This window comes from Pholcus phalangioides, unplaced genomic scaffold, assembly GCF_987345545.1.
Source record: "Pholcus phalangioides strain wild (caught in Gottingen) unplaced genomic scaffold, Ppha-v1.0 ptg000032l_1, whole genome shotgun sequence".
Lineage (NCBI taxonomy): Eukaryota > Metazoa > Arthropoda > Arachnida > Araneae > Pholcidae > Pholcus > Pholcus phalangioides.
In genome coordinates, this window is record NW_028301622.1 from 5444620 (window position 1) to 5516708 (window position 72089).

The following is a 72089-nucleotide window of genomic DNA, read 5'->3' on the forward strand; positions in this document are numbered from 1 at the left end:
TGAGGTTCAACAAATGCAGTCGAATCCCGTTATAGCAAACTCAAAGAGACCGGAGAAATCACTTCGTTATAAAGGAATTTCAAGTTGTTTGCATTGTTCTTATGTGAACTTATTTGAGGGATTAGAAAACTGTTCGTTAAAACGAGATTTTCCTTATAACGGTATTCGTTAAAACGGGATTCGACTGTATGTTTTCTTTTACTTTCTTCCCACTCAATCTGGAAACACTTCTTTCAAATGATCCAAAGCCAGATCTTTCTCCTTTACGAAGAGCTTCTTAAGAAATTCTTCATTAGGCGCAATTAGATGTGAAATAAAAGAAATTTAACTCGGCTCAATCGGTAGAGTACTATAAACATTTTCTTTTCCAATGATATATGAGATACCAATGATATTTTCTCGTACCATACACATTGAATTTTGCATTTTAATATGTATAGGAAGATGGTTACTTCTTGATCTGAAACTTGAAATCATTGTCCCAGAAGGTTCCATTGCTTCAACCTGGAACAAAAAATTTCAGCTTGCTCTTTAGAAATGTAAAAAATCACGGACCATATCATTTAGTTCCTTCTGTTTTATGTGACGAGGTGAAGCATCATAATCAAGTATGTACTTTCCTGAACCTTCTTATGATTCACATTCCTGACATTTGCAATTCAGTATTATTAAATTACAGACTCGCCAGCGTTCGAAGTCTTGGTGGTCCTCTGATCCGACACCAGTGATTAAACGATCGGACCACCGAGAATAAAAATGTGGTGTGTGGTCCGCGGGACCAGTAGCAAAAAACGTCGCCCCTCCTCTCACCGCGGTGATACATCGATCGCGGAGAAGAATCTCTTATGGAAAAATCACCGACCAGTATTCGTGTTACATTGTCTCAACATTCTGTCATTCTGTTATCCTGTCTCATCGACATAAAAAAAATCGCCGGTAAATAATTTCCAACTAAAAAATTCCAAACTTTTTTTTATCGAGACGATTAGTAATTATGCATAACCACCGGTGTGTGTATCACTTTTACAGTAAAATACACATTTTAACAGGAACCAATTGTGACCAGAGACAAATGTCGCATGAATGTGACAGTCATGCACGACGTTGAACTGTATATCATATCTCCTCAATAGCGGGCACTCCCCGTTAGCGGACAAAATTTTTGGATCCATGGGTGTCCGTTATCCAGAGGGTTCTACTCTATTTCTTTCTGGAAGTTTGTACATGAGAATTCTCAGGATGCATAAATATTCCCAATTAATTCAAATGTACATGCTTTAGGTCACTCTTTTGCTCACTCACGTGCGTCCAAACTCTTTTGGTTATTCACATGCTTGCAAATTCCTTATGTCACTCAATGACCTAGTCCCTCGCTCTCTAAGCAGAGGCGGATTCGTGGTGGGGGCTCTAAAATTTTGCCGCGCTTCTCCCATTACGAACTAATTTTCATAGCCACTCATTTCTAAAATTTACCGTGCCTCCGAACTTGCTACCCTAGGCTATAGGCCGCCAAACCCACCCCCCGTAAGTACGCCACTGGTGATGGGCAAAGCATGAGAAGACTAATCTCACGTTGCAATGACACGAAAACAGATCGAATATGTCGATTTCATTTTGAATAATTTGCATTTATATGGTAATATGCATACCTTTTTACACACTGTGTCGATGTCAAGCCTCTTATTCCGTCATTAACACGATCTAATCTAAACTAACAATAAAATAACAACGTCTCACGACAAGGCTCCTCAACTTACATACTCTAGAAGAATGTGCAACATTTAACTCCAATTAATAAATATCGTTCATACACCAAAATATAATCCGTTCATGAATATTATTATCATTAATTACATTTACATTAACATGCAACGTTCGGGTATATTTCAGGGAAAATATCCATTTTATCTGGATGGAAATTCTTAATTAAGAGATCTGAGAGCTAATTCAATTTAGTTTCACATGAATAAATCATAGGGGAGAGCATTCCTTTAACATCATTTTTACTAATTTTTTTGCACTCGGATCGCATGAATTAAACTCTCAAAATAAAATAAAAAATACCTCTTTCAAAGCCGAATTGTTCGTGGTATTTTCCCTCTAATTACTGAGGAAGATCCCGGATGGACCTTTTTTATCCTTAAGTCCTAGGAAATCTCCGTCCCAATCAAAACGTACGCTTCCATTAATTATGATATATTTAGAATTTCACACAGAGACACACACACACACAAAAAAAAACTCATTCTTTAGATCGGCAGGGCTAACAGATTAAAAATTAATCCCTTCTGGGTTGGGGGAGGGATCTGTTTTATCGTGAGAATATCTCGTAAAGAGACGGAAATTCTCCAACAGGATCTCTAATGATGACGAATCGTTCCTGGAGGTATTTCTCTTTCCGAGATGAGGCAATTTGCTCTAATTTGTTTCAATATTTGTTAGATCGAGGTTCTCCGGGACAAAAAGGAAAGGGATTTTTATTCCTTTTTTTTACGGATTTCCGTTTTTAATTGGGAAATTTTCGGATGCGTGTTACGACATGGTTTCGATGATTGTGAATTGAAATATTTTTATTTTGCTGTGGTGTATAATGAATGGTATTTTTAAAGAAAAATATTTTTTGGTTTTTCACTGAGTATTTCGATGAATCGACTGATGTTGATGACAGCTGGGGTTCTCTAGCTTTTTCTTGAATTGATAAGGGATAATATAGATAATAGAAATTATAGGTCTTTGATTTTTTTTTAGCAGGGGTAGAATAAAAACTGATTTTGCCTAGTGATTGTTGTGTTTTATTGCGGATCTCGAAAGTTCACCGCTAATAAGTTGCTGAAAGGAAAATTGATTCATTGGCATAATTCATCCACGGAAAAATTCCCCTGCATCATTTTATCGACCGAAAAAATTTACCTACACACAATTCATTAACAGAAAACTTCGCCGACAAACTATTCGCAAATCGAAAAATTCACCGACAAACAGTTCACAACTGAAAAATTCACCGACAAAGAAATTCCCAACTGAGAAATTTTCCGACAAACGATTCGCCAATAGAAAAATTTTATCTATTCATCGACCGAAAAATTTACCGACAAACAAGAACGGAAGAGAATTCACTGGCAAACAATTCATTGCAGAAAACTTGACCGGCACAAAACCTCGCGACAAACAATTCAACGCCGAAAACCTGACGACAAACTATTCGCCGACAACCAATTCGTCAACTGAAAAATTCACAGACAAAGCATTTATTGACAGAAAATTCATCGGCATAGAAATTCACCAACAAACAATCCGCAACTAAGAAATTCACTGGCAAACAAATTCGCCAACTGAAAAATGTACCGACAAACGATATTCGTCGACATAAAAAAATTCGCTGATAAGTAATTCCCAACTGAAAAATTCCAAACAAACTTTTTTTTTATCGAGACGATTAGTGATTATGCATAACCACCGGTGTGTGTATCACTTTTACAGTAAAATACACATTTTAACAGGAACCAATGAATGTGAAAGTCATGTATGAGATGTATGTACGAGGTTGAACTGTATACCATATCTCCTCATTAGCGGGCAATCCCCGTTAGCGGACAAAATTTGTGGACCCATGGGTGTCCGTTATCCAGAGGGTTCTACTCTATTTCTTTCGGGAAGTTTGTACATGAGAATTCTCAGGACGCATAAATATTCACAATTAATACAAATTAAGCAAATAAAACAAACGTTTATTACAATTCATTATAATCTACGTATATATAATTTATTTGGTGCGTGCATCTGTGTACAATTTAAGATCGATCTTCTCAAAATTTTTCGTATATACCAAACAGGAGCCAGATTGAATGATAGGCGACTAAGTTTTCTCAGAGCAGGAGCAAATGCCCAAATTAAGCAAAAAACTGTCGGTCAACAATGGTTCCTGGGCCTCAACAATCACTTTCGGAATTCGGAATGTTTACTTTGGTTACCGCGGTTCCCTAGCAATCCGTTTCAGACATGCATTCCTTTACAATGGTTTGTCACTTCTTTAATGCTGCCAATATTATGTACAATCGAATCCCGTTTTAACGAATACCGTTATAGCGAAAATCTCGTTTTTTTTTCTCGTTTTGACGAACACTTTGCTAATCCCCAGATAATTTACGTAGGAATAATGCAAATACCTGGAATTCCCTCATAACAAAATTTCGCTATAACGATGAGATTTCTCGGGTTCGTTGTAACGGGATTTGACTGTATAATAATTCATTCCTTTATAATGGTTAATCACTTTTTCAATCCTCCCAGTAATTGAAGAAAACCCGGGCAGCGCTGGGTGCTATAGCTAGTCATAGATAAGGCTGACAGTGGAAATTTAGAGACAAATAATATCATTAAAAAATTGATTTCCCCATTCCCCCCCCCCCCCAATTTTGATGAGTTTCCCGTCTGGGAATGACATAAATGTTTTATGGCTGTTGAGACAATGAAAAAAAATAGCGGAAAGTTGACATTTAGTCTGTTTTTTTTGTCTTTATAAAAGAGAACATCGGGATCATTTTCAATGAAAATTTTTCCCGATATTTCCTTCCTGATTATGATTGCCTGTCATCTAACAAACTTAACGTCAAATAATGAAAATAAAAGTCTTTTTTATTTTTCGTTTCATTATTGTTCTTTGGTTCGAATGCCTTTCACGTACAACATTCGGACAATAACTCATTACTTAAGAAAAGAAAAATTCCACATAATGATACCCGGGACATGCCTTATTTGTCCATTTTTAATGAATTATCTCCACATCACATCATGAATTTCATCATTCAAACCAGTGTTTGTCAACCACGCCGATTCATTTGAGATTCACGGCACCAGTCCGTGAGAATTCCCCGCCAGTCCACGAAATATTTAGAACCAACTCACGCATACGCTACATAATTTTAGATATGTTTGAATATTATACGTTTATATTTAACACTGTCTAAGTCGTCAAAAAAATCTGTGAATTATTTCTCCCGTTTCATTCTTGTCAGCCGGTACATTGTTTCCTGAGATATTATTGTAGTTTACCTGATGACAGTTACAGATTAGCTGATGCCAGATTGAATATTTGCTGATGACAATCGCAGATTAGTCGGTGTCAAGTAAGGATTACATAATTGTTGATTGTAGATAAGTGAATGGCAGATGTGGATTAGCTGATGGCGAGTATAGATTACCCGTATAGATATCCTTGTATAGATTACCAGATGACAATTGCGGATTACGTGATGAAAGATGCAGATTAACTGATGTCAGATTGTAAATTTACTGATGACATGTGTAGATTAGTCGGTGCCAAGTGAAGATTAGCAAATGGTTGATGGTAGATAAATTGATTGTAGATGTAGATTATAGCTGATAGCAGATTGAAGATTAGCTGTTGACAAATTTTAAATTAACTTGTAACAGATTTCGAATTAGCACTTGACAGATTTTTAACTAGCTGGTGACAGAATGTAAATCAGCTCATAACGGATTGTAAATCAGCTCATAACAGATTGTAAGTCGGCTGATGAAATATTGTAAATTAGCTGATCCTGTTGACACACAGGATCGTAGGTAAATTGATGGATGATTTAGATCAGCAGATGACAGATGAGAGTTAGCTGATTACAGATTTTAAAGGATGTAGGCTAAAGTCAGAGTGTAGATTTGTTGTTGACTGCTGTAAATGTAAATTTAGCTGATGAAAGTTTGTAGAGTAGTTGAGTGCACTTGTTTACTACCTGATGGCAGATGTAGATTTTCTGATTGACCGTTGTAGATGTTTTCTATCTAATAGGCCAGTGTTCAAATTTAGCTCCTGGTTTATTTATTTAGTTGGCAATGTTTTTCGTAATTTCGCAAAACAATAATGATCAAAATTCGATAGCATTGGGAATGCATACGATGTAAAAAACGGACATCAGTTTATATCGCACATCAACAAACGTACACACGCTAGTAAAGTATTGTGAAGGAAACTGCACTATACCAGTATGTGAGAAAAATTCATCTTTGATATTAAATTCTAATAACATCAGAAAATACTATTTGAAAGAGGAAAGAAAAAGTCATTGGATGTTCCTACATCTTCCGTTCAAAATACTTCAATGAAACATACCATTGAAGAGTACGGTGAATTTATTTCCTTCATTAATCATCATTGCATTACGAGGAATACAAGTGTTAACACGAGAGATTTACAGAGAAATTCTTGAGAAGGGGGAGGGGGGGGGGTCTCCAACCTTTCTCGAGCAGCGAACATTGCCCATGCCCATCGTCAAACGAAGAGCGACCCCTACGGCAACTTCAACATCTGCATTCAATTATAATCCCTGAATGCAATTTTTACAGGGTGTTTAATTGAAGCGTTGAATCAAGTGCTCGCGAGCACGAAATCGAACACGAGCATTAAGCACTCTCGTTGCTGAAATAACTGAAATAAAAGAAATTTCACCAAATTCTCCGGAGAACGTGGTCTGAATTTGAATCCGAATGTCACGAGGCTGTTCACTGTACTTTTGCATATGTATTAAGCATACAAACAGAAGAAATCAGCTTTTAATCTATCCATGGGAAGAAAAGAGCCTTAAGGAAGAGTCTTTTGCTTTCATTCTGCGTTAATATCTTCATATGCACATTCAATTCAATCTTCAGAAATAATTTTTCCAGCAAAACGGTGAGAAGACAGCAACCAAGAGCCATCTTAATTGCTGTTTACAGAAATATCAGCTGGTGAATTTTACCTCTAGGAATTAAGAAACTGCTGAGGGAAAATGTTTGTGCAACCATTTTGATCGTTACGCGCGCACACTCACATTTTCCCATCATCTCCCATTAATCTACTCTTTTATTCTTAATTACTTTGCTGAGTTATTCAGCGAGATAATAATTTACTCTTTTTGAAGAGATAATGATGTTTATCATTCCCAGAATTTGGCGACAAGCTTTTCTTGAATCGATCGCAATCTCTTCATGTGCTGAAGTGGTTTCTCCCCACATTTTAATCTAGACGAACGTTTCTCAACTTATGGTGCGCGACGACGGGATAAGTACACATTTGTTTCAAAACATTACATCGTCGCAGAAATTTACGCGTGCAATTCATGGAATGGTCAAGTTAAATAGCCCAAATTTACAATATGACTGAACAACTTCTCAGAGGTTATTCCTGTACATATCGGTGGCAAAAAATTTGCATACCGTAGATTGAATCCGTCCTGAAATACCGAATTACTTACCGAAAAATTAGAACATTTGACTTTAAACAGGTTATTACATGAATATTTCATGCAAATTTACACCAACTTTAACAAATAAGTGATCTGTATCAACCCTGGTTATGCATGTAAATCTAGAATAGTTCAATCTTCATATTACCGGTAGAAAAACGAGACATTTCTGTAAACGCAAAATTACAGGTGCATTTGCTTGGACACTATGAGAAAACACGTGGTGATATCGTACGAGTATACCGCGGCCATTTTTGGCATTGATCATGAATGCTATGCATCAAAACATTGAATTGATAATCCTCCAGCACAGATACAGTCAACCATTAATCCCTTAGTCGCTATTGTAAAGTCGATAGCTAGTGGTTTGTGATTGATCAGTTTCTTGTTTTTCGTGATTTATTGGGGGATTATCAGATAATACGAAACCACCTAAGTATACATGATGTTTGATAGGGATTTGATAGGCGAATTGTTGATCTCTCGTGTAAACGTTTCAAGAGTTTACCATGTTGGATCCAATCGAATGCTTTATGGAAATCAAGGCATCTACACCATCTACATTTTCGCTCGGTGCGAAAAAAGTTGCTGTGACCCATTCACGGGAAATGGCTTCTTAACGTGTGAGACGAAGGGAGCCCTGGTGTGGGCTCTCAATAAGGTTCTTTCTCTCAGGGAGAACCCCAAAATATTGAAGACTTTCACTAATTCTGAAATTATAGTTTTCTTAAATCCTGAATTTTTATTAATATGAATTATTTCTTTCATTAATTATATGAATTATTCATTTCATCAATTCTGTAAATTATTCCTTATTTTCGAATTTCCATTAAATCTGGAACTATTTCTCTCATTAAGTCTACAATTGCTTCTCTCATTAATTCTGGAATTATTTCACTAATTTATTCTCAATTTATTTTTTTTTTATCACCTCTGTTATATCGGACCACTGGAAGAATTTATATATATATATATAATTTATCTAGAATTAACACAGGTTCCTAGTGGTTCAATGCACATTTGGAATAAGAAATGATGACTCACGAAAGAAAGAATCATGTTACTGTTAAATTGCAATAGCATTTAATATTTAATCAAATAATCATGAAAACAACGATTCATATTTCACAAACAAAAAAGTCAATTAAAAAACCAAAAAGTCAATTAAAAAACCAAACATCGCGATACCAAATCTACATATTATACAGACAGAATACTATATGTTCAATTATAATATTTTAACTTGATGTTGGAATAACTCGTTTCTTTTAAACACTCATTATATTTAATTTCGCCATCTCCCCCTGTTATTAATTTCGCATAGCTTTGGTGATTAATTAAACCTCCATAATTTGCTTAAAATGTGGTAATTTCTTTCCTCCATCCTCTTTCTCATGGACGATCCCAGCATCCGATGGAAAACTACCCTGTCTAAAAACAAATTCTAAGTGCTACATCTTTTTCTCAACTTGATTTCTAACTTGCACTTAATAAACACCAGACTAGACCAGATTAGAATTTGGAGCCGATTCCCATCCTTTTGGGGACGACTGTCGGCTTATGAACTGGCCAAGAAGGCCTATGAAGAGTGCAAAAGGAAGAGAATTCAGAAGAAAAAGAAGAAAGAATTGGAATTTTGTCAACAGACTAGTACAACTTTAAGTCAGGGTAAGCTGCCGCCACAACCGTACTTTTTCAGTCCGGAAGCAGGCACACTCTTACTACAGTTCAACAATCATCAGTCAACTTCTAATCTGCCTTCAATTTTGCAAAAATTCCAAAAAAGTAAAGTTTGAGGGGGCACCAACCCCCCTTTGGTAGTCCGGTTTCAAAGAAAGATTCTTCTATTGGGTGATGAGAATTACGTAGGTACAAAAATTTGTATTAAAATTAACATCATTGGTCAAGGTTATCATCACCCCCTACGATCTTTCGAAGCATTATTAAGGAGGGAGGAAGACATTTTTTTTGTCTGTGGGGGTTCGGACAAAAAACAAAGGACGAAAGGAAAATACAGGAAAGACACATATTCCCACGGAAGGGATGCGTAAATAGATGAAATAAAACCATAAAGTCAATTGCCTGCAGGTAGCAATACAATGGGTAAAGAGATAGGTTTCAGTATTATAGGGGGGAGACAGAGAGAAAAGAATACGGGGCGGCTATTACGCAATCTTTGAAGGGGCCCTTTAAGTAAGTGGCCATAAAATTAAGGAGTGTTGATGATTGAGGCAAAAGAGCATGTTTTGTACATTTAAATTGATAAAGGCTCATTTCCTTTTTTTCTTCTTATTATTATTATTTTGGACAGGAAATTGGAACTCTCCCGCTTCTTTAGCGATGGCTATCGACGACATAGCACCTCCGAATTTCCATTAATTCTGAATTTTTAGTAATGGAATTATTTCTTTTATAAAGAGTTCTAATTTTCCATCATTTCTCGAGAATAATTTCTTTCATTAAGTCCTAATATATTCCTTTCCCTCATTTATGTTGTCCTTTCCCAACTTTTCTCCGCGATTTTTGAATTCTAATATTTCTGCGAATATTGCAGTCAGCGGCGTCGGAGCCGGGGGTGCTGTGGGTGCTCCAGCACCCACGGTAATTTGTGACATGGATCCGAGCACCCCCCCCGAATTGATACAGAAATTAAAATTTTCCGATATAAAACTAAAGACGCGCACCCACAGTTTAAAAACACTTCCGACGCCCCTGATTGCAGTTAAAAACCTAGGATCTCTTTTGTTGGACTCGGAAAAGACAGGGTTACGACTTTCTAATTGCAAGTTAGAAGACGGGGGGGAACCGTATAAAAATGTCGACTTTTAATTTTGTCACACGCTGTATTTCCACTCTCAAAACTGATACAGGGCGATTTTTGAATACGTTTTGAGCATTTCTTAAATTGAAGCCATACCTCTACAACAAACGGTTGATGGCATAAAGGCCGCATTAGCACCTTCAGGACACCCTGTATAATACGGCATTTTTTTTTTTTTTTTTTTTTAATATTATCACAGAAAAGTAGCTCAAAGTAACCTTACCAGCCGAGAAACACTATAGCTCAAATGTAATTGATTCACGTTTTTCAGGCTTCCGGACATTATCCTTTGAAATAGTGATAGTGACTCGATATTTATGAACGATATCAACAGCATGTAAGGAAAGGAAGAATGGATGGTTATTAGCAATGTAGGGCATGAAATGGCTTTCTCTTTCGCTATAGCTTGTCGTCGCAATGGATGGTCCAAGAAATTTATTATGGAAAAATACAGCGTAAAAGAATATTCATATCAAGCTCAGGAACTTTTCACTATGTATTCGAGATCGTAATATTCTGGAACTTCACGATGATAGCTCTTAGCTTTTATTACGTATTGTATAAGCTGCGTTTTCTATGGTACATATATATGCATAGTACTGTGTTATAATTTCATTAATGTACATATTAGTATGTATTTCTCATTTTTTGAGCATTTTACTTCATTTTTCATTGATTTGTAACATTTTTGATTTTTGTTTATTTCAGAATGCGTTGTTTAATATTTTTTTCATATAATTTCTATGTATTTTAGCATTTTTAATTTTTCGATTTACATCATTTTGGCATTTTTTTACTTATTGTACATTTTTATTACTTTTTAGCGTATCGTTTTTAAATTTTTAGTCTATTTTTTATTTTATTTTTTCATTTTACAATTTTACTTATAACAATTTTTATTCGTTTTTTTTTTTTTTTTTGGTATTTTTATTTCTCAATTTTTATTCATTTCTTGCATTTTTACTTTCTGAATCTCATTAATTTTTTTTTTTACCTTTTTTCAATTTCTGTTCATTTTCTATATTTACTTTTTTTTCTGTATTTACTTATGTACTTTTATTCATTTCATCATTTTTCCTTTTTTCAGTTCTTATTGATTTTTTAGCATTTATTTTTTTCATTTTTATTATTTTTTTAAATTTTTGTTTTCCTTTTTGATTTCATTCATTTTATCATTTTTATTCTTTAATTTCCATTCGTTTTTGCATTTTGACAGATATTTTATTCATTTTTTAGCGTTTTAACTCATTTATTTTATTCGTTTTTAGCATTTTAACTTATTAATTTTTATCAAATTTTAAATTTTAACTTTTGTACTTTGCATTCTTTTTAGCATTTATTTCCCTCTTTTATTCCTTTTTTTTAAATTTATCTGTGTTTTAGCATTCCTTTCCCCCCCCCCTTTTTTAGCGTTTTGATATTTTCCATTTTTCATGTGTTCAGCATTTTTTACTCTTTTATATATATTAGTGCCTTCTAGGTTTGTATGTAAATGATAAAAAAAAATAATAAATTATTGTGTTTAAGGCTCAGCTAAAGAGCCTTATCACAGTGTATAATTATACTTTCAAAATTTTGCTTCAAACAGCTGTCGACAAGCGAGGAAATCTCATCGACAACACTATTAATTAACAACTTCTCATCAATTAAAAGAAAAAAGTTTAAAACTTCTCCATTCCCGTTTTTACTCTCAAAATCAATCAGTTCTTCAAATTGTACATTTTTTCAATCGAAACTCCATCGTATGTTTTCATCAATTCCGATTATATTCGGTATTTTTGACGGAAGTATAAGTCGTACATCCTCTCCTAAAACTAATTAACTCAGATAATTGAATTTTTATCATAATTTCATCCGCCTTCCGGCAAAAGGGACGAGGAAAAAAAAAACCGTTCCGTTCAGAAACAGAAACTAAACTATTAGGGAAATAAATTTTTGTTGGCTTTTTGATCCGGTTAATTATGGCTAATTAGATGGCATACCAACTTTACGGTTAGAAAGAGAGATGGGGCATAATTCCAACCGCTAACATCATCCGAAGGGGGGGGGGGGTTCGTGTGTTGTATCTACCTGCAACTTAGCTGGAAATATCCGTTTCCTACCTTAAATGATATCTGTTATCTCGTGGAACCCGTCATCCGTTACCCTGACTTGTTCCCAAACGTGGTGGTGGAGCCATCTGTTCCAGTCCAGATAAAACGTTTCGTACTCCCGTCAACTCCAGTGTGTGTGTGTGTGTATGCAGAGGCGGATTTATGGTTTTGGCTACACAAATTTTGCCGCCTTTCTCCTATTTTCTATTCTAATTTTTTTTTTCGCCGCCCATTTTTCAAATTTTCCGCCGTAGGCTATAGTCCGTGTAGCCCCCATCCCCTGTTAATACGCCTCTGTCTTCGAGTCACTGTTTTGGTCACGCCTCACGCACGTCCATGCTTGAACACTTTCTTGGTGTCATTTTTTCATCAATCGTTTGTCGCTCGTTGAATTCTTCATTCGCTCTGTAGGTCACTTCCATGCGTCCACACACTCTAGGTCACTCATTGATCTGGTCGTACTCCAAGTCCCTCTTTTGATTATTCACATACTTACACTCTGTTTTTTGTTGCTCACACGCTTGCACACGGTTATTTTTGTTGCTCCCGTGCTTGCACACTGTTTTTGTTGCTCCCATGCTTGCACACTGTTGTTTTTGTTGCTCGCGTGCTGGCACACTGTTGTTGTGGCTCACATGCTTGCACGCCGTTTTTGGTGCTCACATGCTTGCACAATGTTTTCGTTGCTCACATGCTTGCACACTGTTTTCGTTGCTCATGTGCTAGCACACTGTTTTTCTTGCTCACATGCTTGCACACTGTTTTTTGCTCACATGCTTGCACACTGTTTTTTGCTCACATGCTTGCGCACTGTTTTTTGCTCACATGCTTGCGCACTGTTTTTTGCTCACATGCTTGCGCACTGTTTTGCTTGCTCATGTGCTTGCACACTTTTTTTCTTGCTCATATGCTTGCACACTGTTGTTCTTGCTCACGCGCTTGCACACTGTTTTTCTCGCTCACGTGCTTGTAAACTGTTTTTCTCGCTCACGTGCTTGCACACTGTTGTTTTTGTTGCTCACGTGCTTGCACACTGGTTTTCTCGCTCACGTGCTTGCACACTGGTTTTCTCGCTCACGTGCTTGCACACTGGTTTTCTCGCTCACGTGCTTGCACACTGGTTTTCTCGCTCACATGCTTGCACACTGTTTCACATGCTTTAGGTCACTCACATGCTTACGCACTCTCTTGGTCACTCTTTTTGGTCTTTATTAACTTCACTAAGTCACTCTTCTGGTCACTCCTATGTTCACACAATTTTTCGGTCGCTCCTATGCTTACACATTGTACTTTTCGCCACTCCTATACTAGACGCACAAATCGCATGGGGGGGGGGAATGTCCGCACATAATCAGGAGGAGGGAAGATAGAGAAAATGACCAGAGGAATTCTGAAATGTAAGAGTATGATGGTGATAATGATTATTCCTTCGCAGAATATCTTCTTTTTTTTTAAATAGAGAAATAAAAAAAAGCGAGAAAATACGAACTAATCAGCAGATTGTGAAAATCAGCAGATCGAAGTGAAAACAAACTCGTTTGTTCAAGTCGTTCACCTCATTGAGTGGCCTCTTTCTCTTCTTTCTCTCGATCCTCCAGTATGTTGTGGTGTAGAACAAAGCAATACAACTGGTTTATTTTTCGCTAGTCTTCTATTCTTAAGTCACTCGCTGACATGTTCCCTCACTCTCAAGATCACTCTTTTGGTCACTCCCCGATCTGTTCCTTCCCTTTCTTATTAGCAGTCTTTTGGTCACTCACATGCTTGCATACTTTCTTGGTCACTCACTGATCCTGTCCCTCACTCCCAAGGCAGAGGCGGATTTATAGTTTTTGCCACCTGTAACATACAAAAATTTTGTTCCCATTCTACTAATTTTTTTATAGTAGCACCTCGTACACATTCCTTTATGGAATTTCTAATTAGTTGGTATATGTCGGAATGTGCGTGTACGTGTTGTGAACGTAACGTGCACTTTGTATCCGTGCAATACTTGTAGAGCTGCCATCTGTGCATCAATTTTTCGAACTATGAATGAAGTGTGATGATTGAGTAATCGTACCGTTGTAGGGCTGATGCTCTATGAGGCGAAACTGGGAACGTAGGCATAAAAAAATAAATTAATCAACTTTTTATACAGTCCTCATGTGCTAGAACTAGCAATTATTGCAATGTAGATCCTGGCTCCGAAAAGTCATTTGCAAAATATTTCATATTTTTAAAATCAATATTTATCGAAATAATAAATGTATAAAATCACTGTTTTTTTCCAACTTATCGCTGTGTCGGGAAGTTTTCATTGGATCAAAAGTTCCCATTTTTACGGACTGTACACAAATAGAATGAGCTCAACTCATACGGTCACTCACACAGTCAGTCACTCACACAGTCAGTCACTCACTGAAGTATTCCGGGCTTTTCTAACGATTTCAAAAAAAAACTTTATTCGAACTTAGAACATTAACATGCGTTGGCTAAATCAGCACCTCCTAGACATAGAAGGCCTCTGCACTGTTTGCCGTAAATGTCATTCAAACTACCTAGCAAGTTTGCCACATTTTGAAACACAACATCCTATTTCGTTTCTTCTTATTTTGGCGTAGAATCTTCCTGATTGGCTCACAAATACCGCATAGTGATTGGATGTGGTGCATAGAAATCTCCAATTCTGAGCCCGAGATCATTTCTTTTCCTCACAACGATGATACTGGCACGAGCAGGGAGTTTTTTCCCCCCTGAATATTCTGAGGGGAAAATGAACTACTTACTGACGTCACAAGTAGAGTGCGGAGGCCTTCTATCTCTAGGAGGTGCTGCCTAAATACGACTACTTTACTCGGCCATTTCTCAATCAGTCGCTCGTTACTCGAGCACAAAGTCCCGATACATCTTTTCCTTTTCAGCAGAGGCTCGATAGCCTCCTAACTAGTCAGTCACTCATCCTGATCAGGGCAGGCGAAATGTCAAGTGCGGTATGTCCGGTACGAAATGATCGGTAATAAAACGTACCGGGGCGAAATGTCGGGGGGCTCCAAACGTCGAGGACGAAATTTCCTGATCAAGCTGCCAACGGGGTTCGAACCGTGTTCCTCACAATGAGAGGCCATCACGATGCCCAAACGATCACACAGTAGCTAAATCACCAATTACTGCTAAAATTGCTGAACCAATCGCAAGTGAGTAGGAAATTAAAGGCCTGTCCTGCACATCCTGGAGCAGGACCCTCAGACGGACCCCCCAACCCAGACTTTCCATGGGCCCCCTTCTATAGTGAATTTATAGCATGAAAAAACAAAAATGATGGCAATTGTGTCCGGGACCCAATACCTTAGCCCTGTCAACCCCGTCCTGGTGGGGTCCATGAATAAAGACTGCCGGAAAGGGCTGAAAAGGACAAATTTTCAGTTTAAATCACTGTAACGTAAGACAACGTATTATTCCCATTAATTTATGACATTAGTAACGAACGCGATAGACTCATTTTGGTACGTGGAGCTGTTTTTATACGCTGGCCTCCCGCTAATAGACGTCGTTTGATTGATCAATTTTCACGCCATGGGTGGCCCGGAACGGACGTAATATACATAAATGTAGAAACGTGCGTGTCCTGTCCGACCAATTCAATTATCCCCAGCAACTTCGAGGCGTCTACCGGAAGTCTGTATTCACCATCTAGTAATTAATCATTGTCAAACACTCTCTCTCAAAACCGCTCTATCAATTATTCTCACAACATACGTAATTGTGAACTAGCATAGCGGAAATAAGCAAAGTTCTGGTTACATTCCCTCGCTCGTGAACTAGAATTATTCCCATTAACGAAACCGCGTATAATTCCCCCCACAATATTTCAAGAATCTGTCCATAAGGAGGGCGAAAACGAAAGAATACACCGAGTGGCCAAAAAATTAGGAGAATAGCCTGCTATTCACCACTAAAATCGTGTGGGACCTCCTCTGGCTTTGATGACAACTTGTATAACTGTTTTTCGTGGGGCCCCATTCGTGGCCTGCAGGCGATGTGCGTATGTGCACCTGCCCATGTTCCCTCCATATATTTGTATTTAATGTCATTTTTGTACAGTAAATGGGGGAATCGTGGGTGCGAAGGGGGGGCGGGGGGGGACTGTAGAAAGTGTCCTGCTGTTGGTTGGATTGGGGCTGTCCGGCCTGCTGCGGGTGGTTTGCCGGTCTTGCATGTCGGATTTCCCACCATGGCCCAGCTTATATCCCCCCAGGGGGACAGAGCGGGGCGATGGTTGGTCTGGAGGCTTTGATGACGGCAGATGTTCTTCTAGACGTGGACTCTACAAGTTGCTGAAACCGTTGAGGATGAATATTAGCCCCATGCTAACGAAATGGCAGCTCTTAATTCCCTCAGATTAGAAGGTGGTGTTTCGGAACTTTTAACAGGTCTTTCAGCCTCGTCCCACAAATGTTCAAGTGGGTTGAAATCGGGTGACTGACGGGGTAGGGCATTGGAGCAATTGAAACTCCGAATCCTGTTCCTCAAACCAATCTGAGATGATTCCAGCCCCGCGGGAGAGGGGGGCCCACTGAGCGTACGCCACCGTTCGGATATGAAGTAATGGCGCTATACCTCTATAAAAAGGAGTGGTACAAAAGCTTCAAAGATGGCTGAACATCAATGATGAGTAAAGCACTCTCTGGTAGGCCCTCAACATTCAGAAATGAGATCGTTATTGACCAGGTGAGAACCCTGGTGATGCAGGATTTTCAAATCACGATTGCCATTGGATCCGTTCATTATACATGTATTTTGACTGACGATTTGGTCTTTGGCAGATGCAATGTCGAAGTCGTGCTGATGTTTCTTTATGACTTTGGTGGTGTGGTCATCACGAGTACGTACCGCACGGCGTAACCTATCACCAAGGAGTATTATCAAGAGGTTATGAGTCGCTTTTGGCAGCTCCATCTTGTCAAAAACGAAAATGAGACAGTACTCACTTACACTTCCTCACTGATCGGGGGGGTCTGCCGGCGACTGACAGCTTCTGCAGACAGGAAAAGTGTCAAGCATGAGCACTAGGATTGCCTATATATTTGCACCAAACCACGCCTCTCTAGCTTCATTGGTTCACGCACAAAAAGTTATGGTTGAGCAAATACCTTTTGAGCAAAACTTGTAATTGACGCTGCCTATACGCATGCGTCCTCATTTCCAATATCGCTAATTCACCGAGTCTCCCCCCCCCCCACCTAGAAGCCGCGACGCATACTTTGTGAGAGCCATTTTCTTTCTTTCAAACCGAGCACAACTCCGATATTTCGACACTGGCAATTTACTACCGATTGAGTTGTGCTGGAAATGCGCGTGTGTACCTAACAGTGTGATTGCGTTTAAGTGTTGTGCGTGAATGTTTAGTGCTGGCATCTATTTTTCAAACCACGTGTGAAGTGTAATGCTGTTTTTTTAATCTGGTAAGCCTATAATAGATAATATTAACGCGATGAGTTTGAACTAACTTCGGGGGGGGGGGGGGGGGGTGCCCTGAGTTTCTGATGTTCGAACTATATCATGTTCTCAATACCAAAAATAATGTTGGAATTCTCCGACAAACTTAAAAACATGACTGGTAGTTTGGCGCACATAAATTGATATTAATATAAGGTCCAGATCAAAGCTGTAAAAAAATCTCGAGCCGCTTTGGTCCAGATACGAATCAGGCACCTGGGTAGTTTGCCGTGGTATCCATGGTTTCCAAAGTTATTTTTATCATAAAAGAAACCTCGAGAATATTTTCAATTTAATCGCTTCAAGGAAGACAAAAACTAACAACTGCTTCTAGATTCCTGGAATGTGTTTAGTATCGATATTTAGAATCTGCACTGCTGCTGCTACTTAAATCCATCCGCAGTTGCTCTTTGACGTGTATAAGAAATGGAAGGAAAAAAAATAGTAGGTGAAGTGTTTGCCGTGGAAAAGATATTGAGCAAACGCATCAACAAAGACGACCGGGTCGAGTACCTACTCAAGTGGAGAGGATATCCAGACGAGGACAACACCTGGGAACCGATCGATCACCTCGACTGCAAGGACCTCATCGAAGAATTCGAGATCACCCTCAAGGAACAAGCTGGTTCCACCAGCCCTGCCGATTGGAAAGACGGCAGGCCCGCAACCAGTCCTTTCGGCGTCAAGATCACGAAAAGTTCGGCGACGCACGAGCTCTTCAGTCGCGGTGTCCATCCACAGCGCATCATAGGAGCCACGCAGATAGGCGACGAGCTGAACTTCCTCGTCAAGTGGAAGGGTTGCGACACCTGCAAGATGGTCCCGGCGTCTTACGCAAACCGCCACTGGCCCCAGACCGTCATCGAGTTCTACGAGGAACGCATCCGGCTCGTGGATAAGCCGAAACCACCTCGTACGCCACGGAAATACCTCAGGTACTTTTTTTTCGATTAACTAGATGGTGGCGCCGTTGGAACATTGATTTGATCGAGACTTTAATCCTATTTGTTGAAACTACAACAAATCCTATTTGTTGTAACGTGTTCCAATCAAAAATAAATATCCGTTCCGCTCTGTGTGCATAGGTTTCCATTAAAATAAAAGCTAAAGTAATGTGTTCGAATTTTTACGATTATATATTCAAAATGTGTGTGTATTTTTTCTTTCTATTTATACTGATTTTATCGATTATCTACAGCAGTGGTTCTCAACCTGGGGCCATATGCCCCCCCCCCTCCTGCTGTCCTGGGATATTCTAGGGGGGCCACGGGAAAAATCAGAAGAAAGGTGATCCACGACAGTTGGAGAAGGGAGTCATAGAGAGCTGTGAAGAGAAACGCTTTAAAAATGAAACATGGTTGAAAAATATTATTACTTTAAGAGAATCCATCAGAGAGATCCGTGTCCATAGAACCAGGGGCATCTTAACCCTTGGGTCTATGTGGGCAGGGCCCGGGTCTTCATGTTTATAATGGAGGGAAGAGACTGCGTAATATGTGATTTGGTACTATGATTTTCATATGTAAGCTGTTATTTCCAGCTAAGTATGGAGGGCCGCCAGAGCAACAGTTGATGTGTTGGGAGGGTCGATTTATCGTGCAGGTTAGTTGGATCGTCCCGTACTTTACACAGACCGTTTTTTCCATATAATTTGACTCCTGAGAGGGATGATAATCCACCATTTGAATCCATGCCTAGCCAGGATTCCAGGAGCCAGAATTTATTTTAAAAAAAAATAGAAACTATCTCACTCTTGAATGAAGGCAGAGGGGGGCCATGAGCTGAAAAAAGTTAAGAAACACTGATCTAGACGCTATGCGGTCGTCACCGTGTAGGATAGCGAAAATCAAAGATGTGTATGCAGAATCATGAGTGAATCCTGGGACAGGGCCACTAGGCTTGGATCTTTGGTGGGCCTCCCAAAGCCAGACTTTTCACGGGCCCCCTTCTATAGTGAATTTATAGCATGAAAATACAAAAAATGATGGCATTTGTCCTGGTCCTCGGGGATACAGCCTTGTCTGCTCTACCCTCGTGGAGGGTCATGGGAGGGGCGCAAGAATTTCTTCCACAGAAATTTTTTGTCACCAATTCTGAAAAAAAATTTAAATTAACAGATTGCATAAGAATGTTTTTTTTTAATATTTTAATTTTCTGAAAATATATTTAAAAAATATTTGTAATTTTCGATCTCCTTGTGGGGGGGGGGGGCACGGCCCTCACGCCGGGCCAATTCACGATGGGGCCGGCCGCTTAGTAACTTGACCAAGAGTTTCGGCCAAAATCCGAATCCCTCGATCTTGCCTCCGAATTTAACCGGGCCTTCTCTTCTGTTTTTTCCTCTGATCCTTCACCCCCCCCCCCAATACGTCTTTTTCTCCTGTCCCATTTCCTTTTCTAAAGCCGGTCTCCTGAATCTCCTAAAAAAATTAAAACCCCACTCTACTGGCCCAGATGGGATCCCCAACCATATCCTAAAATTCAGTGCCAATGAAATTTGCAACTATCTCCTCATTATATTCAACGTCTCACTGAATACTTCTAACCTACCCAATGACTGGAAAATTAATAAGATAATTCCTACCCATAAATCTGGCTCGCTCTCCCACCCTCTCAACTTTAGACCTATTGCAATCACCTCCTCTTGCTGCAAGCTCTTTGAACACATAATTGCCAAGAATATCCGTACCCACCTCGATTCGATTAACTTTTTCTTCCTTAACCAACATGGTTTTCGATCATCGTTATCAGTATCTACCCAATTAACACTTTTCATACATGACTTAACAGACTCCATTGATAAAAACCTCCAATCCGACATAATTTTCCTAGATTTTTCCAAAGCATTTGACAGGGTGCCCCATAATAAACTTCTACTACAACTTTCATACCTTGGACTAAATGTTCAACTGCTGAAATGGTGGAGGCCTTCCTTATTAACCGTCGCCAGTTTGTCTCGTACAAGAGCCAGAACTCTCCTTTTCTTCATGTCAAATCTGGCACACCCCAGGACTCGGTCCTCTCGCCTTTATTATTTTTAATTTACATAAATGATCTACCCGACTCCATAAACTGCCGCATTAGACTCTTCGCTGATGACTGTGTTACCTATAAAACAGTGTCCAACCTTTCTGACCAAGAATCTATCCAACACAACCTTAATATTATTTCCAAATGGTGCTCAACCTGGGAATTACCCCTCAATTTCTCAAAAACTGTTTTTATGAAAGTGATCCGTAAAAGAATCCCTCATGAATTCCCCTATTCTATAAACGAATCTTTGATCTCTGAGGTCTCCCAATATAAATACCTAGGCATTATAATCTCTTCCGATCTCCGCTGGAACCTTCACGTTGATTATATCTTTAATAAATGTCTCCAAAAACTGTTTTTCTTTCGCCGTAACCTAAAATACTCCACTCGTCATGTTCGTCATTTGTGCTACCAAACATATATTCTCCCTGCCCTCTCCTATGCCTGTGAGGCCTGGGACCCCCACACCCAAACCAACATGGTCAAATTAGAATCTATCCAAAATAAGTCCACTCGTTTCATTTTCAACTGTTGGTCTTCACATGTCTCTATAACGGAACTCAAGCGACAACTCAATATCCAACCGCTTTCCACTCTTCGACTTATCTCTCGTTTAACTTTTCTTCACAAACTCCTCCATGGGGTTTTTAATATTGACACATCCAATATTCTAATCCAACCTTCACATTTCTCTGTTAGACTCAATCATTCCAAAAAATTACTGCCCATCTTTGCCTCTTCAGATTGTCACAAATTTAGCTTTTTCCCAAGAACTATTATCGACTGGAACAACCTACCATCAAATATTGTAGATTGCCCTACGATCTCTGAATTTTCTCGTACCATCAATCGACACTTTTGCCATATATAATTCCGCATCCTCTTGTGTAGGCCTCGGCCAAACAATATTGTATAAATAAATAAAATAGTTCTCTGCAATTCGAAGTGGTGCTTCATTTTCTTCGATTGGTGAATTTTATGTGATTTTAGCATGAGTTTGCGACTTTGCTTACTTTGGCATCATTTTTGGCGATTATCGGCAATGTCCCGTATTTCGAAGCCCAATTTCACGTATATTTCTCGATCAAATATGGTCAGCTTGATATCATTGGTAGTGAGAGCTGTAAGCTTAAAAAACCTCCCCCTTCCCACTTTGAGTAGGCGCTACCATTATCTAGGAGGTAATGGCTCAATGTTCATGCTGTAGTTGCGCTTAGCCTCCATAAAAATTATCCAATCAGCATCTGCTTAATCACTTATCGTGTGGACACTTTTCTGATCAATCGCTAATTTAAAATTTAGTTACCTACTCAATCACTTAATGTGTGTAAACAGGCCCCAAGCTGTCACTCTCCGCTGAAACAGTCACAATTTCCCGGAAACTTAAGCAACGACTTTTCGAGGTTTTACTGTATGTACTTTTTTTTCTATAAACCATGTAGGCAAGTTGAGAAGCTGTTATAAGTATAGAGTATTTTTGCATTTTTTTTATGACTCTTATTAAATAATTTATTAAAATATGTTTATGAATTTCAGTTTTGTGTGTTTTAAATATTCATTTGCAGTTTTGTTTTTCGTTATCAGTTTGAATAAGTATTTTTTTTTTGTAATTTCTTTTTATCTCGTTACATCAATTGTGTGTTTTTTCGTTCTTTTATTTTTCTCTTTCATGTATGCCAAGTTTTTTCAGAAGCTTTAGAACAGGGGATCTTCAACGTCTGGCCCGTGGGCCGTATGTGGCCCCTCGAAGCTTTTTTTTACGGTGGCGCGCGGGAAAATAAAAGCTTATAGTTACAGAACTTATAAAAAAATGATTTTAAAAAAAAAACCTCAATAAAAAGAGACGTATTGAGGTAAAACGTAAAATGATGAAAGAGGTACCGTTGTTTAAAAATTACAAAACATTTCAGAACTAATGAGAGAAATAACTTTAGAATTGATGCGAAATCGTTCCTCAGCTTTAATGGAAGTCATTTCAGAATTATTGAAATAAAAAACGTTAGAATTATTTATATTAACAATCTTAGAATTCAAGGAAACACATATTTTTTGGATATTATGCCGAGGTGAACTCGGAAAGAAAAGTCATCTTGTCTCCACCGGAACTCGAACCCAAGCCCACCTTGCAAACCGGGCAAGCATGCTACCATCTACACCACTGGAGACACGATCCTGCCTTCCATCATCCTTTCCGTGTCTCTTGAAGTAAATTAATTTTTGTTATTGAACTGTAAACATGCGGACAACACGATATCTTATGGCATTGATGTACACTGATTGGCCATTGAATCTTCCCGCGTACGTTCTGAAAGGCTTTATTGTGTCTTTTTATTGTTCCCCCCCCCCCCTTTGTGTTGATAATCCCTAAAGAAGGGCTGACCACATTTCCCAAAGTAAAATACAGAAATTGTGCTTCGGGATTAGCTCAATACGAGACATCGTCAATTTTTGCCAGAAATGATGCCAAAAGTAGGTGTAATGAGATTCGATTTGCATTATGTCTCATAGATAGCAGCACATGTAAAGCCGACGACTTCCTATTGTCGCGCGCAAAATCACGAGACTGGCGACTGGACCATCAAGCGTGCAACATGTCGCTCACGTAGATTTTTGTTTTGTCATGTTTCGTGTTGTAAATAAATTTAATTATTATTTTAAGAAACTAATTAATCATTCTCCATCCTTCATTTTCTACAAAATCACTCAACCTGCAAACCAAAGGATGGAGACCGCGGACTTCAAACAAGTTCCAGTTTCTTCATTGCGGCACGAGGCATGAGTAAACTTTCGGTTTCCGAGACTCGACTTTTCCTGGATTCTCAGCATGGCGGAAGTAATTGCAGTTGAGATATCGCTTTTCAATCACCATGATCCAGCACTGTGGTTCATAATGTGTGAAAGTACTTTGTAGACACGACCTTGCCTTCCGTCATCTTTTCCTTGTCGCCAGTGGTGTAGATGGTAGCATGCTTGCCCGGTTTGCAAGAGGGCATGGGATCGAGTCCCGGCGGAGCCAAGATGGCATTTCTTTCCAAATTCCCGAAAAGGATGAGGGGTCGATCGTTGGTGGTTTGCACTAAGGGAGTTCCTTTTCTGCGGTTCCCAACTTCGAGGAGCGAATTCGAGCCGATCATTACAAAGTCTCGCCACAGAGCAACAGGCTCGCAACAATACAAATATTTAAAACCTCACACTTCACTCAGAATTTGTAATATATTATGTCACTCCGAAAAATTCACGCACAACATTATATATACGCACTCAGACTGTTAGATACACATACAATTCCGGCATAATTCAATCAGTAGTAAATCGCGCATGGCGATTGACTGGAGTCTTGCACGGTTTGAGAGAAAGAAAGGGTCGTGTGTCTCCAGTCGGTAGATAGTAGCATGCTTGCCCAGTTTGCAAGAGGGCAAGATGCTTTGGTTCGAATCCCGAATCTCTTCCAGAGAAGAATATCTGAGTTACTGAACTTCAAAAAGTATTTTAAATTAATACAGGGATCTTCAATCTTTCTCGTGTCGCGAGCACCTTTTCTACTCAAGTTCAGAAGAGCACTATGGAGTTACAAGTACAACCAACCCAACCCCCCCCCCCCTCTCACTTCGAAAACCCATATTTCTTTCCAAAATTTTTAATTAAGAGTTATTAATTTTTGCAAAAAAAAATTTAACTTTCTCTAACAGTTAATTTTTTTTCAGACACTACTGTAACAAGTTCGATAGGCATAGCCCCCTACAAGGGTGGGGCTGACTAGGCCCCAGCACTGGGGATTGGAGCAATTACTATCATTTTTTGTTTTTTTACGCTATGAATTCATTATGAAAAGGCTCGAAAAAAGTCTGGCTTGGGAGTCCGCAAAGATACCAGAGTAGGAGCCGTGCTTCAGGATGTCAGGGGACATGTGGGTAGGCTCTCGAGTGGATTTAGTATGTTTGTGTATGTTTGTATACTTCGTTTTTTTTTTGTTTGTTTGTTTGTTTGTTTGTTTGTTTGTCTTTCGACTAATTTGTCAGTTTCAGACGAAAATATTTTGCTATCGTCATTCTAGAGCAGTGATTCCCAACGTGGGCATTAGCACTCCCTTGGGGGCGGTAGAAGCTACGGGTATAGCATGAGACCCTATAGGTTAGATTGCTTTGGGGGGGGCGATGGAAGAAAAGAAATTCTGAAGAAGGGGCGATGGGACAAAAAAGGTTGGGAAACTATGTTCTAGAGCAGCGGTTCTCAACCTTTTTTGACTCGGGTGCCCTATGGGGTCATTCCAGTATTACGTCAGCATCGCGAGGGCGGGGGGGTATTGGATTTGCTGACTTTTGATGACAAAGGGAGGGGTGGTTTGAAGGTTGCTTACGTCATCAACCACTCTTTTTGAAGATATGAAATATTCTAAGCCACTGACGAAATTTTGCTGACGGGGGGGGGGGGGGGTGTCAGTATTTTGCTGGCAACGGGGGGGTCAAAAATGGCTAAAAATCTGCTTACGTCATACTTGAATGGCCCTTATCCAGTACATAATTTCTATTGCGGAGCCCTGTTTGACTCGAGGAGACCTTTTTTGTACATAAGTTTTATGGCAGAACCTTCTAGGCCTTTTATTTATTTATCTATCAAATTTACTGATTTATATTATTTTTCTCGAGTAGCCGCGGAGCACCGGTTGAGAACCTCTGTTCTAGAGCATAGTTTCTAAAACTTTTCGTTCCATCGCCCCCCTTCTTCAAAAAAAATTTTCCCCATCGCCTCCAGCTCATGCAAACCCATAGGATCCCATACAAAACCCAAAGCTTCTACCGCAAACTTAGACACTTTCATCACCCCCAGAGGGCGATATTGCCCACTTTAGGAAACACTGTTCTAGAGCGTGCCATCGTCTTTAGATTATAAAACATCAATTGATCAATAAATATGGCCATCAAGTATGATAAAATATTAAGTAGACGACATTTCGTTGCTGAACCTTATGGGGCAGAACCACATTACACAAAGGGCCGCTGATCATAACCTTTCTTTCTGAAGCTTGCACAGTAGGTGCAGTAAAATGTGTTACTTTTTCTTCTAGGCACTGTATTATACGAAATTAATTCTTTACCAGAACAACACTCTACATGGAACAATACTGTACATACGAATTTCTTATTGGAGAAGTAGATTTTGAAACTTTTTATTTCTTTCGTTTTAAGCACCTATACAGGGAGATTCAGGAAAGATGAGAAAAAATTTAAGAGGTGGTAAGTACACACCAATACAAACAACTGCCATCATGGCCCCCACATCCTGTAGCGGGGCCCCTAGGCTGGCATCTTTTGTGGGCCCCTCGGTCAGACTTTTAACGGGCCCCTTCTGTAGTTAATTTATAGCATGAAAAAGTAAAAAAATGATGATAACCGTCCCGGGCCCCAGGGCTAGAGCCCTGTCAGCCCCACCCCCCTATGTGGGGGCCATGACTGCCATCAAAGAATGCATTGCCTAACATGAAACGCAAACGGCCGCTCCACAAACGTTAAAACGCCATTCCTGTTGAAATTTATCGAGAGAGCAGAACACTATGCATGCAAATGTAACCTGGGGAAATACGCTAAGTATTTTCATACTGAAATGCATGTCTGCTTTTTCAGTATTACTAAAGTGCGCCATTATCCAGCGCGTTACAACTGTTAGAACGGTTGCACGCTGGAATAACTTCATTAGACGGGCGTCTGCGCCATTTATTGACTATGACGCAGATTTGCATACTGTTTCTTCTTCTTCCCCAGGTTACATTTGCATGCATAGTGTTCTTCTTCTCCCGATAAATTTGAACAGGAACGCCGTTTTAACGTTTGCGGAACAACCGTTTCACGTTAGAGCATGCATTCTTTGATGACAATTGTTTGTATTTGGTGTGTACTATCACCTATTAAAGTTTTTCCCATCTTTTCCGAATCACCCTGTATAACTAATTTAAAAATCCAAACCTCCAAGATAAAACTTTTGCTGAACATCCACAGGTCTTAAACAACTTCCGAATCGGGCACAAGCATCGAGCACTCCTGATGCTTCAACAGGCACAACGGTGCTCGTGAGCAACAGGTTGAAGATCCCTGATTTAAAAGAGAGTGAAAAGTAAAGCATATAAAGATGTATATTATTTCAATTTTTCTTAATATAAAAATATTTAGTTCCAAATTTCTGTCTCCTTTGGTCACCAGAGACGCACAATTACTGAGAAGATCTATAGGCCGTCAATTAGACTTACGTCGGGACCAGTTGTGACAATTACTTTACTCTTTTTTCCGCCGGCATTTTGCCCTGAACGGCTCATCACTTACGCGAACCACAGGTTGGAAACTACCGATCTGTTATCTAAATATTCGTGATACATAAGAACAGAAAAACTCGCAAATAATTTCACATCAATCAAAAATTTTTATTTGAAAATATCCGTTGACATCGGAATTCGGTCTGAGCCGAAGCTTTAATTATGATGTCACGATTGTTCCACGCATCGCTGCTTCACTTAAAGTGCAGCCAACATAGCTGACCCAGCTGCACAGGCCACACCGATCTTAACGCAGGTGCCTGTTGCCAAACCTGCAGCCCCAACGCTCTGCATAGCGGCGAATGCGCTGCCAGAAGCTACTGCACCACCATAGACGACACTTTGTATCCAAGCCGCAATTGAACCAGCAACTACTCCAGCGGAACTGAATCCTAGCACTGCAGCAGCCAAGGAAATTCCTCCGAGGACCAGTGACGTGATTCCAGCTGCACCCGCCATCCATTTCAAAACTAAAACAAAAATTGTATAACAATCATAATAGGTCATTATACAGGGTGTGCTGTAAGTGCTAATACGGATTTCGTCTCATAACCTCCGTCGTAGAGGTATGATTGCAGTTTAAGAAATGCTCAAAAGGCGTTCAAAATTACCCTGTGCTAGTTTTGAGAGTAAAATACAGTGTGTCACGAAATAAGAAATCTCCTTAGGGCAACAGAAGAAATCCCAATGTTCCTAACAAGGAAAGTGTCCAAAGGTGTCATCGTCAAAAGTTTCGGAAAAATTACCACTAATTCTACTCGTTAGAATATGCACAGAAATATAAAACCATCTGGCGGAATTATTATGGGTCACTCAAAAAAAAATTGGTATTAATATTTGGAACGCCAACAGAGGCCAAGAATGACAAAAAAATCCCACAACCATAGAGTTTTAGTTACGTCATTGAAGAAAGTCGGTGAGAAGCTGGAAGAAAAGGAAACATGCGCACGAAAGCGCTAAACTTGAAAAAAGGTTTCTAAGCATTATGCCAGTGTTAATCAACCTTTCTGAACCCAAGGATTAGTAAAATATCTGAGACAATTCGACGGATCACTTGCGTCCCGTATTACGGAACATTTCTGTATTTTTAGTAAGTGGTTCTGAATTCCTTTTTATACGTTTGTCCCGAATGTTCTCAATTTATTTGAATTTATAATGTTCACTAAAATCATTAATAAACAGCATATTTATAACTAGAGCCCCGAATCATATGTGCATATGCCTTTGCATATTTTGGCCTTTTTTAGCATTAAAGCATATAAAGGCATAAAATCAAAGAATTTTCTGTATAAGTACATATTTTTCAAGGTTTATTTATAAGCTCACTCAAATTTTTTTTTATAATTTTTCAAATAAGTATTGTTCATAATATTTTCATAACATCGTTTTTTCCCCCCGCAGGTGAAATTCAGTGAATTAATACATATTTATAAAGTATTTTACGAATACTAACTGTTTTATTGTAAGAGTATTTATAGATGATGTGTCAAAGTGTTAAATTTTTTTTAGAAATTCTTTTCTTACTAGTATTTTCGTTATTGTGTGTGAGCAGCTAAAACAAACTAAAAATTGAAAAATGCCTGAATAAAAAATATGTAAAGTTATTTGCATGTGCGGTATATCTATATATATAAAATTGATTTTCTGTGTGTGTGTATGTTCTCTATACAAATCTACAATTTTAGATCGATCGTCACCAAATTTTGCATATATACCAAATGGGACCCGACTGGAACGATAGGCTACTTTAAAATTTCGTCAGACCAGGGCAAATGCCCCAAATGGGCAAAAACTGTCCGGCAACAATGGTTTTTGGGCCTCAACAATCACTTTCCGAACGTTTACTTTGGTTACCGTGTTTCCCTAGCAATGCGTTTCAGACGTGTGTATGCCTTTACAACGGTTTGTCACTTCTTTAATCCTGTTAGTATATGTATAATAGTTTATGCCTTTATAATGGTTTGCCACATTTTCAATATACTCTCAGTAATGAGGCTTTTTGAATAGACGTCATAATCATCATCAGCATCGCTTTGAGAGTCAGGAAAAGGGTGATCCTCATAGAAATCAGTGTAAAAATTGCCGATTTTACTATAGAAATGCGGAAATTTGGTGGGCTTTTCCGCCCCATCAATAATTTTAAAAATTGTATTTAATCCTCGATTTTTGAAATATTGAGTTCGCTTAGAGATAGATATACGAAGCCCAGGAGATTAAAAATGAAGTAATTAGCCGGGCCTACTTTTGAGTTAGACATTCATGCAATAACATTGATTTCAACTTTTTATTTATATCTTCTCAAGCATGAAAATTAATGTCTCCGTATTGTCTTTTGATATTCAACTGCATTAATTCATAGTTTAGGATGTTTTAAAATGAATTATGGGCCCGTAAAGTACATCGAAGAAATTCCACAGCTTCAATTAAGCATTTTTGAAAGCTGAAGCAGGCAGATGGATAAATTAAAGTTCAGGGGGGGGGGGGGGATCGAAATACCTAGCGCCCCTTAAAGAAAGGGAAAAAAATATATTCGTTTCTATGTTTCCTTAAATCTAGATTTGTTTATTTCATGAAGTCGCTCAGGAAGTCGTCATATTGGTTAACTTAGACACGGTTTGCATGTCCCTCAAAGAAAGAGGGAGATATCACGTGATCCAAACAGCCTCATGGAAGAAAACCCGGGCAGCGCCGGGTACAGGGGTGGGAAGTGACTAAGTCCATTTCGGAGCAGCTTTGGAGCAGCAAAATTCCGGATATGGAGCAGTTTTGGAGCAGCAAATTCTGGATTTGGAGCAGCAAAATATGAGATTCGGAGCAGATATTTATAAATTGGAACAGTGAAATTAACAAGAATATTTTCGTTAACCCTCAACCCTTTTCAAAATAAACTGCACTGTCTTTTGTTATCAAACATCTTTTCGTCAGCTTGATTTTTCTGTTTTAGGCTTTTGACACCTTGTTTGAAAGAGCGGCTATCATAAAATTTTTTGCACCGTCTATTTAAGATGATTTTTGCTTACTGTGGGCACTATTTGCTGCCTTGAACAGCAGCACTTCAAATGAGCTAAAAAAATTTTATAAGTTTCTAATTTTTTTATACTTGGAAAGAAGTTGTTGCAAAATGGGAGAGAATTTCGGAACAATCAACTCGAAGTTTGGCGATTCAGCACTCATTATCTGGCGAGATTGGCGATCTGACACTCGCTATTTGGCGAGATTGACGATTTAACGCTCGTTATTTGGCGATATTGACGATTTGACGCTCGTTATTCGGCAAAATTAGCGATTTAACGCTCGTTATTCGGCAAAATTAGCGATTTAACGCTCGTTATTCGGCAAAGTTTCTAAACTAACATCCGTAATTTGGCAGACATGCGCTTTTTACTCCCTGAATGAAAATTTTTTTCACGAAACATCGGGATTTAACACAATGACAATCGACTACAGTAATTTCTGCTGCTTCCAGTGACGACTTTTTTTTTTAAACGGAAACACTCGAATTTGCACTTTAAAGCTGAAAGGCATTGCAAGCCATCTTCAGTTCCACGATCACGGACAATATCGGGGTTTCGCGATGGAAAGCCCGATCAGGGGTCAATAGTTTAAGTATAGTGGAATAAAACACGCTCTTCTCTCTCGTAAAGAAACGTTTCGTGGCTAGCAGGAACAAAATTTTTTTGGCGTCCTTTCCGAAATTCCGGGCATACTGAAGCAAAATTCGCTATTTGGCGCAGAAAAATGCGAAAATACGCTATTGGAGCAGGATGGCGCAAGATATTAGTTTTGGCGCAGTGCGGCGCAATTGGCGCAGAGTTCCCACCCCTGCGGGTATTATAGCTAGTATATATATATATATATATATAAGGGGATATTTTTTTGTTAATGAATATATATGCACTAAGAAATAGAAAAGGCTTTTCAAAAACACATCTTTTTTTGTACGGTTATTTTTTTAATGCATATTTTCTCATTTTTTTGTACATATTTCAGAATTTTTGATCTTTCCAAGATTTCTAGTCCTATTCTGGTGTGTTTAATGAATATTTTGGGATTTTCAGTGCATATTTTGGCATTATAAACTCACATTTTGTATTTTTAAGTGCATATTTTTGCATTTTTAAGTGCATATTTTTGCATTTTTAAGTGCATATTTTTGCATTTTTAAGTGCATATTTTTGCATTTTTAAGTGCATATTTTTGCATTTTTAAGTGCATATTTTTGCATTTTTAAGTGCATATTTTTGCATTTTTAAGTGCATATTTTGCCACTTTTTTAGTGCATATAATCCGGGCTCTACTTATTATAATTTTGGGTATAAATACAAATTTTAATCTAACATTGTTAAGTTAAATTCCCTCAATTTGTCAGAAAGTTTAACTTCAGGGATTTTATAAATTTTAACTTTGGGGATTTTGCTGACTTATGGCAACGTTTTTAAAGACAACCGGTGACTTCCCGTATTTTGCAGTAATCGGGTCATATGAACGTTTTTTTCCGTCCAATTTTTGTTTACTTCTAATTTGTAGCTACCTTTTACCTTTTATTTCTCCAGCCTTCACATCCCCCCTTTTTGCAGTAATTAGCAAATATGTTGTAAATTGCATTTTTGGGCTGCAAATTAGAGATATCCCGTATTTAGGATCTCAATTTCCTTCATTTGCCTCGATGAGGTACAATTTTTATTTGCGAGTTTACATGGATATTCCTATAATGTCAATTACAACAATTCAACAATTTTCCATCTAGTTGAAATTGAATTATCAAGTCTGCCTGCGACCACCTACGCCATCGTCACGGAGTGGCCGGTGGACCATAGATTGAGAAACACTGCATTAGGCTATTTTGTGTTCCATCCCTTTCTCATTGTCATTTTCTCCCCTCTGTCACTTCGTTCTTTTTCTCCTCCTAGCTTAACATTGAACAGAAAACTAAAAAGGGAGCTAGAGAGTGAAAAAATAAAATTTTATAGATATCGCCAAGTAGTGCGAGAGGCGATGAGTAGCCAACTGTTGTAATTTTTAGTAATTTTTTGACACTTTAATAATTCATGGTTACAACTTTTTTTTTTAATGTATTTCTGGGTAAGATGAATGTACTTTAATTTTTTCATAACTTTTTGAGTATGACACTTTTGGACCCTCTCTTTGTAAGTGCAATATTAGCCAAGGAATTTGAATTCAAAAATTGAAGAAAAGTTTAGAAAGAACAGAAAAAACTAATGACGACGCTTCTTTTCCTCATTTATGCTGTCCTTTCGAAACTTTTCTCCCGTTTTTGAATCCAAGTTTCTCAGTCGCTCTTGTACTTGGAAACATGCAATTTTTGCTGTTGTTGGGCACAGAAAATATAGGGCAACAACTGTCTAATTAGAAGTTAGAGGACAGTTGGACTGTGTATAAAGATTTAGATTTCTTTTTTTTGCGATACACTGTTATCTTCACTCTCAAAACTAGCGCAGAGTAATTTTGGAAAGCCTTTTGGGCATTTTTCAAACTGGAATCACACAACGGACGGTTGATGAGAAAGGTTGCATTAGCACTTACTGGACACCATGTATGCATCGATAATTCGACTGATCATTGATGCGATCAGCAAAAAAGATTGGAAAAATGACTAATTACTGAATAATTACACAAACCTTAGAAATGCCTGATGGATAAGATGCTATTTCTATAAAATCTGCATTGCCGTTTGCAAAAATCGAATTCAGTGCAATAAACGCAATGTTATTAATCCCAGAAAACCAAATCAAATTTTAGTTATTCCAAAACCGAATAAAAAACATTTTATTTCAAAACTTCATTTATTTAGCCTAAATCAATACAATAGACTACCCATCGATATCCAAAATGAAAAAAAAAATGAATTCGTACTCTCCATTACTAGTATTGAACAATATTTTTAAAATATCATATCTGACATATTGGTACTTACTTGTCATGTATTTTCCACTGTAATTCTGAAATAACCCTATAATGACTGATATATTTTATTAAAACTGACACCCCTGTTTGCCACAAAATGATATCAATATTTTAAGCCAAATTTATTAATTTGTATGTTTCTTTTCAAAAAACTGTCAACTTCAATTTGTATATTCATTGTATCTACTAATAAATTATAACAGTATTAATGAAAACCGTTTCACTCAATATCATTCATACATAATGACTTGTATCATCGATGAATTGTTTTCATCTACGATCATTCCTTGCCCTTGGCGATTTTATTTGTTCTCCGAGTCATAAATAATAAATAAAATAATAATAGATACATAATTATTTTCCGCCGACCATTTCGACAAAATAACTATTATACAAAAATGATGAAAAACGATAAAAAAAAAGAAAGTTCGATAAAGCGCACGGGCCACTCGGACGACATTTTTGAAACTGTGTAATATATATAATTATGTAGAATTTAAAGACATGCTATAATTTCACGAATCAGAGAAAGAAGTAATTTGAGAATTTTTGAACAAAATATTCCATAAGCAGGTAAAAATGCATGGCTCTCTAATGAAAAAGTAGTTTCATAATTATTGAAAGTGGATTTAAAATCAATAGAAATAGTTACGCAACTTTTTTCGGAATCTATGAAAGAAACGATTTCATGCGATTCAGAAAATATTCGTATTTGATGAAAGAAATGATCCGGAATTACAGTAAAACTTCGATTAACCGTGACTCGCTTAACTGCCAGTTTCTATAATCCGTCAACGTCTAAAAAAAATATGGATAAAACAGCCCGGGGTTTTAAGGTCCAAAAAGATCGGATCACTGCTATAGTCTGTGCAAATACCACCGGCAATCATGATTATTTCTGCTTGTAATTGGTAAATTCAAAAAAAAAAAGATGTTTTTCAAAAATTTAAATGTGAACGCATTGCCTGTGAACTATTATGCCCCAAAAAAGTGCTTTGATGGACGAAACAATTTTTTTTCAGAATGGTTCCATACAGTGCCGTCTTAAGGCATGGGCCCACCCGGGCACGGCCCGGGACCCTCAAGCGAAGAAGGGTCTCATAAAAATGAGATCTGGTTGAAATTTTCGAGAATTTGTTTTGTAGGGCGTCAGAAAAATCAATTATCCCGGGGGCCCATGATACTCTTAAGACGGCCCTGGTTCCACAACGTTTTCGTGCCTCAAATTAGAGCTCATATGGCAGAAAAGCAGTTGCCACCGGAAACACTGCTGCTAATGGACAATGGCCCAACACACACTTCTTGTGAACTCGGAAGTGATGACGGCAAAATAACATGCCTCTTTCTCCCATCGAATACAACTCCACTTACACAGCCTATGGACCTGGGCATAATTGAAAATATGAACCGACGTTACAGAAAAGCTTTAATCGAAGGCTTGCTTTCATTTGATGATGCCATGACTGTCAATGAATTTTGGAAGAGATACAACATGTGTGAAGGACGCTATTTTCAATATCGCCACTGCCTGGGCTGTGTAACCCCTTATATTGAAGTTTATATGTATATATATATATGTATTGATAGTTTTGTAAAATTAAATACAATATGTATGCATTATTCACTTTCAGAGGATTTTATTTTCACTTTCCTCCCACGCCCGCAGTGAAATCATGTTACTGTACATATGTATTAAGAGATTTCTGTTATCCGTCACAGCCCTGGTCCGGACGGTGACGGTTAATCGAATTTTTATTGCATTGAAAATGCAATTAATGGGAATGATTCAGAATTAATGAAAATGCATATTTTAATGGGAATGATTCAGAATTAATGAAAATGCATATTTTAATGGGAATGATTCAGAATTAACGAAAATGCATATTTTAATGGGAACGATTCAGAATTAATTTAAAATGCATTTGTAATGGGGAGAAAAATTATTCAGAGTTAATGAATATGCATATGTAATGAATGAAATTATTCAGAATTAATGAAAATGCATACGTAATGAAAGAAAAGATCCTGAATCAATGAAATGCATTTTCAAAGGAAATTATTTGGAATTTAGGAAAATTCTTATTTTATGAAATAAATGATTCAGAATTAATGAAGATGCATACAGTAGAGCCTCTCAATAACGGACACATATGGGACCAAAAATTTTGATAACAAGGAGTGTCCGCTAGTGAGGAGGTATGATATACAGTGAACGCGACAGCGTATACGGCGCGACGTTTGGCTTCTGTCGAAATTGGGTTCCTAAAAGGTAAAAATATATGTTTTGCTCTACAGAAAATGATACACCGGTGGTTATACATAATCACTAATTGTCTCGATAAAAAAAAGTTTGATTAAATTACTGCATTTATTACTTTCACCGGCAATTATTCATAATTCCCAAATAAACTTGTAAAGTCTCATAAATATGGAAAAATTTATAACCTTTTTTTTTTAATTAAAACAATTAATTATTTTTCCCGTGCATGGCACTAACGTATTTTGGGATAAAAATTAAATTAAATTAGATAAAAACATTCATGAGAACATTATCAGTCTTGTAATGTTGGCTTTCTTCACTTGTATCAAGAAACAAAACCAACATTACCATCGGAATTCACCTTCCTGGACCGTGTTATGTTCACTTAATTAAGAAATTAATCGATGACTTATCATATTCACCAATACGAGCTTGAGATTAAACATAACCTTACTTGAATATGATAAATTCTCCATTTATGGCCAAAAATTAATAAATTAGAGTTCGGAAAAAAAATTTTGGTTTGCCAGATCTTACTGTCCGTTATCGAGAGTGTCCGCTAACGAGGATTGAAATATATTAAATGCCTATCCCACAGGACCGAGGGATCAGAAAAGTGTCCCCTAACAGGGAGGATCTATTGTATTCAACAGAATTAGATTTAGAATCAGTAAAATGCATATTTAATGAAAAAAACCGATTTGGAATGAATGAAAATGCAAGTTCAATGGAAGAAATGATTGAGAATGAATGAAAATGCACATTAAATGAAAGATATGATTCAGAAGCAATGATGAGATGCAAATACTTAGTTGATGAAAGAAATGATTCAGGAAAATGAAAATGCATATTGAAAGAAAAATGATTCCGTATTGATGAAAATGTGCGTATCCAATATAAATGATTCAAAATCAGTAAAAATCCATAGTCAATAAATGAAATCATTTAGGATCAATGAATAAGCACATTGAGTTAAAGCATATAAAAATTAATAAGAATATAAAAGTTTCAGAATGAATGAAAATTCATATTTAATGGAAATGATTCAGAATCAGTAAAAATTAATATTTAATGAAAACAAAGATTTAGATTTAATGATAACTGGATGAAAGAAATGAATCGGAATTAATGAGAATGATCATATTGAAATGATTCAGAATCAGTAAAAAAGCATATTTAATGAAAAAATGATTTAGAATTAATGAAAATGCTCATTTCATGAACGATGAATATTGAATGGAATAAACGATTTAAAATGTATGAAATCGTTTATTCCATTCAATATTCATCGTTCATGAAATGAGCATTTTCATTAATTCTAAATCATTTTTTACATTAAATATGCTTTTTTACTGATTCTGAAACATTTCCATTAAACATGCTTTTTCATTAATTCTAAACCATTTCTTTCGTTCAATATGCATTTTATTTCTTTTATTAAAATATGCATTTTTACTGATTCTGAATCATTTCATTTCAATATGATCATTCTCATTAATTCCGATTCATTTCTTTCATCCAGTTATCATTAAATCTAAATCTTTTTTTTCATTAAATATTAATTTTTACTCATGTATATTACTTTAAAAAATGTATGAAAATACATATTGAATGGAGGGATAGAAATTTATATATATTGAATGAAAGGAATGAATTCAGAATAAATGAAAACGCTTATTTAATGATAGAAAAGTTTCAGAATTAATGAAATGCAAACTTAATGAAAAAAAGTTTCAGAATAAATGAAATGCAAACTTAATGAAAGACTTAATGAAAGAAAAGTTTCGGAATGAATGAAATGCAAACTTAATGAAAGACTTAATGAAAGAAAAGTTTCGGAATGAATGAAATGCAAACTTAATGAAAGACTTAATGAGAGAAAAGTTTCGGAATGAATGAAATGCAAACTTAATGAAAGACTTAATGAAAGAAAAGTTTCGGAATGAATGAAATGCAAACTTAATGAAAGACTTAATGAGAGAAAAGTTTCTGAATGAATGAAATGCAAACTTAATAAAAGAAAAGTTTCAGAATGAATGAAATGCAAACTTAATGAAAGAAAACTTTTAGAATTAATGAAATGCAAACTTAATGAAAGAAAACTTTTAGAATTAATGAAATGCAAACTTAATGAAAGAAATAGTAAAGAATGAATGAAATGCAAACTTAATGAAAGAAATAGTAAAGAATGAATGAAATGCAAAGTTAATGAAAGAAATAGTAAAGAATGAATGAAATGCAAACTTAATGAAAGAAATAGTAAAGAATGAATGAAATGCAAAGTTAATGAAAGAAATAGTAAAGAATGAATGAAATGCAAACTTAATGAAAGAAATAGTAAAGAATGAATGAAATGCAAACTTAATGAAAGAAATAGTAAAGAATGAATGAAAATGCATGTGAATGAAAACGATTTGTTATAAGTATAAATTCATGTGCAATGAAAGAAATAATTTTAAGAAAACTGATATTTTTAAACAAAGAAATAATTTCAGAACATGTAAATACAGTAAAACCTCTCTTTTACGGACACCGACGGAGAACAAAACAATTCGTCCGTAAAATAGGGGTGACCGTTAATCAGGGGTTTGAAATGGGAATTTCATCATTTATATTCATTCATTCATTCTTTACTATTTCTTTCATTAAGTTTGCATTTCATTCATTCTTTACTATTTCTTTCATTAAGTTTGCATTTCATTCATTCTTTACTATTTCTTTCATTAACTTTGCATTTCATTCATTCTTTACTATTTCTTTCAGTTGCACACTTTTGTTATACAATGGGAAATTATAATTTGAATGAAGGTTTTTAACAACTGGTTGTTGCGAAGATGAATTTTTTGAAAGAGAGAAACATTCAACTGCATTTGCGGGGAATCGAACCCACGTTCAAAAGAGAGGTGACAGTTAAGAGGGGTTTTACTGTACGAGTCTTCAATAATTTGTTGGGGGGGGGGGGAGAGTGTGATCCTTTTGATCTAAAGTGTATCTGTTGCTTCTACGGCGCCCCCCGTCCCCGATCGTTCGAGTATCTTTCACCAAGAGCGATATCGCCCATTTCCAGAGTGAAACCTCCAACCCCCTCTTTTACACACCGCGGCATGCTCTTCACGTGATAGTCGCGATACTAGGCGTTTAGCACGTCATTTGTTGCACCAAAGTTTTTTAAATGATGAAAAGTACCTCGGATAAGCCGAAACTCGGTTAATCGAAGCTCATATAATCGGAGGGGGGGGAGCAGGGAAAACATTATTATTAATTATCAGAGAAAACAAAGAGAACGAGAACATTTAAAACTGATTTACAAACAAATGGAAACTGAAAATGCGTATTTTATAATATCCATAATGCCTAAATATTACAATTTGGATCGACGGTACTACGTAGGTGTTTAGTAATATAAATTCTTGGTAATAATATTCTCGAGAAAACACAGTAAAACTTTTCTTAACGAACAGCCCTCTATATCACGGACAAATAATAATTTCTCCGTATATAATAAAACTGTGCTTTCCAAACTCCTGATTAACGCTCACCCCCTCCCCCTCTTTAACGGACCAATTTTTTTGTACCGCAGATGTCCACAAAAGAGGGGTCTTAATGTATTTGGAAATTTTTCTTGAGAATGTTCTGAAAGAGATGCCATAATAAATATTTTCATCTTCAAGATTTAACTTTCGAATTAATATCTTAAAAATATGTTTAGAAAAATTTAAAAAAAAAAATTATAAACACAGTAAAACGTACTTTTGCGGCCAAATAATAATTTCCCATTGTATAACAAAAGTGTGCATTTCAAACCCCATGATTCGCGGTCACCCCTCTTTTACGGATGAATTTTTTTTTGTCCCGTTGGTGTCCGTAAAAGAGAGGTTTTACTGTAATAGTAACCGCTGAGAACAAATACAGTAACCCCCCCCCCTCAACGGGCACTACTCAGATGCGGTCAGTCCTCTTTTACGGACGAATATTTTTCTTTTGGCCTACCGTTTTCCGCAAAACATGGGTTTTAATTTACTTATATTAAACTAATTTTTTAACGAGAATATTCAAAAATTATTTTCAAACACATGAAAACTGGAAATGCGCAAGTGATAATACCTATAACGCGTAAATATTACAATTTGGATAGACGGTACTACGTAGGTTTTTAATAATAATAAATAATATCATATAAAAACTACAAAATTGCAATTGGTTGTGATAATGGCAATTTATTTATTATATTTATCTTGTTATTGTGCGCGATCTCGAATTTACTGCTGTATAATATCTAAAAAAGCACTTTTTGCAATTGAAATTCAAAAAGCAATAGCTGATTACAGTAGAACTCCTCTTAACGGACACCCCTCAGATGCGGTCACCCCTCTTTTATGTCCAAATAATAATTTCTAGTTGTGTAATAAAAGTATGCATTTAAACCCCTGATTAACGATCACCCCTCTTTTACGGACGAATTTTTCTGTCCCGTCGGTGTCCACAAAAGAGAGGTTTTACTGTATTTTAAAAAATAATTGCTAATTAAAAATGATTTCCCACGAAATAGCCTTTAAAAAACATACGTACTAGCAAAAGGCGATAAAGAGCTCAAACAGGCGAGAATCTCTTCAAACATGATGAACAGTATAAGATTTCAGTTTGGAGATACTGATTCTTCTCGACAAAGTAGTAGTAAAGACACTTCTTAATATGGCTTTGCTTCTCGATGTTTGTTAATACAGTGGCATCATTGGCGTGATAATATACCATTTGGATGAAACGAGTTCTGTTTATTTGGCGGAAATCGCTCTCACGGTCCGAAAGAAACACCAAAGAGTTGTTCGTCTCTGTTGCAACACCTCTGTTGCTTTGGGGGTTGTCATAATTAAGAGAGGAAAAAAGGGAAAATTCCCTTTTTTCAAACTACCAGCTACACATGTACGGTGAAAGCCAGACTGACCATATTTCCTCGAGCAAAATACGGAAAAATTACGACATTGACAATCACTGCAAGAAATGATGCCATAGGTGAGAAAAGTTGCCAGATATTGTATAAATCACTGTAAAACTTGCCAATAGTGGGTATTGCAGCGTATTGAAATGAATTCCACGGCAAATATATGAAATGAATATTCGTGGTTGTAATTATCGTCTCAGGGCCGTCAATTCAACTTTTTCCAGGGAGGGGGGCAAAGAACATATACTCAATGTACTTATAATTTTATATATATATATACCATTTTTAGTGTATTTTCAAAAGCCAGGGGGGACAACGGCGTCCCTGACCCTCCCCCCCCCCAAATGACGGGCCTGGTTATCGTAGTATAGTTTGAGTTCTAAAGTAATTTAAATCTTAAATCCTCGACTTCAATAAAGAATAAAAATTTAAGTAGGTGTCGTTGAAAATATGTGGAAAAACCGGGACGGTGAGATTACGTGAAAATGCGGGGCGTGTGGCCACCCTAGTCATAGCCCACTAAATAATTATTGTTAAGCAAGACACATGAATGTCTTGTCGGCCGTGGCACAGTATGATAATAGACGCATTAAGGTGGACGGGACCGAAACCACCCCAGATAATCTGGGGAAAAAACTTTCAGAGAAGGGGGAGGAATAATTGTCGTATATAGCGGGGTTGCACAACCTTTTCACTCCGCCCCCATCTCAAGAAAAACAAAAGGGTCCCAAGCTATAGCCGTAGCTTTTATCACCCCCAGAAGGTGATACTGTCCACTTTGGGAAGCACTGATTTAAAGAATAAAATGAAGAATAAAAAAATCAAGTTCCAATCATTGGAAAATACGTGAAAACCGGGACATTTTTGTAAAAAAGGTCGGGCCAGAAAAAAAAAAGCAAAATCCGGGACTGTCCCGGGAAATAGTGGACGTATGGTCACCCTACTAAAGAAGGGCTGAAGGTCAAATCTTCGGATTGTGGTTTTGGGTGACGACAAATGAGAAAAAAAAATTTTTTTTGATATATAGTTCAAAAAATATTCCCTATATCTCTCTCAAGGTTTTAATTCGTTAAATAGGGGTTTACGAACGTTTTCAACAGCTGGCTGATATGCGAAGCCGAATTCAGGAAAGGAAGAAAATTCAGTTACCAGTTGCATCCGACATCAACCCAGGCCTAAAAGTAATTGGAAGAAAATTCAACTGCCCTCGCTGGAAATCGAACCCACGTCCTCTCGTTTGCCGGATGAGCGCCCTAAGAATACTGGAAAGTGGGTTTGAAATGAGGCTTTGGCTTTTATTTTCATATAATTTTAAAAAAAAACCCCGTTAAATCGACGTCTGTTGAATCACCGTTCGTTAAATCCGACTGTACGTAAATGGTGCATTTACGTACAGTCGGACCCAGATTTAACCAATTTAAAAAGGTACAAATATTTTGAGGACCGGCATTAATTTGCGGATCAGCAAAAAATAAGTAAAGGGGGGGGGGGGAGCAACAATTCGAGGACAGCCAAAAAGTAAATAAATGAAGAAATATATATGAGGATAAAAATAAATACATTACTGCTAAACATTGTTTGCCTGCTCTTAATTAGCGAAAAAAGGACGGTCTTTCGTGACGTCACCGACCGAAGCGACACCCACTTAATGTTAAGTAAGTATACAAAGTAGAACATATAAAATGATAACAACGACTTCTATTTAATTTTCTTCTTCAATATTATGTGCTCGGATTTTATGCGCTATACATCTGGCGAAATATTTTCTAAAACCATGCAAATATGCCCTAAAAATATTGCAAAAAATATGCAATAAAAAAATCCCCAAAGAGTCGTTAAGAATAAATTGTGTGTTTGTATTTCGGAGCAAGTAAAATGCCCCCTTGTATTTCAAATTATCATCATCTTAGAGGAGCAAAGCCCCCCCCCCCCCCTTCCAATGCCTCCGGCTAGCAGAGATGCGTAGTTACTTAAGCATCTATAGACTTAATTTCACCTATGTCGGGAGTAGGTGGTGACCAACCAAAGCGTAGAAGAGTTGCATATCGCAAAAAATGCATAAAAAGTGTGCGTCGTGTACGCCTAAAATGTATGAGGCTTGCGTGTCACTAAAAATGATGTGTGTGATAGGTATGCGATACTCATGCGCGAATAAAGTCGTATTCCATTTTTTTCACATTATGCTGCAACTAATATTTTATTTTTGCTTTTTTATCGGCTATTACTGATAATTTTTCTTGAACTCCTGAATGACTTATTTAGTACGCGTACGACAGGTTGGGAACTACTGCTCTGTGTCTAAATATTCGCGATTCGTAAGAAGAAGAAAAAACTCACAAATAATTTCACATCCATCAAACATTTTTATTTCTAAAGATCTGTTAGTGTCAAAAACGAAAATCTGATCAAAACCGAAGCTTTACTTATGATGTTACGATCATCCCATGCATGATCGTTTATCATAGTCGGGCTATTAAAATCACACAGAACACACTGATCTTAAAACAGGTGGCTGTTGCCAAACCTGCGGCTCCGATGCTCTGCAAGATGGCGAAAGGGCTACCAGAAGGAGCCATGCGACCATATACGCTACTTTGTATTGCAGCAGCAGATTAATTGGCAGCAACTCCCTCTGCACCGAACCCCAGCGCTTGAACTCCCTTGGTGGTTCCCTTAATGACCGTCACGGTGCTGGTCGCTGTACCCGTCACTGCTTTCAAAACTGAAACAAAAATCGTCGGAATTATAATAAATCGAAATTGACATCTCGATAATTTTGTTAATCATGTTGAGATTGGCAAAAAAAGACATGGAAAACAATATCTCGCAGCATCATGTTGAGTTTTCGATCATTATCATCACATTCGAAATTTATTTTATGATTTTTTTTTCCAAGATATGATGACAATTGACTTGGGTTTTCGTTCTCGGGAGTTTCTTACGATTTTCCGTTCCCGAAATCCCGAGAAAAATTCCTGGAAAATCGGGATAATTACAATGGAATATAAAAAAACCTAAAAAAAAATCAATGGGAAATATTTATTTAAAATTCAATTAATCTTCTCTAGCATTGCCTGATAGAGTACGTGTCGAGTGACTGACCATATGAGTCCGTGAGTGACAATATGCGTAACCAATTGACTGAGACCGTGTGAGTGCTTGAGTCACCGTATGAGTCAATGACCATACGTATGAGTCAATGACCATACGTATGAGTCAATGACTAAACGTATGAGTCGGTGAGTGACCGCATGAGTCCGTGAGTAAATGTATGAGTTGGTGAGGAACCATATCAATCCGTGAGTGATTGTGCACCTAAGCAAATGAGTAATTGTACGCGTAACCAAAGGAGTGACCATTCAATCCGTGAGTGACTACGCGTAACCAAAGGAGTGACCATTCAATCCGTGAGTGACTACGCGTAACCAAATAAGTGACCATATATGAGTCCGTGAGAGTACGTATGAGTCAGTGAGTGATAATACCAATATGTGATGTGAGTAACTGTATTCGTAATCAAGTGAGTGACTGCATGAGTTCAAGAGTGATCATATGATTGATCGTACGAGTCTGTCAGTGAACATGAGTCCGTGAGTGGCCATGCACATGACTAATTGAGTGACCATATGAGTAACCGCGTGAGTCTGTGGGTGATCATATCGATAGATCGTATCATATAGATCGTGTGAATCTGTGAGTGACCATGTGAGTAACCAAATTAGTGACCGTATGAGTCTGTAAACATCCAGAGAAATTGGATGGCTAACCTAGAGGGTGTAAAAGCATGTGAGTGACCAAAAAAAGAATGACCTGGTGGGCGAAAGATAATAATAGTGACGTATAGGATGTGAACAATCGAAAGAGTGACTTTTAAACACAGAGGCATAGTTACGGTGTTGGGAGTTAGGGACTAAGCAGGATATACAGGGTGATTCAGAAAAGATGATAGTACACACCAATATAAATAATTGTCATCAAAGAATGCAGGGTCTAACATGAAACGGCTGCTCCGCAAACGTTGAAACGGCATTCCTGTTGAAATTTATCGAGAGAAAAAGAACACCATGCATGCAAATGTAACCTGAGGAAGAAGAAGAAGACATCAGATGCAAATCTAGACGATTGGACTCTCTGCAACGAGGTTACCTGCTCTACATTTCGTCACATTGAATAAAAGGCGCGGACGCTAGCTCTGTGAAGTTATTCCAGCTTGCAACTGTTTTAACAGTTGTAACGTACGGGGATAATGTCGCACTTTCGTAATACTGAAAAAGCAGGCATTCATTTCATTTACGGAGCTGCAAACGGAAGTACCACAGAGGCGAGGCAGCACGAATGTACGGTGAACGTTTTGCATGCATGTGGTGTTCTTCTTCCCCCGATAAATTGCAACAGGAATGCCGTTTCAACGTTTGTGGAGCGACCGTTTTGAAACTCACTAGCGCGTTTGTGTTTCATGTTAGACCATGCATTCTTTGATGACAATTGTTTGTATTGGTGTGTACTACCACCTCCTTCCCACCTTTTCTGAATCACCCTGTATATAGTATAGGGCAGCAAAGTTTGAGAAATGAGTAGTCAAGAAAACTAGACTGAAAGAGGTGAAAGGAGGAAAACTTTATAGCCTACAGGCGACAAAACTATAAATCCGCCTAATATATGCATATAAAATACAGTGCAGGGATATAAATGAATGTGAGAGTCGTACAAATGAGATTCATATAAACGGGTTCCCCAAAAATATGTAATTTGGAGAAATCCCGGAAAATCCGATTTCCCGTTCCCGATTGCCCCAAAATATCACGAGTTTGGAAACCCTACAATTGATCAAGGAATACAAACCCTGTTTCGGTGATGGTAAGATTCCACTGGATTTTCGGATGCACTCATCATTTGGGGAACGCTTCGGAATCTCCTCTTGGAGATGTGATGGGTGTTTCCGATCCATCAATGGTCCCATTCTGATCAGATAGGAGTGGATATTCTTCAGAGATAAACTGCTCACCGTACAATGAACTGTAATAAATATTCATGTGAATTATAGTGGAAAATGAAATGAGATTGGAATTTTGAATATCTCATGGCATCTCTGCTAATTCACAACCCCAAAAGGTTAGTAGTTTTAGTGAAGAAGTTGTCGCTGTGAAAGAAAGCCGGAGAGACTGGACCTCTGTGATCGGACCGCTTCATCGAGCCCTGGGATTGGCTGGTCAGCTCTGCAATCCAGGATTTGAAAATAAAAAAATTCGAAAACAAAGTTCCTAGACGAAGTTTTTTTGAAGAGAATTTTTTGATTTTTTGAAAGGGGATACCAGGAAATAAAAAGAAGAGATAACTCAGGCCTGAGTTATCTCTCTCAGGATCCAGCGTCCATCTTTTCTTCAGTCGCTCGGCTTGCTGGAAAAAAGAGCGGAGTTCTTCGAGTGCGAGACCATCTATTATTTTTTCGGCTGCCATATTGCCAACGATGGAGGTAAAGTTCGTAATGACTTGTTCGAGAGATCTCGATTTACTTCTCGGGCGAGCTGGCGAGACGGAACTTCTGCTGGTTGCTGGCGGTAAGCTGCTTGAAGGAGGCCCCGTTGACCTAAGGCCGGGAGGTTCCCTGGTGCAGACCGCTGATAGAGATTTGGCTTTAGTCTTTTGAAAAAGTTCGAAGTTTTTCAGAACTTCCTCCGGGATCACGGATTTCGCTGATGACCGGTTACTCCTGGAAAAAGATAGGGAGGGAATGATGGTGTGTTCTCCTTTCGCCATGATTTTTTTTTTTTTTCTGTTTCACTGTCTCCAGAAAAACGGGACATTTCGTGAAGTTCGCTGGGTGAGACCCTGAGCACAGCGCGCACTCCGGTGGATCAGATCCCGGCACTTTGAGACACCGTCCCGGCTCGTGAGATGCCGTGCACTTGACACATTTATATGGCAGTGTGCAGGAAGACGCAAAGTGCGAAAATCCAAGGCACCGGCGGCACTGGAATGAGTGAAAGTTCTTGATGAACCTTTCGACAGAGACTTCAAGATGGTGGAGGTTCTTGATCTGAAAAAAAATTTTTGTTGACTTCGGTTTTTGAAAGACAGATTTTCCAGACACCAGCTTTGAGTGGGTTCGCTTTCCTGAAAAGGTCAATTTTTTTTGTTGTGAAACCAATGGTTTCAATGGCCGTCTTGATATCACCGGCACGAGCGTTTTTTTCGAGTCCTCGAAGAAGAACTGAGAAAAAGCTAGATCGCTTCTCCTTGGGCTTCGGTGTCAGCCCTTCTTTTTAGAGCCGGCTTGCGCTGTGAGGAAATCTTTTCGTGACTGAAATTTAATTTCAATCTGGCGTTCGGTAATTTTCGCCGTGAACGGATCAAGTGAACGTCAGTCCCTATCCAATTACCCTGGCTTGCAATGGAGATGGTCCAGCTATCAGAGCAGGACTCTGATTGGCTGATAGCGTCTGGCTGTCCAATGGGAGTTGTTGAGCCATTTTCTGCAGGAATTGGCGTGGTTTGTTCGGAAATGGCAATGTCCATGCCAGTTGAGGCCATGCGTCCTTCTGGAAAAGCATACGGGACGGGCAGAGCCCCGTCATGTAGCCTTTTGGAAGTCGGGTGTTCTTCAGTTTCAGCGACCATAGAGGTTGTCGTTTCAGGGATTGCGAATACCTCGGGTGTAACACCCGGATCTTTCGTCCTGGAAATAGAAGAATTGACCTCTTCCGGGTCTGGCAGAGCCGAGCCCGTCAGGATTTGGTTTTCAGTAACATCTTCGTAGAGAAGACATGAAGTGCCGTCGAGGTCCAGCAGTTTGACGTGTAACAAGAAACCAGACCAGACCAGAATGAAATTTTTCTTCCCGGGCCTAGCTCTTTCGAACCATCTGCGAGCTTACAAATTGTGGCCACAGGGGCCACGTAAGAAGGGAAAGACAAGAGAGTATGTGTATGATTTAAGTGCATGTGTGTTGGGAAAGTTTGTCAAAGTAGGGATTTTAAATGGTCTCTGGTCGAGTTTAAATTTAAATTAAATTTTAAATTTAAACAAATGTTTGCAGGTAAAATGCCAGCAGCAACCTTCTTGTGTTAGTTCTATTACGATTATGCTTCACTGTGAAGAAAGCTCGGAAGCGACAAGGTATCTTCACTTCTGCTCGCACGGGATTGGCTCGCACGATCTTGATCCCTGGTTGGCTGGACCTGTAATCGATATAGATTAGTAACAAGAAGGGAAAGAAAAGAGATTGAAAAATAATCATACTAACTCTAAGTCCAGAAAATGATGGTAGAAGAAAAAAAAAATAAAATACAATTTTTTTTTTCACAATTATAAGATTTTTTTGAAGAGTGGTTTTTTTTTTTATTTTTTAGAGAAGAAGATGGGTGAAAGGAAAATGTAGAAAAGTTTAGAGTTCCGAATATCCTGAAATAAAAATAAAAAATAAGATAAGTGGGAAACAGTGAGAGCTCGCCATGATCAATCTTTCACTAAGATATTCCCGGCTTCTACGAGAAATCTATCGATGATCGCTCTCCTGTCCCTTCCGGAGTTGATCTTCATGATATCCTCGAAGCATGATTTTGCAAACTCGTACATTTCAAAGGTCGAGTTGTGACTGACCGCCGAGTCAGTGTCGGAAGTTCCGTTCAAGTCGTCTGCGTTGTCCCTCACCAATCGATACTGGTGTCCCCTTATAAAAGCAGTCGATTGGCGGTGTACTAAAAGTTCATGGTCCATCCTATCCATCCCATTGAAAATTTTGAACGCTTCGATCATATCTCCTCGACACCTGCGTTCATCCAATGTAAACATATTCAAAAAATGAAGTCTTTCTTCATAACTCAATCCCTGTGTGCCAATAAGGACACGCGTAGCTCTTCTCTGCACCCCTTCAACCAAGTCTATGTCCCTCTGTAGGTATGGTCTCCAAAACCTTACAGCATACTCCAGTCCAGGTCAAACTAACCCTCGAAAAAGCGGAAGAATGACTTTAGGAGAACGCGAAGAGACCTTTTTGAAAATGAGACCAAGCATTCTATTCACTTTTTTGACCACCTCTGAACAATGTTCAGAAAACTTAAGTCGCTCGTCAATGAGAATTCCCAAATCGGTGACCCTAGTTGCATCCGGGATAGTGACACCATTCAACTCGTAAGAGAACCGTGGGTTGTTCGAACCAAAATGAGCGACCATGCACTTATCTACGCTAAATGTCATGCTCCATTCATTTGCCCGTGCTGCAACCCTGTTTAAGTTGGTCTGGAGCAACTCCCTATCGCTTTCATTCCTGATTACCCCATTAGCTTCACATCATCTGCGAATTTGCTAGTAATCCCATCGATACCCTGATCGAGTTTGTCGATAAAAAGTGAAAAAAGTATGGGGCCAAGGACACTTCCCTGAGGAACTCTACTTGTGACGTCTGTCCAACCAGAGAATTCCCCGTTCACTATAACTCGTTGCGACCTATCTCTCAACCACGATTCTATCCAATTCAGCAAGTTGCCCCCTATTCCAATCTCGTGTAAACGCTTCAAGAGTTTGCCATGTTGGACCCGATCGAATGCCTTCTGGAAATCAAGGTAAACAACGTCGACATTTTTGCTCTTACCCAAAGCCTTAGTCACGTAATCATAGAAGCAAAGGAGGTTAGTTACACATGACTTCCCCTTCCTGAACCCATGCTGATTATCCGACAATACATTATTCTCGTCTATCCACTTCACAAACTGCCTTTTGATGATAATTTCCAAATTTTCGAGAGGGAGCTCTTCAAACTCACTGGACGATAATTGGACACAGCTTCTCTACTACCCTTCTTAAATATCGGAACAACGTTAGCAAGTTTCCAATCTCTTGGGACGATACCCTCAGCAACACTACTCCTGTATATCTGTACGACTGGACCCAAAAATTCATTAGCACATTCCCTGAGGACCCTGGGATAGATATCATCTGGTCCTGGTGCTTTGCTTGCACATACATTTCTTAGAAGATTTAGTCTCCACGTTTTCTACTTGAATATCGTTGAGGGTTTTATTACCCCATGCAACACCCGTATATCGAATATCATTATCTCCATTAAAAACCGACGCGAAAAAGTCATTGAAAGCACTACACATGCCTACATTGCTCTCTACCCTAGAGCCTCCTATCGAGAGTGGGCCAACTGTCCCCTTACATCCATTATTTTATTGGTACAAGGGATCAGTGGCTTCCATTTTATTGGTACAAACGATCAGTGGCTTCCATTTTATTGGTACAAGGAATCAGTGGTCTCCATTTCATTGGTGTAAGGGATCAGTGGCCTCCATTTCATTGGTGAAAGGGATCAGTGGCCTCCATTTCATTGGTACAAGGGATCAATGGTCTCCATTTCATTGGTACAAGGAATCGGTGGCCTTTATTTTATCTGTATAAGGGGTCCGCGGAACGCAAAAGGTTACGAGTCCCCCCCCCCGCCTGATCTACACTCACATGTGCATGAGGGACTTGGTTTGATCGAATATCTTCATCGATGGCCACGTGAAAGATAAATTTCTTCATCGAGAACCTCATTGAAGCTAATCAACTTCTTTTAGAGCTTTATAAAAGCTATATTACCACTTCCAGTGTCTTTGTGAAAGGTAAATTATATAAAAGATGAATTGGTTTTTCGATATCCGTATACACAGGTGAATTACTTCAACAGCCGTATAAAAACCGAATAATTTTATCGGAGGCAGTATAAAACTGCCTGATTTTCTTCTTCGAGAGCAGAATGAAAAATGAATTACATCTCTGAATGAATACTCTCTACTCCTCGAGGAATTCTTATAAAAGCGAAGTTCTTTGAAAACTGTATAAAAACCGAATCAGTTCTTCAATATCCATATAAAAGCCGAACGCGTTCTTCAAGAGCAGTATAAACGTTTACCGTAAGCGTGGACTACTTTGACCTACTATATAATTACAACCTATGTAATTAAAACCTATTGTGTAATTACTGTATAAAACCATTTTTGGAACTAATTTCTCTAGTTTCTGCTAGGTTGCTGCACTAAGCTAGGCACAAAGTCCCATCAGCTCCGAAATATGGAAGCAAAAGCTCAACCGACCGCTGGGGGCTCGAATGGGAGCCTGCAACACAATCACCTGGGCCGGTCGGTAATGTTGATACATGGCTGAAAAGCATATACACTGAAGAGCCAAAAAAACTTGTTCACCTGCCTAATATCGTGTAGGGCCCTCGCGAGCCCGCAGAAGTGCCGCAACACGACGTGGCCGTATCATGGACTCGACTAATGTCTGAAGTAGTGCTGGAGGTAATTGACACATTGAATCCTGCAGGGCTGTCCATAAATCCGTAGGAGTAAGAGGGGGTGGAGATCTCTTCTGAACAGCACGTTGCAAGGCATCCCAGATATGTTCAATAATGTTCATGTCTGGGGATTTTGGTGGGCAGCGGAAGTGTCTAAAGTCAGAAGACTTTTTCCTGGAGCCACTTTGTAGAAATTCTGGACGTGTGGGGTGTCGCATTGTCCTGCTGAAATTGACCAAGAACGTTGGAATGCACAATGGACATGAATGGGTGCAGGTGATCAGACAGGATGCTTACGTGCCTGTCACCTGCCAGAGTCGTATCTAGACATATCAGGGGTCCCATATCACGCCAACTGCACACGCCCCATACCATCACAGAGCCTCCAACAGCTTGAACAGTCCCCTGTTGACATGTCGGGTCCATGGATTCATGAGCTTGTCTCCATACCCGTCCATCAGCTCGAAGCAATTGGAACCGAGACTCGTGAGACCAGGCAACGTGTTTCCAGTCCTCAACAGTCCAATGTCGGTGTTGTCGGGCCCAGGCGAGGCGTAAAGCTTTGTGTCGTGCAGTCATCAAGGGTATACGATTGCGCCTTCGGCTCCGAAAGCCCATATCGATGATGTTTCGTTGAATGGTTCGCACGCTGACACTTGTTGATGGCCCAGCATTGAAATCTGCAGCATTTTGCGGAAGGGTTGCACGTCTGTCACGTTTAATGATTCTCGTCAGTCGTCCCGTTCTTGCGTGATCTTTTTCCGGCCGCAGCGATGTCGTAGATTTAATTTTTTAACGGATTCCCGATATTCAGGGTACACTCGTGAAATGGTCGTACGTGAAAATCCGAATTTCATCGCTACCTCGGACATGCTATGTCCCATCTCTCGTGCGCCGACTATAACACCACGTTCAAACTCACTTAAATCTCGATAACCTGCCATTGTAGCAGCAGTAACCGATCTAACAGCTATGCCAGACACTTGTTGTGTTATATAGGCGCTGCCGACCACAGCGCCGTACTCTGATTGGTTCCATATCTCTTTATTTGCATACGCATGCCTGTACCAGTTTTTTTGGCTCTTCAGTTTAAAATGGCTTGTTGTAATTTGTGAAACACAATTTAATGCTTTTTTTTTTTGCTAAAAATTTCGTTTAATCTTTCATTTTTCCGAACACAAATGGAAATTTAAGCTCTGGAAACCTGAAAAATGTGTACCTTACATCTTTACGTGACTTTGGTCTACGAGTTTGACGGGCCAAAATAGATCATATTTTTGCAACCCTTAGTAAATTATTTGTGAGTACACTTAAAAACATAATTATGCATTTTATCAAGGCTGTAGCAAAAGGGGGGATCGGGGCTGTCTGTTCCTCCCCCCTCAAAATGTTGTAAAATGGTTGATATATAAGGTGTGCTGAAGTGCTAATTCGGCCTTTGTCTCATCGACCGTCCGTCGTAGAGGTATATAGTTTCAATTTAAAAAATGCTCAAAAGGCGTTAAAAAATTACCTTGAAATACTTTTGAGAGTGAGAATACAATGTGTCACAAAATAAAAAAATCCAAGTTTTTTATACTGTCCCCTTGTCCTCTAACTTCCCCATTAGAAAGTTGTTGCCCTGTTATTTCTGAGGTCAACAGAAAAATTCCGTGTTTCTAAGTGCAATATTCACTAAGGTATTAGAATTCAAAAATCGGAGAAAAGTTATGAAAGAAGAGGAAAAAACTAACGGACAACCCTGCTTTACCTTTATGTTGCCCTTTCCCAACTTTTCTCATATTTTTGAATTCGAATATCTCAGCGAATATTGCACTCAGAAACTTGGATTTTTTTTAATTTTTTGGTGTCATCGGCGAGACGGGGTTTATGATAGGAAGTTGGACACCAGATAGAAAGTTTATACAACAGTTTTATGATAGAAAGTTAGAGGAATGGGGGGGACCATATAAAATTTTAGATTTGTTTTTATTTTGTTACACACTATATTTTCACTCTCAAAACTGGTACAGGGTAACTTTGGAACGCCTTCTGAGCATTTTTTAAATTGAAACTATACCTCTAAGGCAAATGGTTTGACGAGCAGGGATCGTCGAACCCCAGCTCCGAAAATACACTAAAAATGGAAAATGGTATATATATATATTGCAACGTATGAGGGCTACAAGCCTTTACAAAGGACTGTCTTCTCCATCTCATTTCTTTGAACTATTGGTTGCTATGGTGACTTAAGTTAATTCTTTTTGATTATTCTGTTTTTTGGGCAGTGTTATCTTCGTATTCGTTGTGTTCGGTCACGCTATTCCTTTCGTCCCTGTATTGTGCTTAGCCTAATAAAATAATTCACCGTGTTTGATCCGTTTGTAATAAACGTGACATTTTTGGTGGAGGCGCCGGGTAACGACAGTTGTGATCAGCCTGGCTTCTAACGACGATTCTCGGCAGAGTAATCGATTACAGAATCTTCCTCCTGAATACGGACTGTACGTGACATATACAAGGACTATTCGTTCTCGAGCCATGACGACTAGAGGAGAAGGAGAACGTTCTACAATACGCACTCCAGCTCTTATGGAGGAGACCCGGAAGCCGAATATTTTCAGAGGTGATCCTGACCAAGATCCGACGAGGTGGCTGAAGGAGTATCAGAGAGTGTCGAACTTCAACCGGTGGGATGACAGTCATCGCTTGGCCAATGCGTACTTTTTCCTCGAAGGTACTGCGAGGCAGTGGTTCGAAAACAACGAGGACACACTCACTTCGTGGTCAACGTTCGAAGCTGAACTGAAGAAAACCTTTGGTGACACCGAGCTGTACGTTCGAAGAGCCAAAGAACGGCTGAAGAGTCGAGCGCAAAGGAGTGGCGAACCAAGTCCATCATACATCCAGGACGTATTGGGACTTTGTCATCTAGTAGACCCGGCCATGTCAGAAGAGGACAAGGTATCTCACCTCATGAAAGGAGTGGCCGAGGACGTATACCAGGCGCTGCTGATGAGAGAAGTCACCACCACTGCTGAATTCGTCAAGTGGTGCCATTACATAGAAGAAATGCAGCAGAAAAGGATTGGACGAAACAAGTTTGCCAGACTCCCAAACGTTGTTCCTATAGCTGCTATCGAGGAACAAGAGGATTTGTCATCTCTTATCCGTCAAATTGTGTGTGAGGAGATCCAGCGCTTAACCATGCCACCGGCAGAGACGCACCAACCAGGACTGCAAGCGATCGAGGCTGTCGTAAGGGATGAAGTGGGAAAGTCGGTCGCTTCTCTCTCTGGAGAACGTCAACGGCCGATTTCTCCTGGATCAAGACGACAGCGCCAGTTGACGCATACCCGTAGGACGGCAAGATTGGAACCAACATTGGAACAACTTCCGAGGAAAACTGATGTGTGGCGTACACAGGACAACAGTCCCGTTTGCTTCCACTGTGGACGTCCCGGACACGTCGTACGCTATTGTCGAGAGCGAAGGGCCATCTTTGACACCTACCGCAACAGCCAAGGCCGTCATGCTTCGTCATACCCCAGTAACAGCCGCATAACCGACGAGACCAGCATACCAGCCGTCAGGACCCCTCCATCCAGCCCGTTTCGTGGACGATCGCCGACACGCCGCTACAGATCCCCGTCGCCGTATAGACGTTCTAGTCAGTCGCCGAATCGACGAAATGAGGAAAACTAAGCCGCGCGACTTTTGTTGGAGGTGAGGCCGCTATTTTTCAAAATCCTCCCAATGTCGCTAAGATGCTCGGAAATCATGTTGATGTTATCCTCGACGACCATGCCATACGTGCACTAGTAGACTCTGGAGCCTCTTTCTCTGTGATCTCAGAAGATTTTCGACGTCATTTACGCAAAATTATGTTTGTAAATAGTGAACAATGTTCCTCACAAGATGTTATCTTAAAAGTCGCTAATGGCAGTTATGTAAAACCTCTTGGAACCTGTACTCTTCGTCTCACCGTCAATGGTCACAGTCAACCAGTGGAATTCACAATTATGCCGAAATGTAGCCATGATGTCATCCTCGGTTGGGATTTTCTAGAAGCGTCTCAAGCAATCATAGACTGTGGCAAGTTAGAATTTACGTTTGAAGAGATCTTACATGATCATCGGTCTACGCAGAAAGGGGGGTTGTACGCGGTAGAGGACTATACCATACCAGCACGCTCAGTAACTAAGATACAAGTATCTGCTCCTATGCTGGATAATGACATTGACGTTATCGTAGAAAATAATAGGTTTTTATTGATGAACCAAGAAGTTGCCATCCCATCAAACATCATGAGCCTCGCTAATAACAAAGGGGAACTGTGGGTCGCTAATGGGCTAGCCCAACCTCGACGTATCTTGAAGAACATGTGCGTTGGCCACGCCGAACAACTTGACTGTAACTATGTGAATGCTTCATCGGAAGTGCTGTCGTACGAGAATGTTAGCAAGAGTAATGCGAGTCCAGTCGATTATTCGCAAATGTTGTCAACGGATCTTGATAGTGAACATCAATGCTTCTATTGCTAGAACAGTTTCCGGAAGCTTTTGGTGATGGAGGTAAGGTGGGGAGTTACAAACTCAACGTGAAGCACAAAATCAACACTGGAGACCATTCTCCCATCAACCAAAGACCTTATAGGGTATCACCTGCCAACGTCGAATAATTCAAGAGGAAGTTGAAAAGATGCTGAAAAAAGAAGTCGTTCAGCCATCTGAAAGCCCCTGGTCCTCTCCTGTAGTTCTTGTCAAGAAAAAGGATGGCACTTGGCGATTTTGTGTCGATTACCGCAGATTAAACAGAATTACCAAAAGAGACGTCTACCCACTACCTCGTATGGACGATACTTTGGATTCTCTAAAGGGCGCAAATTATTTCTCCACCATGGATTTATACAGTGGCTATTGGCAGATTGAGGTTGATGAAGCTGACCGTGAAAAGACTGCTTTCGTAACACCAGAAGGACTATACGAATTTAAGGTGATGCCATTTGGACTTTGTAATGCTCCAGCAACTTTTGAGCGCATGATGGACAACCTCCTTCGTCACCTTAAGTGGAATATGTGCTTATGCTACCTCGACGACATCGTCGTCTTTTCCGAGACATTCGATGAACATCTTAACCGTTTAACAGCTGTTTTTCAATGCATTCAAGACGCAGGTCTTCACTTGAACCCAAAGAAATGTTTGTTTGCAGCACCGGAAATTAAAATTCTTGGCCACGTTGTGAATGCCGAGGGAATTAGACCAGATCAAGATAAAGTAAGAGCCATTACAAATTTTCCTGTTCCACAAAACATCCGAGATGTGAGGAGTTTCTTAGGGCTCAGCTCTTACTACCGAAGGTTTATAAAGGATTTCTGTCTGAAAGCTGCTCCATTGCAAAATTTATTGAAAAATGACGTAAAATTTCGTTGGGAAAAAGATGAAGAAGAAGCTTTTAAAGTTCTAAAGAAAGCACTAACTTCCGACCCAGTATTAGGGGTATTTGATGAGAAGGCTGAAACAGAGTTACATACCGATGCCAGTGGTTACGGAATAGGAGCAGTGCTAGTCCAACATCAGAACGGGAAAGAGAAAGTTATAGCATAAGCGTCCAGAACTCTATCAAAAGCCGAGAAAAACTACTCCACCACGGAGAGAGAATGTCTTGCGGTCATATGGGCCATTACAAAATTTCGACCCTATATTTTCGGAAAGCCTTTCAAGATTGTTACCGACCATCATGCCTTGTGCTGGCTAGCCAGCCTGAGAGATCCTTCCGGACGGTTAGCACGATGGGCGCTGAGACTGCAAGAGTACGAGGTCTCAATAGTATACAGAAGCGGAAGAAAACATAATGATGCCGACAGCCTTTCAAGGTACCCCGTTGACGAAAGCTCCGTGCCAGAGGACATTAGTGTCATAACTTCAGTCCTCGACCTAGCAAGTGAACAACTCAAGGATCCCGATGTAGCTAATAAGATCCATGCTTATGAAGGGTCAAGCGGCTCTCTTAAGACCGACTTTGAGGTTATCGACGGCGTTTTGTGCAAGAAGAATTTTGATCCGGCGGAAAAAAAGTGGCTACCTGTTATTCCGAAACATCTACGGTTGGACATCCTCAGACATTTCCATGATTCCTTAACAGCAGGCCATTTGGGATTTGCGAAAACTTACGACCGAATACGAAAGCGATTCTCCTGGCCCGGTCTATATCGAAGCGTACGTCGCTATGTATTGCATTGCAAGGAATGTCAGCGAAGAAAAAACGTAGCTCAAAAACCACCGGGCCGTTTGATTCCCATTCCTCCAGCAGAAGCACCCTTCTGTCGTATTGGTATGGATCTGCTTGGACGGTTTCCAAAGTCTCGAGCAGGAAAATAAATGGATCATTGTGAGTACTGACTATTTTACCCGGTATGCTATAACAAAAGCACTGCCTTCAGCAGATGCACCAGAGGTAGCCAAGTTTTTCGTCGAAGAAATTATGCTAAAACATGGAGCTCCGAGAACTCTTATAACCGATCGGGGACAGGTTTTTCAGTCAAGACTCGTTGCTGAACTCAACAGGCTTTGTAATGTGACCCACAGATTGACCACGGCGTATCATCCTCAGACGAATGGCCTCACAGAACGTTTTAACAAAACGCTAGCAGATATGTTGTCCATGTATGTCGATGTCGAGCAGAAAAACTGGGATGAAATCCTACCATTCGTCACGTTTGCCTATAACACTGCTCGACAAGAAACTACTGGATTTACACCTTTTTATTTATTACATGGACGCGAAGCTGAAACTACCCTAGACACTATGTTCCCATACAGTTCGGGTGAACCGGAATCTGATCATCTTGGCCAATTAATTGCACAAGCAGAAGAGTCAAGGCAGATAGCACGGCTGCGAACTTTACAGGCTCAACAATATGACAGCCAACGTTATGATTCTCAACACCGAATGGTAGACTACAAGCCTGGAGATCTAGTGTGGATTTTCACACCTGTAAGAAAAGTCGGGCTGTCGGAAAAATTGATGAAGAGGTACTTTGGCCCGTATAAAGTTTTGAGAAAATTATCAGATGTGAATTATGCGGTAGAAGATTTTGATCCTGCTTCACGACGGCGGAAATCAAGAGATGTTGTTCATGTGCTCCGTATGAAACCGTACAATGACCCGGACGCTCAAGACAGTTCCTGTTCCAACGACGACAATACTAAGGAGGAACAAGGAGAGGAACAAGGCTGACAACAAGTCTCATGAGCCGTCGTACAAACAGCGGGACGCTGTTTCTGTGAAGAGGGAGCAATGCAACGTATGAGGGCTACAAGCCTTTACAAAAGGACTGTCTTCGTCTCATTTCTTTGAACTATTGGTTGCTATGGTGACTTAAGTTAATTCTTTTTGATTATTTTGTTTTTTGGGCAGTGTTATCTGCGTATTCGTTGTGTTCGGTCACGCTATTCCTTTCGTCCCTGTATTGTGCTTAGCCTAATAAAATAATTCACCGTGTTTGATCCGTTTGTAATAAACGTGACAATATATACATACGTTGAGTACATGTGCTTTGCCCCACCCCCGGAAAAGGTTTGCCCCCCTCCCACCCCCTGGAAAAAGTTGAAATGACGGCCCCGTTGACGAGATAAAGTTTGCATTTACAGGACACCCTGTATAAGGAATAACAATGCTTAAGTCTATCGTTCTGTCACTTTCGTTACCCCCCCCCCCGTGATGCCAGTTGTCTCCCTCCCAAAAAACAAATTTCTGGCAACGTCCCTGCTATATGTATAACATTTTTTTTGTCTTTCCTATTTCAAGTTTTGGTTTCTAGCCTTGAAATAGCCTGTATAAATATAAGCGCCAGTCTGGAAAACAAAGATATGCAGACTACAGCAGCAACGCCCATCTTCAAAACTCTTCAGATGCTATTAGGTCTGGTGAGATGACCCAAACGCTAGCTGCAGAGCATTTTAAAATACCCCGAAGCACCATCGAGAACAAACTTAAGAATGCATTTTCTGGCGCAACCACGTCATCCCAAGCTTTTCAGTGCCGACGTTTCAGAAAAAGTAGAAGCAGCAAATACTGCAAAGCCGAAAAGAAGAAAATATACAATCTAGAAAAGTGAAAACAGATTAAAAAGAAGTTTCAAGCGGTGGTGGTGTTAGAGCTGTGGAAGAAAAAGGAGCTATTTATGACTGTAAATGGAACATACCCAAAAGTTTTTTGGGAGTGGCCCCAGGACAAAGACATTTAGTTTTATGACTGGAATGACATAAAAGAGAGAAATAACTAAGCCTCCAAATTCCGTTAAAAGAAATTTTTTATCATCAATTTATAAGGCAATTGTTAAGTGAAAATTAAGAAAAAAGCATGTAAATGTGTGTGTGTTGCTATTTTTGGGATCAATGCAATTTGAAATGCCAGTTTTCTTTCAAAAGTTGAAGTTTCATTGTGAGTAAAGGTTCAAGAAATACCCTAGCCCTCCATTTAATGCTTTATAGTAGAAAAAACTGAAGTAGGCAAAAGTTAGGAATATGCAAGAGTAACATTGTGGCCCAGTTTTTTTTTAATTAGCTTATGTAAATAAAAATCCTTTTATTTAACTTAACATATACAGGGTAGGCAAAGAGTCGGTAGAAACTTTAAAAATTCATAAAAACTAGAAAAATAACCGAAATAAAGGGATTAGCATCGCTATGTCGCGGGAATTTTTTTAAGACAGGAAAACAAATAACAAAAACAGTCGATAGAGGGCGCTGATACGAGCGACTTCGGTAGAAATATGCAAATGAACTCGCGCTCCTAATCCACAATCAGTTCACCGTTGTAAACCGTGTATGTGAACAAGGATGCTGACTGCGAAGGATAAAGCTTTGTTGGTGAAGTAGTTTTACGTGAACCAGGAATCGGCGACCATTACTTTGCGTAAATTCCGAGTTCAGAAGAATGTGAGGACTGGAAAAGGACCTTTAACAGCGACAGGCTTCATAAAGCTTGTTTATCGGTTTGAGGAAACTGGAACGCTCGTGTAAGAGCCGGACGAACATGTTTAAGGAAGACACGTTCACCGCGTGTTGCAACTGAAATGGAAGCGTTAGCGTCCGAATTAGCTGCATGGACCAGCAGTGCTCGTGAAGCTGCCAGACCCTTGGGCTTACCACCATCCCCAATAAGCAATATTCTTCATGGAATCCTTGATCTGTACCCGTACAGATTGCAGTCGTGCCATGAACTTTAACCAGCGGATACCGTACAGAGGAAAGCATTTGTGAAGTGAGCTTTCTCCAAAATCGAACAGTATCCCACCTGGGTCTTTAACATTTTGTAGACAGAAACGCATTTTTCGGTTCGTGGCGACGTTAATACCCATAACTGTCGCATCTGGAGGACGTCTAATCCACGTGAGTACACATAGAAACCATTGCATTCCCCAAAAGTGACAGCATGGTGTGGGTTCCCAGATTCGTTCATCATAGGACCCTTCTTTGAAACGCAGTGCCCAGTAAATTGTTGGAAAACGGCTACGGTGAATACGCAGCGTTATGTAACGCTTCTGCGCGAGAAGGTCGAGCCATGTTTGCGTGAAAGAGATGCGCTTTCTACCGTCATGTTCATGCAAGATGGAGCAACTAGTCACTCCGGTCAAGGCATTCCTGATACAGACGTTCGGGGAAGGCAAAATCATTAACAGGCGTTGCAGGTTCCCATGGCCCCCTCCTCGGTCTTTAGATTTAACATTAGCAGACTTCTGGCTATGGGGATATTTGAAACCCTGGGTTATCGATGCAGTCCATCCAATCTGTCGGAACTGAAAGATGCGATCCGCCGAGAGGTGTCATGTATACATCCGGACCTGCTGCACTCTGCCGTTGATGGATTTGTGTCTCGCCTACAATGTGTCATTCCCTGTGGTGGTGATCATGTGGAACATATACTGCTGTAATAAACGATTTGGAGGCATTCTGTTCGTTATTTGAGTATCTTTTCTTTGACTTGTGTGCGTCAGCGACACATATCGGCTGTTCTTTGAAGGGTTTTTTCCATGTCTTAAGAAAATTCCCATGACCTAGCCTTTTAATACCGTTAATTCGCAGAAATAACGGTAACTTCATCAACACCCGCGTAAAAACTGATTAACTTCTAGGGCCTTATGAAAACTGAATTTCTGCGTCGAGGACGTATAAAATATTAAGTACTTTTTAGTGGTCGTATAAAAGTCAATTACTGCTTCGAAGGTCGTATTAAAGATTTATTACTGCTTCGAGGGGCGTATGAAATAAAAATATCAATTACTTTTTTGGTGGTCATATAAAAATAAATTACTATTTCGGAGGTCGTATAAAAATCAATGACTGCTTCGAAGGTCGTATTAAAGATTAATCACTGCTTCAAAAGTCGTATAAAATTTTTGGTGGTCGTATAAAAGTCAATTACTGCTTCGAAGGTCGTAGTGAAACGCAGATTTATTACTGCTTCGAATGTCGTATTAAAGATTTATTACTGCTTCGAGGGGCGTATGAAATAAAAATATCAATTACTTTTTTGGTGGTCATATAAAAATAAATTACTATTTCGGAGGTCGTATAAAAATCAATGACTGCTTCGAAGGTCGTATTAAAGATTAATCACTGCTTCAAAAGTCGTATAAAATTTTTGGTGGTCGTATAAAAGTCAATTACTGCTTTGAATGACGTATAAAAACTGATTTAGTTCCTCGCGAAGGTCGTATAAAAGATTAATTACTTACTGCTTCCAAGAGTCATAAAAATAATGAATTAGAGATTTATGACATGAATGTCGCTCTCCACTTGTTAATACAAAATATACAGAAGACTGGATGTTGTGAAGATATTTATTATTCGAGATGTTAATTTTTTTTAAGGAAGGAAAAAAGCACTCGTCCGGCAATCGAGGGACCCGGGTTCGACTCCCGGTAGAGGCAGAGATGAGTTTTTTCCTTCCTTAAAAAAAAAATTAACATCTCGAATAATAAATATCTTCACAACATCCAGTCTTCTGTATATCTTGAATTAGAGATTTACGTAATTGGTAAATTAATTAAGATTGTGTATCAAGATTTTTATTAAATTAAATACTTTTTTTTTTTTAACCGAGCACAACTCAGGTCTATCGCCATAGGCAATTTACTACCTAGTGAGTTGTGCCGGAAGTGTAAGTGTGTGTACCTAACAGTCTGAGTGCGTATCTAGTGTTGTGTATGATTTTTCAGTGCTGCCATCTATATCTCAGAAGTGAAGTGAGTGATGTGTAGTGACTGAATATTTGTACTGTTTGTAGGTCTGTTGCTCTCTGTGGCGAGACTTTTTAACGGGGAGATCGGCTCGCATTTGCGCCTCGAAGTTGGGAACCACAGAAAACCAACTTCAGCCGACCACCACTGTGGCGACGGTGTAAATTAAATACTATAACTTATAAGATACTATAACTGTATATAAGACCCAGGGACACCGTTTAAAAGTTTTAATTTTTGAACGTTGTAAATTAAACGGCTTCTAAGGTGAGACGACATTTAAAACATTTTTTTTTTTAAATTGAAAATTTCCTCTTAGGGGCCATTGAAATATTACGTAAGCAGATTTTTAGCCATTTTTTACCCCCCCCCCCCCCCGTCAGCAAAATTTCGTCAGCAGATTAGATTATTTCATATCTTCAAAAAGGGTGGTTGATGACGTAAGCAATCTTCAAATCTCCCTTCCCCCCCCTTGTCATCAAAAGTCAGCAAATCCGAAACCCCTCTCCCCCCCCCCCCCGATGCTGACGTAATACTTGAATGGCCACCCCTTTGCATTACAATGAAAGTGAAATATTATATACAGAAGACTCTTGGTAGTGGTTGGCTGAAGTTGATTTTCTGTGATTCCCAACTTGAACGATTCAATTATTAAATCATCACACTTCACTCATAGTTGGAAAAACTCATGGCAGATGGCGACACTACACATAACAAGCATTACACAGAAACAAACTTATCCGAGAATAATGTCACTCTTCGCTGTCCATGAGAAGGTTTTTTAACAGCTGACTGATACGAAGATATATTTAGGAAAGAGAGGAAATTGAACTGCCCTGGCGGGGAATCGAACCCGCATCCTTTCACTTTCCGGGTGAACGCACTGGACTACAAAGGCAATGAATATCTCAATCTTTCCTTGGAGCTCATATGCACTGAACGGGACCGTACATAGACGGCCGGACCTAACTCAGGCCAAAGCTCGCAATTGCTTACACTGCCACCAGATGGCGGCTTATCCGAGGATGATATCACTCTTCGTTTAATTGTGAGCTTTGGCCTTAGGTCTGACCGTCCATGCACGGTCCCGTTCAGTGCACACGAGCTTCATGGAAAGATTCAGATATTCGTTGCCTTTGTAGTCTAGCGGTTTAGGGCGTTCACCCGGAAAATGAAAGGACGCAGGTTCGATTTCCCGCAAGGGCAGTTGAATTTTCTCTCTTTCCTAAATATATCTTCGCATAGAAACGAACTTCACGTCAGGTTCACTGCACGCACATTTCAACATGTAACATAATTCGTTAGAAATTCCGCAGAGAAATGAAATATCATAATATGTTTCGAATTATCCTAGTTGTTTTAATGTACGGTACGTTCCACAGATCCCGTACCGGGGTGGCTTAAGCGAGGGTGCAAGAGGTACGGCGTACCCTGGCGCCAGATTGTAAGGGGCGACAGCGTAGACTTTACTTATCACCCCAAAATTTAACACAGTCAAAATTCACACGACATCACGCTTTCGAGTCGACAACGGAAACGTTGAGAAAATAGACAAGGCCTCTGACCGTAATACCAGAAACAAGAATGTAAGCTATCTGGGCGGCTCGAGACAAAATCTGTACCCATGTGAGACTTATTTTTTGCGCCTCCTATCTATTGCCTCCCCCCCCCCCCATAGCTCCTACATCTTGTGTCAGGGTACCTAGACTGAAATCTTTCGTGGGGCCCATGCCAGATTTTTTTCCATGGGGCCCCTTCTACAGTTAAGTGGAGTGGAATAAGAAAAGTTAAGGATTTAGTCCCGGGCCTCTCAAGCTGGAGCCCTGTCGGCCCTACTCTTGGAAGGTCATGCCCCTCCCTCACAATTTATCCAAACAATTCCTAACAAAAAAAAAATTCGCCCTTTCATTTCGGATTTTGCGCCCCTCCAGAGAAGACAGTTTGATTTCTTTCGGCCAATCGTACTTTTTTTTACCCATTCACCTCGGACTTTCACCCCCATCTTGAGCGGTGCCCCGTATGCTTGCAACTGGTCGCATGGCCAAGCGCCACCAATGTACTCTATTACAAGGGACATATGTGCATTTTGGTTTCCTCACCCATAGCCCCCACAAGAGCACCAGACAATTCTCATAATTTTTTTGCGTTTTCGCGCTATAAATTAACTATAGAAGGGGCCGTGAGAAATCTGACTGGGAGGGGGGGGCCGCTAAAGATACCAGCCTAGGGGCCATGCTCTAAAATAGTGACCCGTGCCCTGACTCAGAATTTGTTCCTCAATAGTCAAATGAAAGCAAATGAAAAATTTGGCTTTTCACTTGTCCGGCCCCTGGAGTATCAGAAACACCTTTGAAAAAAATTTCGTAATAAAAATTACCTCGTTAAATATCATCTTTACAGGATAAGTGATGATGGAATCCGAACACCCCTCCCCCGCCCCTCGATGCTGACGTAATATTTGAATGACCCCTTATGATATCGGTTCGTTCCATACTTTTGCAAAGTACGGAATGATAAAAATACCCGAATGATAACACCAATTGACCGTGGTTCTAATAAGCGGCATCTACTCAGCTTTTCATACGCACACACACAACAGGGCTTTTTCATTTTAGAATAATCCGGCGATTTCGTTTATCCGGCACACCATAGTCTGATATATGCCGGATTAGCGAGGTTCTACTGTATATTTCTGAGAAAATATATCGCTTGGTTCATTTTCCTCACCGAAATGTAAATTTATGCATATGGTATTTCCATTTTCAAACGAATTTAAGCCGCCGTGAAATATGCACATTCCTCATCGAATATTTAGTGCTTCGAGGTACAAATACAGATTCTACGTATGGCTTTACGCTACTGATTAACTACAACGTCGTTGTAGAGAGAGAGAGAGATTCATTTGCCTTCGGAGCCGGGCAACAAACTGAAATTTCGGCCCGCACCTAAAAGGATAATTGTCACGAGCACCAGCTGGACAATGTCCAGTTTTCAAAGCATAACAATTACGAGAAATACATCCACTCACTGTAACGTGTGCTCGCGAATTTGGCGGCATTAAATCAGGATAAAATCCGAGAACAAAGACAACCGTTATTTGCCATCGCTAAATAAACAACTCTCATAACTAGTAAAATTACTGTGATGATGTTATGATATACATGCGCGCTCTCTTAGATCCGAAATAGTTTCTAGACGAATCTGTGAAATTTGAATAGAAAATCGGAGCAGCTCCCCCTGTCGGAACAAACGCCTGAGCATCGGTTTGAAATAATGAGACTTTTTTAATTAAAATTAAGGATTTTTAAAATATTCAATTTAGTGATGAAATATATTGCCTTTTTTTATGGATGGGCGAAAAGTCCATGACACATTTTAAAAATTAATTTTAAAAAAATCAACCTATTGACATAAAAAAAAGGGGGCGGCTTCCATTGAAAATGCGTAGAGGTGTTTATTTTGATAACTTAAGAAAAATAGTTCAAAACTTCACTCACGGATGGCGCTGTATTATGGGAGGGGAGAGAAAACTCGACATAACACATAAACGAAACGTGACACAAGCACCGTGTTTGTCACATTTTGTTTGTCAAACAGTGTGTTAGTGTTCAATGTTAATGAATTTTTATTTCGATCCGCGTCGCACAGAACTTGCGCATTTCAATATGACCACGCTTTTGTAGCTCGGGTTACATCTGTTGGATACTCATAGACTAAAGATATAATAGACCGCGCACGCTATTCATAAAACTTGTCGAACGTGAAGAAAAGATGAGCAGTATTGTCGGGGAAGAACAGGTTCTGCGCTATTACATTTGGCTCGTTTTCGCAGAACATAGTGATTTCGTGTTAATGCTGGGATGTTGTTGTAACGAAATTGGACTCGATCGAGTTGATGAGAACTTTCCTCCATTTGTTCAATGAATTCCATTCATTCTTTTGTAAAATATTTAGGGAATGAGGAATTCGAAAAACAAATCAATTCTATATAATATAAACAAATATTGAAAAACGAAATTGTTTTATTTTCCAAAAGGGATAATTCCTAATAATTTAAGACTTTTGAGTTTTTAAATATTATTATATATATAACCTATCTCTTATATATACAGCCTATTTCATTTATATTTTTAAATATTCTCTTCTCATTCACTTTGTCGCTTTTAATTTCGAAAATTTATTTTAACTAGGGGTTATTTAAACATAAAAATTATCTTCCAAGAACATTAAAATCACTCTTATCATACATTTATTTTGAGTATATAATTACAATGCATCATATTATGTTACGTAATGTAACACATTCACACTCGTACCATATTCAGTCATGAAATATTTAAATAACAAGTAAAAGTTTCATTTCCAACATTTTCTTGAAAAACCTTTTATAACCTTATCACACAAAAAAAGTAAACACTGACATAATATTTCAGGAATAAAATGAATTTTTCAAGAAAATTGCAAAACCTCATCGTCAGTACTTTTCTAAACTATAAGAAATGAAATTTCGTGTAGCGTATATATGTAATAATTCAGAGTACTTAAATGTATGTTACATATGACATATGTGTAACCTCTTCGCTCCAGAAGTATACATATGTGAATCTTCATTTTTTTTAGGCATTAAGTAGTTTTTAGAATGATTCTTTCTTCAAGTTAACATCTGAGGTACACATAGTGACTTCAGATCTTAACTCAGATGGTCCTAATAAAGATATTGACTGAAAATTAATTAATCAATTAATTAATTGAACCGAAATACAAAGTTTATTTTATTTAAGTATTAATTAATCAATTAATTAATTGAACCGAAATACGAAGTTTATTTTATTTAAGTATTAATTAATCAATTAATTAATTAATTTTTGTTGTTTGAGGGTAATTTCACATACAAAAAACACAAATTAATCAATAAAAAAATTTATTTTCTGTAATAGTTTTATCTCAGGCGTGAAGAGAAGTAAAAATTCTATTTTTAGAGGTAGTTATACATTTTTATGCAAAACTGCCATTGTCTAGAGCAGTGGTTCTCAACCTTTTTTTGTCCATGGCCCCCTTTCAACCATTTCTTATTCCTATGCTCCCCCCCTCTTGCGAACATGAATAATTTTCTACCACCCCCCCCCCCCTCCCCGTTTTTCCATTAGAAAATAGTTATTCAAAAATTGTCTAAAATATATAAATATGTTTGAATTTAATTTGATTAATTTTTAATTTATGAAAATAACGAAAGAGCAAAATAAAGGTAATAGAATACAGTAAAAAAATTAGAATAAATTATTTTCAATCAATGTACATTCTGCAATTGAAGACGACAAAATGTCATCAAGTTACTGTAAATACAAATACAACGCCACAACAGGCAAAATGCCCAACGAGGTGGCTGAGAAAAAGATGCCCATAAAAATATGGATGTCATATATTTCAAAAATACAGCAACCCAATTAAAAATGCAATTAACGAAAATTGTAAACAATATATACACATGATAGAATACTATACAATGCCCATAAAGAATATTATGGTTGTCTTAATCTAAGTATGGATAGCTTCTCGATTTACCCCAACATGTTTGTCGTATTTCTTTTTAAACATGTCAATTGTTTTACAATTTACTACCTCCGGGGGTAAGCTATTCCATTTATTAACAACCCTATTAGAGAAAAATTCCCTGCGACACCACAACCTTGCATTGTCCCTCACCAATCGATACTAGTGTCCCCTTGTAAAAGCAGTCGATTGGCGGTGTACTAAAAGTTCATGGTCCATCCTATCCATCCCATTGAACATTTTGAATACATAGATCATATCTCCTCGACACCTGTGTTCATCCAATGTAAACATATTCAAAAAATGAAGTCTTTCTTCATAACTCAAGCCCCGTGTGCCAATAAGGACACGCGTAGCTCTTCTCTGTACCCCTTCAACCAAGTGTATGTCCCTCTGTAGGTATGGTCCCCAAAACCTTACAGCATACTCCAGTCCATGACGAACTAAGCCTCGAAAAAGAGGAAGAATGACTAGGAGAACGCGAAGAGACCTTTTCGAAAATGAAACCGAGCATTATATTCGCTTTTTTCACCCCCGCTGAACAATGTTCAGAAAACCTAAGCCGCTCGTCAATGAGAATTCCTTCTGAAAATCAAGGTAAACAACATCTACATTTTTGCTCTTACCCAAAGCCTTAGTCACGTGATCATAGAAGCAAAGGAGGTTAGTTACACATGACTTCCCCTTCCTGAACCCATGCTGATTATCCGACAATACATTATTCTCGCCTATCCACTTCACAAACTGCCTTTTGATGATACTTATAATTTCCAAAATTTTCGAGATGGAGCTCGTCAGACTCACTGGACGATAATTGGACACCGCTTCTCTACTACCCTTCTTAAATATCGGAACAACATTAGCAAGTTTCCAATTCCTTGGGACGATACCCTCAGCAACACTACTCCTATATATCTGTGCGACTGGCCCCAACAATTCGTTAGCACATTCCCTGAGGACCCTGGGATTGATATCATCTGATACTGGTGCTTTTCTTGCACATACATTTCTTAGAAGATTTAGGACCTCCACATCTTCTACTTGAATATCGTTGAGGGTTTTATTACCCCATGCAACACCCTTATATCGAATATCATTATCTCCATTAAAAACCGACGCGAAACAGTCATTGAAAGCACTACACATGCCTACATTGCTCTCTAACCTAGACCCTCCTATCGAGAGGGGGCCCACCGTCCCCTTACATCCATTACTGACGCATCGAAAAAATGATTTTAAGTCAAAGATAATGTTATCTGCCAACCTAGATTCAACTTCCTTTTTACTATCCCTTATCACTCTCTTCAACACTCTTCTTTTATCAGTAAACAATGATAGGTCACGTCGTCCACTTTTATACTCTCTGAATGCTCTTTTCTTTTCAAGATAAAGGTTACACTCGCTATCCGTGAACCATAGAGGGTGCGATGTACAAATACGCTTTTTTCGAACAAAGGGTATGACGTCGTGCACAAGAGGACAGCTTCGTACTAAATTCTTCCCATTGACTTACCACCCCTACTGATTCCAACCGGTCTTTGAAAACTTCCGCTAACCTTCTTCTCAAAACATCAAAGTTAGTTCTCCGAAAACAAGGAACCAGTCTTTTGTTATCAACCTTACCCGAGGAAAAGTTACAGTGAAATCTGACGATACGATGATCACTGGAAGAAAACTCTATCCCTACCGAAACATGTTCAACTAGATCCTCAGAACTAGTAAGAACTAAATCCAAAATAGCAGTACGCCTAGTGGCTTCTGATACATGCTGATACAAAACATTTTCGAACACCAACTTAAGAACGTCTCTTTCATACTGATCTCTAGATAAAAGGTTCACCTAATCAATACCTGGGTAATTGAAATCCCCTAGTATGAGAACCCTCTTACGATTACACATGTAGGAAATTTCATCATGGATGAAATTTGTATTATTTCAAATTAGTTTATTTTTGTGTAAATGATTATGGTTTCATTGAGAAAATGTCAGTTGTAGCTTCCAAAATACGCATTCTTGTAGTGATAAAAATCGCCAAGAGTGGTATCAAGCAGTTTTATTAGTTTTATTCTCTTCATGCGGATAAAAGTAGTATATAAAGCCACACAGAAAGAATCACAATTGAAAAGTTCAACCTTTCACCTCATTTTCAATAATGTATCAAGAATATAGGTTCATGTTGTAGCCATACTATGAACTTAAAAAAATGAACTAAAATACGTGTGAAAAATATTTAAATATTTGTTTGAAACATTCATTCCAGAGAAATCATGTGCGCAGTCACAGGGCCGGATTAACCATTAAGCAAAATAAGCACGTGCTTAAGGCATCAGTACTAAAGGGGCACCACCAAAAAGATATCATATGGTATTTTTTTAATGCGCGATTTTTTTTTCAACATCGATCATCCGATAGAAGATCCTAAAGCCGGGTTTTCCTAGGAGCAGGTTTCCTGTGCCACGCGCAACGTGATTCACCCAGCGCGACACGCCGTCCACTCACCGGTAAGAAAAGCAGCATGACTGTTTTCCTACAGAGCGCAATACGCCTGACGACAGCGCTTTACGTCCGGCGTGATTGACCGACTGCTTCTGGAGGAGTCAAATGCGTCGTGCGCCGCGGTTTTGCCGATATTCTCTTCACTCTTCTGCGTTTTCTTTCCCTTCCCTTCAAACCGGAGCATGCAGACGACAGAGTAGCTGATGCCAAAGCCATATACTTTATATAGCCGCCCTGATCTGATGCGTCTCGCTAGGAAAACACAAACGCGTGGCGTGATTATGTAACACGTTTCTGTCGGCGCGAAATAGTCTAATTCGGTTCAAGCTGCGCAACAAACCTATTCCTAGGAAAACCCGGCTTGAAATTTTAAGAACACTTGATTGTAATAGTTGAAGATCATTTTCACAAGGATGGCACAAAAGATGAGAAACTAATAATATTGCAAACTAGACCACATTATTTTGCTGAGTTTTTTGATTAGCTTTTCACAATTTTCATAAAGTACGCCCAGGGCTGTCTCTTAACATTATCACACGCCCGCATACAAAACGATTTTTCTGAGAGAGGCACCAGTGGCGGATCATGATTTTGGGAGGCCCCAGGCGCAACCTGATCTGGAGGCCCCCCTATCAGGGGCGGATTACAGGTAGGGGCTGTCACCCCCCCCCCCCCGAGAGCAGAAAAATTAAATGGAAAAAAAATGTTTTCTACGTTTTTGACTGAATAACAAATCAAGAAAATAAATTTGCTTAAAAAAGGGGGAAAATTCAGAATTTTTTCCAAAAAAAATCAGAACCGTCCTGAAAAATTGAACACATGTTCACAACCACCGCACCCCACCCACAAATTTGCGTTTATCCACCACTGCACCCTTTTGGCCCTAATAAGAACGAGATGGTTCACTAAAATGAACAATATTATGAAAATCATAACTTTTTTTTTATTTTTGCATCACCAAAACCATAAACACAAAAATAAGATAAGGAAATATAATGATATTCTCTGGTACTAGATGAAAAATAATCACACTCCCATTAAAAAAAAAATCACAGTAAAAGTAAAATTCTGCATCATATTTTTAGTAATCTAAGATGTCCGTCCTGGTGCCTTCAGCCACACGGCAAAAATGGAGATCCGTCATAGTTTTAGTAATTTAATATTACTGATTAATAAAGATTTGATAATATCTCAAATATAATATATTTGATTTGATATAAAGATACTGATAATATTTAATAGAAAAACATTTCTTCAATAGAGGGAAGAAATTATATCAGAGTAAATATAAGAATTATATTTTTAATGGAAGAAATTAGTTCAGAATGAATTAAATTTAATGAAAGAAATTATTTCAGAATGAATTAAATTTAATGAAAGAAATTATTTCAGAATGAATTAAAATTATTGTCAATGAAAGAAATTATTTCAGAATGAATTAAAATTATTGTCAATGAAAGAAATTATTTCAGAATGAATTAAAATTATTGTCAATGAAAGAAATTATTTCAGAATGAATTAAAATTATTGTCAATGAAAGAAATTATTTTAAAGACTTTTTTTAGAAATTATTATTTTTTATTTGTTTTTTATTTGTTTATTCTATTTTATTTTTACTATTATTATATTAATTACTATTATTTTCTCTTTCAGCCACCTCGTTGGGCACTCTGCCTGTTGTGGCCTTTGCCTTTGTATTATTTGTATTCAGAGTGAATAAAAATCTTCTATATTATGCACCCCTCCCGTTTCGTTTAATAACGAAAAATGCCACAGTATAACATTGTGGCCAGCGTACTTTATAAAATGTTTCAATATGGCCTGCTATGCCTCAAAGGTTGAAGACCCCTGCAGTAGACTCTCGCTAATCCGGTACGTATTAGACCACGGTGTGCCAGATTTTCGCGAAATTGCTGGATTAACTTTGAAGAAACCCATTGAAATAATATATGAAATTTCGTGCAAAGACATAGTCAGGACTTGATCAGCAATTAAGAAATATTAGAACGTGTTAAGGGGTTAGGGCATCAGGAGAAAAGTGACACCACACCACCTAAATATCCTGGACTACTGGACGTGCTGGATTAGAGCACGACCGAATTCTCGAGAGACTACTGTAGTTGAATTGAAATGCTCAAATAAAAATTTATCAGATAATTTATATATTTTTAGTTTTGCTTACCGTTATTTTTGGAGATTCTGCAATCTAAATCCTAAAGTAAATCTTGAGGATCGGCATGAAAATTTTTTTCATTACAATAACACACATTACAATTACATTAACAATAAACACTTTTCGGTCTGACACAAAGATGTTGTCTACCCAAGCCTCCTTGACCAATCCAAAAATGTAGCTCTTTTTTTTAGAAAGAAGGAAAAGAAACCCCCTTGATTTTTTTCAGCCGGGGAGGGAGTGTTAAAAGAAAAACAGAAAAATCACGTGATTC

The 72089-nt window shown here is 38.8% G+C and overlaps 2 protein-coding genes, 1 long non-coding RNA gene and 1 pseudogene across 3 annotated transcripts; 2 read left to right on the plus strand and 2 right to left on the minus strand.

The window, feature by feature from the left end:
- The first annotated feature begins 18056 nt into the window (after positions 1-18056).
- Positions 18057-18584, plus strand: LOC149066819 (chromobox protein homolog 1 pseudogene; annotated as a pseudogene).
- Positions 18585-27060: 8476 nt separating this feature from the next.
- LOC149066820 (interferon alpha-inducible protein 27-like protein 1) lies at positions 27061-39874 on the minus strand. The gene is made up of 2 exons (XM_089253143.1): positions 39722-39874; positions 27061-27437 (listed from the first exon to the last, which is right to left on the minus strand). Exons 1-2 carry the CDS (start codon positions 39768-39770, stop codon positions 27166-27168), a joined length of 321 nt encoding a protein of 106 aa, XP_089109269.1. The 5' UTR covers positions 39771-39874; the 3' UTR covers positions 27061-27165.
- A 2755-nt stretch (positions 39875-42629) lies between these two features.
- Positions 42630-45088, minus strand: LOC149066821 (uncharacterized). Its single transcript, XR_016195416.1, has 2 exons — positions 44934-45088; positions 42630-42813 (listed from the first exon to the last, which is right to left on the minus strand). It is a non-coding gene; the product is annotated as an uncharacterized LOC149066821 (long non-coding RNA).
- A 7802-nt stretch (positions 45089-52890) lies between these two features.
- LOC149066822 (uncharacterized) lies at positions 52891-54054 on the plus strand. The gene has a single exon (XM_089253107.1). The coding sequence runs from the start codon at positions 52891-52893 to the stop codon at positions 54052-54054; it is 1164 nt and encodes a 387-aa protein (XP_089109233.1).
- The last annotated feature ends 18035 nt before the right edge of the window (positions 54055-72089 follow it).

Coding starts and splice junctions, on each gene's coding strand:
- LOC149066822 (XM_089253107.1), top strand. CDS start 52,891: ATGACGACTAGAGGAGAAGGAGAACGTTCTACAATACGCACTCCAGCT.
- LOC149066820 (XM_089253143.1), bottom strand. CDS start 39,770: ATGTTTGAAGAGATTCTCGCCTGTTTGAGCTCTTTATCGCCTTTTGCT. Junction 27,438..39,721: donor CTCTTTATCGCCTTTTGCTA/GTACGTATGTTT, acceptor TTTTTGTTTTAG/TTTTGAAATGGATGGCGGGT.